Raw genomic sequence first — 72,089 nt, forward strand, 5'->3', positions numbered from 1 at the left:
TTAAAATACACTAATATGCCCATGGGGAGGAATGAGGAAAGATTGGGGTGGTCAGTAAAAAGAGCAAATCAGTCTACTTCCCTGCTGCATCGAAGAGTCATTTTCCTGCGCTGACAATCCACCAGCTACTCAAACCAATTCCATTCTAAGTTACATGGCACTTCAATCTTGGACCTCCTGGTTAATTGATGTGGAGGAGAGGAAATGCATATCTGAATGGCTGGAATGATACCACCACCCTTTCAGGGAAGAGTTTCACTTTACACCACCCAGCCAAGACCTCAAAGATATGTGAATAGTTACTTGGTTGGCATTATTAACCGTGTTAATAATTAATTACATTTATTAGACGTTGTAAAAACTTTTTATCGTGGAGAATTTAAAACATACAAAAAGAGACAGATACATAACATGGGCACCCACATACTTTTCACCTATCTTCAGCAAGTATCAACTCAGGGCCAATCCTGTTTCATTTTTGTCCCTACCCACTTCTCTACTTTCCATATGATTTTGAAGCAAATCCTGGCTATCATGTCATTTTATCCATAAATATTTCAGCAAGTTTTCCTGAAACAGAATCAGCAAACTCTGGCCTGTGTGCTAACCTCCTATTTTGCAAATAAAGTTTATTAGAACAAAGTCACACCCATTCATTTACCTACTGTCTATTGGCTGCTTTCCCAGCAGGGACAGGCACCCTATGGTCCACAAAGCCTAAAATATTTACTATTTGGCCCCTTAAGAAAAAGTGTGCTCACCCGTGCTTTAAAAGATAAGGACTTTTAAAAACACAGCTACAATACCATTATCACACCTAAAAAAATGTGACAATTTATTACAAAGTCACTTAAAATTGTTTAGGATTTACATCTTTTTAAATGCCTTCATATGTGTTATCTTATTTGAATCTTGCAACAATCTCTGTGAGCTAAGAAGGAGAACCCTAGTGTCATTTAAATCCCTTTTATATATATGAAAAAATGGAAGAGTAGAGTTTAAAAGTGACTTCATCAAAGGCAGGCAGCTAATAAGCAATTTGAATAGAATTCGGCCTCAGAAACCTTGTTGTGGGGCAATCAGATGCTTAAATTCTGCAGCATGTGAATGAGAAATTCCCTGTATATTTCTCAGCTGTTCCATTTCAAGAGTATTTGACTTGAAGAACCTGGTATGGGATATATATTTCAGACATGACTTGGAGTTAATTTAAGGTGAGCCTCCTTCAAGCAGTAAAAATAACAGGGTTTTTATATTGAGTGAGAGTTCCCATGGAACCACTCTGAGTTTGAAGTGCCATAGTGGCGCTTGGAGAAAAATCTACGAATAAGCCTGTTTTCTAGCATCTTCCTTAGAGAAGAACATGGTGTGTTATTTTACAGCCAAAGACAAAAGGTGAAATGTGAGGTTTGGATTCATTTTAGTTGCATGAGCACCCAGAGTCTGGGGGTGCATCCTGGCCATTTTTTCCCATAAAGCTGGCTGGAAACAAAAATAAAAGCCAGACTTCTCATGAGAAACCTGATGGCATTTTTATTGGTTTGCCCGTGAGATGATAACACCTTTGAGAAGAGAATCCAAGAGAGCATATAAAAGTGGAAAATAGTCACAAAAAGTCCAATCATACTTTGGAAACTCTAAGAACATTAGTTTCCATTTTTATATGACCAGAAACCTATTGTACAATCAAAGGTCCTTGCTGAAGCAAGTTCCAGATTTTATATATGAAAAAAATGGAAGCATAGAGTTTAAAAGTAACTTCATCAGAGGCAGGCAGCTAATAAGCAGTTTGAATATAATTCAGCCACTGATATCTTGTGGTGGGGAAAGCAGAAGCTTGAATTCTGTAGTATGTGAAATTCTGCTGGAGCAGGTTCCATTGTTTAAAAACAATGCTGGTTTCTGTTACAAAATAGCTTTCTTTCAATACATTGAAAACATTGTCCTAGTTAGGCAATTAGCTACTTGAGGGCAGGAACCATTGTTTGCTAATTTTTGTATTTCTCGGACCTAGAGCTGGGGCTGGCTGGGAAAGGAACTTAATATAAATGGCTGGGCGTGGTGGCTCACGCCTGTAATCCCTGCACTTTGGGAGGCCAAGGCGGATGGCTCATGAGGTCAGGCGATCGAGACCATCCTGGCCAACATGGTGAAACTCCATCTCTACTAAAACGCAAAAAAAAGAAAAAAATTAGCTGGGCGTGTTGGCACACACCTGTAGTCCCAGCTACTCGGGAGGCTGAGGCAGAGGAATCACTTGGGTTGCAGTGAGCTGAGATCCTGCCACTGCACTCCAGCCTGGCAACAGAGTGAGACTCTGTCTCAAAAAAAAAAAAAAAAAAAAAAAAAAAAAAAGGTGTCGAATGGCTACAAAATGTCAACATTATTACTTATTTAGGTGTGAGTAAAATCATACTTTTAGCAATGAAAAAAAAACTATCACCCCAAATATAACTTTACAGTGGAGATATCCTAGCAGATACCACCTTAATCAAGTGGTCAAGGTTAACCTCACCACTGATAAATCATATGGATAATCATGTACCCTGTAGTAGGCTAAATAATGGCTCCCAAAGATATCCACCCCCTAATCCCTGGAACCTGTGACTATGTTCCCTTATATGGCAAAAGGGACTTTGCAGACAAAATTAAATTAAGGATCTGGAGATGGGAAGATTGTCCTGGTTATCCAGATGGGCCCATTATACCACAAGGGCTCTTATAAGTGGGAGGCAGTGGGAGATTTGACTTCAGAAGAAGAGAAGGCAATTTGACAACAGAAGCAGAGATTGGAGTGATGTGGCCACAAGCCAAAGAATGCTGGAAACCACCAGCAGCTGGAAGAAGCAAGGAACAATTCTCCACAGGGCCTCCAGAAGAAGCCTGCCCTGCCAACACTCTGAATTTAGCCCTGTAAGGCTCATTTCTGACTTCTGGTCTCCAGAGTTGTAAGAGAATACATTTTTCTTCTTTTAAGCCACTAACTTTGGGGTAATTTGTTACAGTAGCAACTAATACATACTCCCTGATAGGAAGTGATGAGAAGGGTGCCTTACCTCTTATGGTTTTTCTCCCCCAAATTTATATCCCTAGTCAAGTCATGAAAATATACCAGGCAAACCCCAATGAAGGGACATTCTACAACCTGACCAATATGCTTCAAAAATATCAAGGTCAGGAAAAACAGGAAAGTCTGAGAAACTGTCACAGCTAGGAGGAGCTAAGGAATCATGTTGATTACATGCAATATAGTATCTTGGATTGGACCCTGGAACAGAAAATGACAGTAATGGAAAGACTGGTGAAGTTTGAATAAAATCTGTAGTTTAGATAATAGTGTTATATCAATGCTAATTTCTTCATTTTGTAACATTTTAATAATAGAGGAAGCTACGTGAGGGGCATACAGGAACTCTTTGTACCGTCTTTGTGACTTTTCCATAAACTGAAAGACATTTCAAAATCTGACATTTAAAAAGGAATCCATGCCAGCAACATGTTTTCTTGTCAGACATCTGTTATTGGAGGTGGAAATAATACAGGAATGTATTTCAGGGAGTCTAGGACTGTGCTGATCGAACTCTCTCAGGGGAGAGGAAGAAAAGGCTAGAAATAGATGGCTGAGGGTAGAGAAACAGTACCACCCTCATTTGCCTTCCATGCTCCTGGTGGTGCTAATGCATCAAGTTGTCCTGGGGCATAGGCAAGGGGAAAATGTTCCTGTACTTTATGAATGGAGAATCCATAGCACAGAACAGCTCGGTGACAAATAATGTTCATTGAATTTATTTTACTTGTCTGAGTTCACTGAGCAGATGCAGAAATGAAATATAAACGGTCTAATTTCCAGGTATATGGTGGCTGAGCAAGAAAGTTCAGCTCATTTACAATATTTTAAAAATACATATTTTGATCCAGATAAGAAACTTTGGTGTTGCAGAATGACAAATGAATTTCAGCATGTGCAACCTTTCTAGATTTGACCATACTTTCCTTCCCTCATGCCCTGTATGACCACTCCAGGTTTAACTCAGGTTTATAGCACTTGCCTTTTCTGGTCTTCGTCTTCTGTTTTCTTTTGTCTTTTGGGGTGGTTTTCTTTTCTTCCTCTTCTCCATCCATTCTACTTACCAGGTGTTACCTGTGGGTGCATAACAAATTACCATAAAACAATGGGTTAAAACAACAAACATTTATTAACTCATGGTCTCTGTGGATCGGGAATTTAAGAGTGGCTTGGCTGGGTGATTCTGGCTCAGGGTCTTTCAAGAAGCTGCAGTCAGAGAGTCAGCTGGGGCTGCAGTTATGTGAAGGCTTGACTGGGGATGGATGATCCATTTTCAAAATAACTGACTCACATAGCTATGGACAGGAGGTTTCAGTTCCTCCCCATGTGGATCTGTCCATAGGGTCACTTGAGTATCCTCATGACATGGCTGCTGATTTCCTTCAGAGCAAGTCATCCAAGGAGAGAGTGCAAAGAGGAAGCTGCAATGTCCCTTATCATCTAGTCTTGGAAGTTACACACTATTCCTGCTGTGTCATTCTATTTGTTAGAAGCAAGTCACTAAGTAAAGCTCACACTTAAGGGGTGGAGGTGGGGGTTAAATTAATCTACATCTCTTGAAGCAAACAGTACTGAGAACTGGCGAATATATTTTAACCACCACACCAGGTGTTCTCCTAGCCTCAGATGTGTCTGAGAATTTTGTCTTCCTCTTTAGGCTTTCTCTTGGCATCTACATTTACTTCTGCAGTTTCATGTGACTCAAAATGAAACCCAGTTCTTTTTTTCCTTCCAGAAGACTCCCCTCATCTTTCTTCTAAGTTTTTAAGTCCCATAAAAAGTCACAGAATGTTGAGAAAAGAAAAGGGAACTTGAAATGATCCCAGCATTACAGGATCTGGATAGAGTCATCTGCCTTTTTTGTTCCTGCTGCAGTACTAAAATTTGACATCTCTGATTCTTCTCAAGCAAGAGTTGCTGCAATCTTTTGAGCAGCTTCTCCGTGGTGCTGTCACAAATCTAATACTGAAATCACGCTTAGTCTTCACTGACTTTTACCACATAATCTTCTCAAAGCCTAACTTTACTTGATTCTCTGTGATTCTTTTACTGTACATTTAAACTACTTGGCATTCAGGGTTCTAGTTCTCAACCAGTCCTCTTAATTATTTACTTCTATGCTTTCAGACTTCACCTCTCATTTTGCATCGGCTTTCTTACATTCCCTTGTTCATCTAGCAAACTCAGTATGCCTGAAGCCAAATTCAGCCTTTCCCTCCAGAGGCTTCCCTTTTGACCTTGCTCGTAGCCAGTGGGAAGAGGCTTTGTCTCCACACTCTGTGGTCCCATTGAATATACCTGTTCTCCTAAATTGAATCAAGTCACTGTTGCCCACCTCGTATTAAAGCCCCACAGAAAATCCAGTCTTTTGGAAGGATGAAAAAGGTGACTCTATTGACTGAAATAGAAACAGAAGTGACAACCCTGCCCCAACACATAAGAAAAGATGCTGAGTCATACTCCAATTCTATTCAGAAACTGGACTCCCTGAGGACAGAGATTTTATATTACATTTGTTCCATGTCATGTTCACATGTCAAAGGCATCTCATGTTCACCAGTAAATAAAAAGCTAAGCAAATGTCTGAATACATTTGGTGCTCTGCCAGAAGGTGACCCATAATGGTAGGGATGGAAAGAGTCATTATAGTTAATTAGTTGAAATGACATAGAAATTATGGAATTAGCTTTTTTTTTGGAGACAGAGTCTCGCTCTGTCGCACAGGCTGGAGAGCAGTGGCACGATCTCGGCTCACTGCAAGCTCTGCCTCCCAGGTTCACGCCATTCTCCTGCCTCAGCTTCCCAAGTAGCTGGGACTACAGGTGCCCGCCACCACGCTTGGTTAATTTTTTGTATTTTTAGTACAGACGGGGTTTCACTGTGTTAGCCAGGATGGTCTCGATCTCCTGACCTCGTAATCCGCCCGTCTGGGCCTCCCAAAGTGCTGGGATTACATGCGTGAGCCACTGCACCTGGCCCAAATTAGCTTTTTAAAGCATCCTTGATCCCAGAAAATATTAGATGTCAAACCTCAATGCACCTTTACTCCTAAAATACCATTAGAAGAATCTATAGTGCTGTGGAACACATAATGCTAACACCAGCTATGAGAAATCAATATCTATCAGCATCCCTTTAACTTACATTGGAAGAAACACTAACCATCCAATTAGATTTAAGTAGTGAGGCTGACTCAGCACACAGGGGTGTCTAAAGAAATAAAGGGAAACAACATCCAGAAGTTCTCTTTGTGAACCAAAAATATGCCCTTTAGACCAAACTTCTTAGCAAGAATACAAGATCCATCACAATCTCACCCAAACCTGCTTCTAGCTGCATTTCACACTGTTCTTTTTCCACTCCTGTCTTCCAATCTGGGTGACCCTCTGGATTTATAGATGTCCCTCTGCTCAATGTCATGCTCTTTCCTTTATGCTTTGATCCTAGGCACATGTGATTTTCTTCATTCAAAAGACCCTGTCAACACTTAACCTTTAAAGATATCATCTTTTCTGGAGAAAAGGTAGTCGCTTCACTCCAGAGAGGGGTTGGGGTCTAAAGAGCTGTGAGAGTACACATCTTCATGCTATTTTTCTCAGCCTCTTGCTCAGTGCCTGGCAACTGGTAGATGTTTGATAAATTTTTTTCAAGTAAATAAAGGAGCTGCTAATTCACTCATATGAGTGCTTGCCTATTGATCTGAGGTCACTCACTCTTCTGAACTCATTGGGCTTTTCCAAAGTAAGCCTTTCCCCCTCCATCTAATAATGATAATAATAAGTGCTAATATTAATTGAGCACTTACTATGTGCCAAATATTATGCAATCTTAACATGAATCATTTCGTCTAACTTCACAAGTTCTCCTCACTCTGCAGATGAGGAACCTGAAGCTTAAGACACTAAGTAACTTGCCATGATTATAAATGAGAGAGCCAGGATTGGAGCAGAGCCTGTGTACTGTATCATTAAGCTATATTGCTAGCAACTAATCAACACCACTGGGCTCATGGCTATTGGCTCGTTACTGGTGATACTGATCTCTGCCGAGAAGCTCTTCCACCTCTAGCCATGCAGCGTCAGTCTCCCTCCTGCTGGCAGAGAGGGGCCCTGAGCCTTTCATATTTACATAGAAAGCATGGCAGCAGCCTCAGTGTTGGAACGTGCCACTGGAAATGTCCATAACAACACGGCTGGGGGGCTTTCTTTGTGGGCCCTGGCATGGTAAGTGCAAGTTTTGTTATTCCTTATGGGTTCTGAAAAATGAGACTTTACCTGTTAGTGACTGGCTTCACGTCATGTACCTGGAAGAGCTGGCTTCATGTAAGTCATAAAGATGCACTCTAATAATGTATTTAGAAGTTGTTGGCTAAAGATCTAAGCCTGATTCTAATAGCACTTCCTCAATTAAGCTTTTTCTAGCACTCCTTCAATGATAACTTACTTCTTTTACCACCCACTCAATTCCTCAGTATTGTATCACTCTTTTGTAGTTCTTTATTTTCCACACAGGGCTATAAAGAGGATATTTGCTATAAAACATGGCAAACATTCAATTAAAAAATGCAAATAGCTGCATCAAAATGCCGATTCATAAAATTTTTAGATCAGATGAGAAAAGACCCATTTTTCTGGAAAAGACTATTGATCATTGAGAGTTAAGAATACAGCTGGTTCCCAATTTAATTTCTCCCTGGTAAACAGAATGGGAATGGCTTGGCAAATCTACAGGAAAGAGCATGTGTGCATTGTGCTTCTGGCTTTTCCAGATGTCAGTTGCTGAAGGTTTAAGGTGTGAGTCTGTGCATGTGTTTCTGAGGGGCAGTCCCGGTTCAAAGAGGCAGTGGGAAGACTGAGTGGGTAACTCACACATGGACACCCTGTGCATCAGTGTGCATTTAATTCAAAGACAGACCTCATTTGATAGCAATATTGACATGCCATTCTAATGAATTAGAAAAAATGAGAAAATGGGATGTAAATCCCCATCTGGATTCATGGGGATAGTATCAGAAAGATTTCCAGTGCCTTTGCAGAATGCTAGCAACATTTATTAAATACCTACCCTAGGTGCTACGTGCTTACATGAGAAGCCAAAGGTATCTGTTAAGCTAGGTGGGAACTGCAGTCGGCTTGTTGCTTCTCATCTGGAGAAAGCAGGCAACTGGGCAGTGATTGAAGTGTCCAGCAGGGGGCTGGCATTCTCTGTCTATGAGTAACACTGGTTCCTCTTCAGAGCCTCAGCTCAGCGGAGCTGCCGTTTGCTGGTGAAGCCAGTGACGTGCAAAGCATCCTGCCTATAGGATTTGAGGATTTCTCAGTGCAGTTTTTTTCTACCCACTTTAAACCTCCAGATTCTAAATATCAGGAAAGACGCTGTGGGAAAATAGCAGGCCAAAAGTTCTTAGTAAACTGCAGCCAGGCAGACTCAGACTAGAATGGAGGTAGAAAGAACCGATACAGGCTGGGTTTAATTCTAAGCCTTTCTGTGGCTAAGTTTTTGTTGTTGTTAACTTATTGAATTTAGAGTTGTATTGCACTGGTCATGTGAAAGCCAGAGAAGCACCAGTGTCAAAATAGTGACAGAGAGTTTTGAATACCATAGTTAGTATATATGTACTCAGTATTTTTATTAAAGAAGACAAAGAGCCCGGCATAGATCTCATCTTCATCTTCACTCGGTTGCAAAATCAATAGTTAAGAAATAGCATCTAAGGGAACTTTTAGGTGGAGAAAAAAATCTAGAGATGGCTCTAAATGACTGTTTCCTTCTGAACTTGGAAGTGGACCATTTCATGCACTGCAATATCTCCAATCACAGTGCGGATCTCCCCGTGAACGATGACTGGTCCCACCCGGGGATCCTCTATGTCATCCCTGCAGTTTATGGGCTTATCATTCTGATAGGCCTCATTGGCAACATCACTTTGATCAAGATCTTCTGTACAGTCAAGTCCATGCGAAACGTTCCAAACCTGTTCATTTCCAGCCTGGCTTTGGGAGACCTGCTCCTCCTAATAACGTGTGCTCCAGTGGATGCCAGCAGGTACCTGGCTGACAGATGGCTATTTGGCAGGATTGGCTGCAAACTGATCCCCTTTATACAGCTTACCTCTGTTGGGGTGTCTGTCTTCACACTCACGGCGCTCTCGGCAGACAGGTAAGTACCGGCTGAAAGTTACATGCTCTCCAAGGGTGATAGATGCCTGGGTAAATGAACTACCATGTCGGGACAGGGAGCTGATTGCACAAGGGAAGTTTTACTCAAACACGGATTCCCTTCCAGGCAGATTTTTATTCTGGGTACGACTTCTTGAGTGTAACATATTGGTTTAAGAAAGAAAAGTGAATGATGGGGACGGAAGGAGACAGATGAGAAAAAAAAATCTCTAAGCAGAAAACTGAGGTGCCTTTTTCTGGAGACATATCTATTTAGCGTTGCCTTTTCCTAACTTCTCCCTCCTTGCAAAATTAATTGACCAGTGAGAAAGACAATCACACCCAATAGAGTTTAAACCTCAGGCAAATGTTTTTTAGAAGCAATTCAAACCCCTCAGAGAACAGGAAAGTTCCACTGGATTTCTTCAAAACGTTCTTTCAGAAATAACCGTAAGCCTCATTTCTCTGAAATTCATTTTCCTCAGACAGTTTAACTTTTCTCACAGCTGATTTTGTATTTGGCTCTCTGTGATAGAACAATTGTATGCCGGTTTTTCTAAGTCTCTCTTAAATGAAATCAAGCATTATTTGAGTTTTAAAAATTTTCTGGAGAAAGCTCCATTCAAGGTTGATTTCTAATTTTAATATCTTTATTGACAATACTTCATATACCATGTTTTTGGGGCTTATTGTGGGGTGGAAGAGGGAGTTCACTATAGTTTTTTATTCTGGGAAATATACGTATTTGCAAACTGCATTTCTTGTGTGAGCACATTGCATAAAAGTTTGAGTTTATTCAGTCTTAAAACTTTATATTCATTCTTTGAACATTTATCAAGTGTCTAGCATGTAAGAAACACTTACCTGAATTAACAAGTCAAGAAATAGCTGCAGGTTGTTCACATAAATTACTGAACATACTTTATGCACTTCTGTGTTCCGGAAATTGGACATAGTAATGAATAGACTTTCAGACACAGCATAGACCATATGGTCAAACCCAGAAAAACTGCTGCAATGAACCTGAGACTATAAATTTTTCGCTTATAATCAACTGTATGTTATGTGTTAAAGATACAGAAGGATTTGAGAGTGTTCTGGAAAAGACATAGACGCTGCTCTTGAAAGTTTATCCTCTGAAGAAAATATCCCACATTTTAATACATGTGGTGCCGGATTCTCATTCTGTAGAGGAACAAACAGTCCTCAGGTGATCTGGCTTTGTTGAGTAATGGACAAATAAAGATAGTGTTATCAGTATTTATAGACATGTGTTTATGCTTAGCTACCTGAAGCACACTGCCCAGCACACGACATTTTCAAAGTCTGAAAAGTAATAGCACAGAAGTAAGGTTTGCACATTGTACCGACTGGACAGAGTTTCTCCATTCCCTCCATTCCCCTTCGGCTCGCACATCCTACCCTGCACATCTGCCCACAGATACCAATGACCACAGACAGTTTCATGTATTGATTCAGAGCTGGCAAACTCTGGAGCTGGCAGAAGGGCTGTGGCTTGTTACCAATGGCCGAGGGCTCTTCAGGATGAGGGTAATTTTCTTAATGGGAAGGAAGGAGAGATTTTGGTTTCCGGGCTGGGGAGTGCAGTGGTACAGATGGTGTTTACTCTCTTCTTGGGGAGAAAAACAGAAAGGAAAGTGAGGGCATGGACTGTGAAGATGCAGCTGCAGGGAGCTCTTCTCTGGAGTTTCAAAGCAGACCAAGTTCACCATCAGCAGAAAGGGAAAGCTCTTTCAAAAGCCAGGTTGCACTCCTTCGCAGCTCCAATGTGTTCCCAGTAAGTTTATAGTTATTGCCTGTCCTTGCCAAGTTCAGAAATTACTAGAAGCTCCCATATAGCTAACTTTTTGTGTTTTGCTAAGTCTTTAAAAAGCTGATGGATCACCTGAATCACAGGTAGTGCATCTAACCAATTCCAATAGAAAGAATAGGTATTGAGCTAAATGAGTAAGACTGTACTTTTTTTCTATTCATCTCAATTTTGAAAGCAATGGGATTCTTCTATCTTATATCTCATGAGGTTGGCAGGGTGAATATATATTCTATATTATTTTTTCTTGTCAACAAGATGTAATCCATATACACAGTAAACTGAACAAGTAACAGCTCAATATATTTTTACATATGTCTATAGAACTGCATAACCAGATGGAGATATAGAACAGTTCCAGCATCCCCCAGAGTTTCTCTTATGCCCTTTCTTAGTTAATACCCCCATACAGAGGCAATCACTATTCTGATTCCAGTCACCATAGGTTATTTTTGCCAGTTCTTTAATCTCATATAAATGGAATCATATAGCAAGTACTCCTTTGTATCTATCTTCTTATGCTTATCATTATCTCTGTGATATTCACCCATAGTAATACGTGTAACAGTGCGGTTTGTTTTTCTTAATTGTGTGTGGTGTTCCATTGTATGAATACACTTTGGTTTATTTATTCGTTCTAATACCGATGGACACTGGGTTGTTTTTAGTTTGGGGATGATGATAACCTGCACCTGCTCTGGACATTCTTATTCATGTCTTTGGGGGAACATAAGTGTTTCTTTCTCTTGGATATATGTCTGTGTGTGAAATTGCTGGGTTATAGGGGTCTATATTTACTAAATATTGTCAGTTTTCAAGGTGGTAGTCTGTATTAGGTAGATTGGTGAAAAAGTGAATGAACCAGAAGACCTTCCAAACCAGATGATCACCAGAATCACAGGGGAGCTTTAAAAACATACAGATTCCTAGGCCCTGTCCTAAATCTACTGAATTCAGGGTTCTGAGGCATGAGTGGGGCACATAGTGATAACCATCCATCCCTGCCCCCTGTACATTGCCCAGCGTTGCCAGTCCTCATTCCAGCTTCCGTTCTGCAGTTCCCTCCCTTCACCGGGTGAATTCGAGTCTTTGTCAGTATGAAAAGAATATCAAGTTTCTAGAAAAGTTTATACTGGCATCACCAGGTAAAAGGGAGACTTCAAGGCAGTCCCAGAAGCCAGAATTCTGGGGATTTGCACAGCTGAGCAGTTGTAGGTTTGCATTCAAGCACCTTCAGTATTGATCCCCATCCTCCCTCTCCTCCCATGCTTTCTGTCCTTACACACACACTGATATCCTCATACACAGTGGTTGCACTGATGTGTTCCTGGCTTGTGCTGTGTCCCACCCACTCTCCAGAATGCTTTCTCCTTTCCTAAATACAGACTGTATTCCTCATCCCATGTGGCATTTGGGCTTGGAATGAGTATCAACAAACCTGCATTTTAGACATTTTCCTGCCATTACTACCCATATGAGAAAGTGGGACTAAGTCACTTAACTCTCTGACCTTAGTTTAATCATCTATAAAATGATGGAGTTGAGCTAGGCAATTTCTATGGTCCCTTCAAGTTCTAAAATCTTGCGATTGTTTTTTCTATCTTCTTATCTATCATTCAGAATCTGATTCAAATCTCCTCCTTAAAGCCCTAAGTTGAGCCATTCTAGCTCAAATTTCCTGACCCTCTTGAAATATCAGACTTATTATCTGAGACATGAATTATCTTGTGACACATTTTATATTGCTGTTTTGAAGTGTCTTGTTTGTCTGTTTATTTTAGCCTCTCGTATATCCATTGCTTTACATTTTTTAGGTAGATTATTAAGAATGTTGAAGGCAGAGATTTTTAATATATTCTTAAATCTTCCATAGTGCCCCTCAAGTTTTCTTGTGCCAAATGGGTGATCAATAAATATTGACTTATTAAAATTATGTTTAGTTAATGCATACAATTTTCCTCATTCTTATTCTTCATTCTATTTTGAGGATTAATCCGAAAGCATACTCTTAAAAATAATGTATTGGCCGGGCGCAGTGGCTCGCGCCTGTGATCTCAGCACTTTGGGTGGCCAAGGTGGATGGATCACTTGAGGTCAGGAGTTCGAGACCAGCCTGGACAACATGGTGAAACCCCGTCTCTACTAAAAATTCAAAAATTAGCCGGGTGTGGTGGCAGGAGCCTGTAATCCCAGTCACTTGGGAGGCTGAGGCAGGAGAATCGCTTGAACCCAGGAGGCAGAGGTTGCAGTGAGCTGACGTCGTGCCACTGCACTCCAGCCTGAATGACAGAGCAAGACTCCATCTCAAAATAATAATAATAATAACAACAATAATGTATCACATAGTCACCTGTTCATCTCTATTAAGCTCTCATTATCTGGGTAGATGAAAGAAAAACTATTTTTTTGTGAGTCAGTAAATAGATTCAGGGGATAAATAGATGGGTGGATGGATGGACAGATGGCTGGCTGGCTGGTTGGGTGGGTTACATGTATGAGTGGACAGATGGGTGGATAGATGGATGAATGGTTGGATAGATGGAGATATTTTTTACATACTAGTCCTTCCTATTAGATGTCCACCTTTGTGCTAGGTGCCTCATTATTATGTAAATGAAATTTGAGACCTGAATTGGACCCTCAACAGAAAAAGGGTGAGAGTGGTTTGTGTTTTCTTTTCCAGTAAGTGTAAGGTTTAAAGCTGAATTTAATGTTGACAACATATATAATGCCCAAGTTATATTAAGCCTGCTTCAGTGCTATTATTCAATGTTATTTTTACTAGAATGGGGCTGGCAGAATGGATTCTAAGGACAGATGGATATGGCAGTTCCACTGTAACATGATTCTTCTTTGATTCTGTGGAAAGACTGGTTATAAGTTTCTTTGTTACTTGGAATGTGGAAAGAAACAGGAAGGTGTTATATTTCTGCAAACTTCTTGAAGTACAGATTCTTTGAATTTTCTGCAAGGAATGTATGTGATGACATGGTTTGTAGCTTTCCCGACATCTAGAGTTGTATGGTCTAACTTGGTAGCCACTAACCACATGTGGCTATTTAAATTTGCATTTAATTTAAATGAAATGGAAAATTTCATTTCCTCATCACACCAGCCACACATCAAGTGCTCAGTAGCCACATGTGGCTAGTGGCTACTCTTTTGGGGAGTGGAGACACAGAACATTTCAGTCATTGCAGAGGGCTCTATTGGACAGTTTAGAAAAGAGTTTGCTATATGCTTTGGGGTCCAAATTTCTTCCCCAGGATACACATTTGCTCCTCTCTCTCACAGAGGGTATCAGGAATTCCTCAGATAGGCAAATATCAAATGCCTCCCAGCTGCACAGGCTCTTTCTGTCTGTGAAATACCTTCTGTTGGAAGACACACACAAGTGAAGAGGGAAGAAATGAAGCAGCCCCATATCATCTGTAGTCACAGGCTTGGGGAATTTAGGCATCCCATTGATGAGGTTTTGAGGCTTTCCAAAGACGTGAGGGGTCAGCTTCCCAGGTCTGCACTGTGAACTTGTGCCTGATCCTTCCATTCTTTCCTGTAGGTCCTCTTCCAGCTGCCAGTCTCTCTTTTATATCCTCCTGTCCCAAGACTTGCCAGAACAAACACTGCTCCAGCCAAACTCCTCTCACTGCCTCCCACATGTGCCACCAGATTCTCCCCTCTCGAACTTCATTTCCCCTTCTCTGATGGCTGGGCCCTATTCTTTCCATCTACCCAAATCCTATCAATCCTTCAAGGGATAGTTCAAGTCCTTTCTTTTCTATGAAGCATTCCCTGATCTTTTGCTTTCATTGACTTTTTTTCCCTTCCTAAGATGTTTCTGCCTGTATTGTTCATTAAATGCCAAATCTATCCTGTACTACTAGGTCTTTGTTAGAGATGTGTTTTATACTTCCTTAATCATATGGGGTGGTTCGTAGAGTTCTGTGTCTTCTACAGTAGCCAGGCCCACTCTGCATTCAGTAAGAGTACAATAACTACACCTTGGTTGATGTTTGAGCAGCGACAAAAGGATAAAGTCCAGCAGCTAGAAGTAAAAGTCATCTTGAAGTTCACACCCTTGGTTGACACAGAGACCAAAAGAGGTGATGGCATTTTGCTTTGTCACAACAAATTCAGAATGGACTCAGATTAGAAAGAACCCTTTCATCCTCATAACAAGTCTTAATTCCTTCAGGGGAACTGGAAACTTTTCTTCAGAAACCATCAAACACAGAGTCTGATTCCATTTCCCTTTTCTGGACAGTGGGAGCTACTGATGCCAAAACCTACCCTTCTGAAGGAAATCCCCTTCTAATGGGGTCACCCCAGTAATTCCAAAGGCTCCTCTACCATTCTAGAGGCCCAGCTTCATTGATTGCAAGGAGATTGGCCCCTTTCTCACAAGAGAAGACTTACATAATATCATTTCTTTTTCTAGAAATGCTTTACAAGAAAGTCCCTCTGTTGGAACCAGTTTACATAAGCTGCCAGTTCATAACTTCTGTATAGTTTGATTTTTCTGAAACACGTGCTGCCCCTCTCTGGAAGGAAACTCAACTCATGTCTCTCCATGGCAATGGAACTACCACAGCTGCCAGCAGCCTCTGGGAGTGATGAGAGGGCAGGTGCTGTTGAAGTGAGGTTTCCCAGCAAGGCTCTTTCAAGTGGATCGGGAGAGGAGAAGGGCAGCAAAGAACTTTGACCTTGTCTCTCACATGTTATCTTTTAAAGTGTTAGGCTTTTATGTGACTAATTAAGTATAATTTCTGGCAACAATATGCATAGAGGCAAAAAAGAAAGCACAAGCTTGGTCATGAAACATAGAGTATAGCCTGAAAGGGCTTCCTGCTGAGGTTTTTTGAACTGTGCCTGTCAATAACATCCTTTGAAAATAGGCTAAATTTACATTTTTGAACTTGTAAGTCCTCCTATGTGTGGGGTTTGCATAAATTCTCTCTTAATTAAAACACATGTTTTTCAGAATAAAAGAAAAAAATTCTCCATTTCTTCTTTTTATCTCCTAGTAATAACAGAACAAGGGATTTTGAAGAAGTTCCTTTCACATATTACACATCATTTCCTGTAGGAGGTCTTCCTTGGCCATTCGATCTGAAGAAATAACCAATACTACCCCATAATCCAATTGCTTTTTTTCAGGTCTACTGAGGCGTAGTTTATATACAATAAATTTTTTTACATTTGTATGAATTTTGACAAACATACAGTCACATCACTACCACCACCAGCACAGTCAAGATAGATGACATTTTCGTCACCCCCCAATTCTCTCATGCCCCTTTGTAATCTATCTCCTTCCTCCACCTACAGATCCTGGCAACCACTGATCATTTCCAGAATGTCATGTGAATGATATCACATAGTATGTAGCTATTTTAAGTCTGGCTTCTTTTAACTCACTTTTTTGCACGTATCAGTAATCCATTCCTTTTTATTGCTGAGAAGGATTCCATTGTATGGATATTCCACATTTTGTTTATCCATTCTCCAGTTAATGAGCATTAGGGTTGTTTTTGGTTTGGGTGATTATGAATAAATCTGCCATAAACATTCTTGTACAGTTTTTGTATGGATATATGTCTTCATTTCTTTTGAGTAAATATCATCCAGTATTATTTTCTTGAAAATTATTTTGTTCATTTGTTTGTTTACTGTCTGTCTGCCACCACTAGAATATAAGCTCCAAAAAAGTGGGAGGCCATCTCATTCTTTGGTGTATTCTCTGACACTAGAACAGTCCCTAACCTGTAGTAGATGCTTGATAAACATTTGTTGAATTGATGAATGGATGGATGCATGAAGAGAGGAATAAAGGAATGAATGAATTCTAGTAGGTCTTACTGGGTAAACCCAGAATACTGGATTATGGTCTGTAAATCATGTTGCTCATTACTTTTCATGATTAACAGAGTGACTGCAGGAGAACAATGGTTCCAACCCTAGATGACAAGAGTTTATCCAGATTTTATGGGGACTCTTGGGGTGGGGGCATTTTTAAAGAAAAACCAAATAAAATTATGACTACAAAATTAGGAAGAGAAGTGGATATTTTAAAACCTTTAGAAATCACACATTAGATTTAGAAACCATAATAAATCACATTTAAATAAGCTGCTAAATTTCACCAACATCATAAAATCCAGAAAAAGAATATAATATCTATTAAATAACTGTCTGACACACCTCTGTCATACTTGTTTTCTTAAATATTTTGGCTTCATCCTCATTTGTCTCCCTTTAAAATGACATTATTTGGTAATATCCATTTCTATAGAGAAAATAGAAGGAGGAGGTCAGTCTTCTAGCATGGTTGATTAAAATTGGCTTTTTATTAATGAGAGATTAGAAAAACTTTCTTTCAGCTTCATATCTCATTATTGGTAGTGTCATATATATGTTTAGGATTAACGTCAAACTTGGAAAAGCCATTATCAAGTTTCTTTCTTATCTGGACTGTAAAAACCCAAAGCATTTCAAGTTTTCTTCTGCGTTGAGTAATCTTAAATACTTATTCAACTGATGACTCCTAGTAACCTATTTATCATGGATATCTTCACATTATGAGTTTTGTGCTATCTCCATCAATGTCAGTATTTTGTGAGTTTGCACAACATCTGTGACTTTACACAAATATATTCGCTATTTGTAATTTGGCTACATGTTTCTGCCCTATAAACACAGACACTCATAAATTCAATTCTACTCATATATTTGGATTTAAATCTACCATCTTATTGTTTGATTTCCATTGGTCTCACCTGTTGCATAATATTTTTTCCTTCCCTTCTTGCTTTCTTTTAAATTAGATATTTTAATTATTCTATTTCCCCTGTCTCTGAGTTTGTTAATTATACAGACTCTTCTTAATTTCTTTTAGGGGCTTCCCTAGAGTTTACAACAACATGTATCCCTGACTTACTAGAATCTACTACAAATTGGAACTTTCCTACTTCCTGGACAATGCAAAAATAATAGGACACTTTTAACTTCATTTAAAATACCCTCTTGCCTTTTTGTTGGTTATTGTGATTCTATAGTTTAATTCTCTCTAGATTTAAAAACCTACATTATTTTTATTGTTTGTACATACTTTATATATACTCACATATTTACCTTTAGATTTAGATTCTGCTTATTTACCTTTCCTGTTGTTCTCCATTCTTTCCTGCATCTTTGTGGCTTCATCTGAGATCACTTTACTTCTCCCCAAAGATCTTCCTTCAGTATTTCATTTAGTGTACACATTTTCTCAGTCTTTGTTTGTCTGAAAGTGTCTTTGTTTCATGTACTTTTGGAGGATATTTTCAGTGGGCATAGAATTCTAGGTTGGCAGTTCTTATCTTTCAGCACATTGAAGTTGCCATTCATTGTCCTCTTACTGTATCTGACAGTCAGATGTCAGTTTTATTGTTGCTCCTTTAACAGTATTGATTTTTTCTCTTGGACTGATTTTAAGATTTTTCTCTTTCTTTCTGATTTTCAGCAGTATTACTATGATGCACTTAGGCATGATTTCCTTTGTATTTCTGCTACTTGGAGTTCATAGCATTTCTTAAATCCGTGGCCTGAAGATTTTAGTTAGTTTTGGAAAATTCTCAACCATTACAACTTCAACTATTGCTTCTATCTCATTATCTCTTTCCTCTCCTTCTTTGTCCTGGCTACACATAAACAGAATAACTACAGGTGAACTTTAAGCTTTTAAAGTGTTTTCCCCTTTGATTATCTTTGCTTTTACGAAGGCAGGCAATTTCATACTAGAGTCAGACCTCTGTTACTGAGAAGTATTTTAAGCACAATTTCATTTCACCATTTTGTCATGTCCCATAAATTTCCTACTCTCTTTTTTGTATTTGCCATCTTTTTTTTCTCACTGTACTTCAGTCTGGCCATTTTCAGTTCTCTAATCCTTTCTTCAGTTGTGTCTAGGCTGCTTCTGAAGCTTTCATTTAATTCTTCATTTCAGTTATTATAAATTGCAATTCTAGAATTTTCATTTTGTTCCATCTTGTAGTCTAATTTCTCAAATTAGTCCGAATATATTTTAAGATACCTTTCTGGTAACTCTAATATGTAGAACCTCTATAAATCTGTTTCTATTTATGTATAAAGAATGACAGATAATTTGAGGCTCTAGATGGTATTATCTTCCAGAAGAGATTAGCTTTTGCTTCTTGAAGGTAATTAGGAAGTGGCATTACATCTGATGCAGTCAGGGATTGAACAGATTGGAGGGTGGACTTTGGTTTTTGTGGGAGTTGGTCTATTTAATCTAGTTTTCCCCTGTCACTGAGGCTTACCATTTCAGGCCTCTCAACTAAAAGCCTGAGGTGTTAACCTGGGCTTCTTTCCTTGGTGGGCCCTGGACTCTACTTATTGTCCCCCTTCATCCTAAAACTCCTGGAAGCTCGGCTCAGCTCTCACTTTCTCTGCTGCTGCTTGACATTTGGTTAATGCCTTAAGGGGGAAATGATGCTGAATAACAACTTCACGTTTTTGCACATCATTTCTCTCCAGGATTTTGGACTCTCAAATCCCTATTACCTTGGTACTTCTCTGATGTTTTCAAATAGATTTTTAAAACTTTTCCTTCCAGGAGAGTTGGTCAGCAACAAACCAGTTTGCCATTATCAAAAAGAGTACATCCTATACAACTACCTCCCTTAAAGATCTGATCTGCTGCCCTCAAAACTACACACATCCCAGTTTCTTTAAAGAGGCATTCAGAGCTACCTATTCAGGCCTGTGGGATTAACATTCACAGCCTCAAATTATCTCAGCAATTTTGAGTGAGAGAAGTGAGTTCTGGCTAACCTCAAAGTGAGTAAGTCAGGAATATCAACTGATGCCTGCCGCAGTGGACACTGCCAAGCATGTAGGTACATCAAAGCCTCTGGGATCTTTAAACTAAGCCAGGACTTTTAGCCCCAGTAAGCAGGAGCTACAAATGACATTTCGCTATTCAGTGATTGATAACAGCTAAAATTTCATGGGAAGGAAAGAGCCAGAATGTTCCTAAGGTACATTTCTTTAAACTTCACATCTTTATTACTTTTTCTTTCTTTCTTTGTCTTCTTTCTCTTTTTTAATAGTGTTTTTGTATTGTACTCAGGCCAGCTGGCCAGTGGTGATAGCTAAAGATTACATGGGAAAGAAGTAGGGGGAAAATGCAAAATGTGTCACATAAAGAATTTATTTTCCAATGTGAGGAGAATTTACTGTGACAATAATGTGTGTATGTGACTCACTTCTTTCTTCATGCTGTCTACATATAAATAGAATAACTACAGATCAACTTTAAGCTTTTCAAGGTTTCTTTCTTCCGTTTGGTGGTGGTGATTTTTTAATTGAGTCAGGCTGTTTCATACTAGCCACAGGCCTCTGTTATGAGAAATACTTTAAATAGAAAATTATGTAAAAAACAAAATCACAGTAGTTACTCCATGAGTACATATGGGAAATGCTTATTTCTTTTTAAATAAATAGTGATCAGAACAGATTTCTAAGAATTTCATTATTATCTTTTCTTCTCCCTTTACACTTTAAATGATTGGAAACATCATAGAAAAACAGAAAAATCAGAATTTGGCATCGTTTCTTTCCTAGATTGTGAACAGAAGTGAAATTGAAGGTTAAAATGATGATTTAAGGAATACATGTACTGCGGGATGAAGACAAGTACAGTCAATATTTAGTTTTAAGTATTCTTTACTTGTGCTTTAAAAAGACCCAAGCATCTAAAGTGCTATAAGTAAACATAAAAATCTCTGCTGACTTGGGGATCAAGAGACCCAGGTCTAGTCTTGGTTCTCAGCTAACTGGCTGTGGGACCTCGCTGGGCCTGTCTCTGGTCTCAGTCTCCTCTTCTATGACCTCTAAGTTTTATATTCCATAGTTACATATGAAACAGATTTGTGATTAGACATCGACTCATTTGTCTGTACCAGGATAGCAGCACTTTATATGCTGACCTAGCAGCATCTATTCTAAGAGCTCTTCATAAAGGCCTATGTCAGTATTCTTATACGGCTTATTAAGGGCTTTTCCTAGACGTATCTTGCTTCCCCAATTAGATTTTAAACCCTCAATGGCCAGGAACTATTATATCCATGGTGGCAAGCAGAGCCTGAGATGCCAAATTAGTACTTAAATATGCTGTTAGCCTAAGCATCCTGAGCAATGAGTGCTTAGTACTGCAAGACCAATGATAGGGGTCAGTGGCCTATTGTCTTCATTATCACAAATTAATAAGTCTAACAGACGGTGCTGTGTGAGATGGAAAATGAGCTTACCTCTGTTTAAAGAAGGAACCAACAGCTTTGGTATGGACAGGCAGAGAATAACAGAAACGGTAAAACTTTTGGCAAACATTTTCTGCAGCATATTAGGCTTTGTGGACCATACAGTCTCTATTGCAACTGCTCAATTCTACCCTTGTAGGGTGGAATCTGCCACAATGTGTAAACAAATATACATGGTGATGATACAATAAAGCATTATTTATGTACCTTGAAATTTAAATTTTATGACATTTTTATATCTCAAAATGTTCTTTTGATTTTTTTCTCAACCATTTAAAATGTAAAAACCATTCTTAGCTCATGGGCCATATAAAAACAGGCAGTGGACCAGACTTGGTCAGTGGGTCTTAGTTTACTGTCCCTGATACAGAGTGTGCATGCTTTCTGGGGTGGTTATTTAGCAGTGAGAATTTCCTATTTGAATGGAGTGGGACCTAGGGGAATCCACGACCCCTTTCCAGTTAGCCAGGACAGACTTCCTAAGGAATATTATAAAGAAGAGGCATACATCTGTGTGATGCTTCAGGGTTTTGAGGCACTGTCATATCATGAACATTAACTTTTTAGATCATTTGGAATCCTTATCATTATCCCTGTTTTTAGATGGTGAAATGAGGGTTCTACATCACACGATTAGCAAACGGTGAAATTGAGAATCAAGCTGAAGTCTTTAAGCCAAGTGTCTTTCCAGCATGACCTGGGTCCTGTGTGATGCTAACTGTTGTTTAAATGAAACAAGCAAGAGGGTTTTAAATGGAGGTTTAGCTGGATTCCAATTTCCATGGGTGGCGGACATGAGGGCAGGGCCTGGTAATTGTTTACTAGGGAAGTAAAGGTGTAAACAGATGCTTCTCACCACCTCCTTTTAATGTTTCTCCATCATGCAAAGTGCTGCTTTCTCTAAGGTCTTTTCATTGTAGGCTCATGTGAGCAAGTTGCCTGAAAATTGTCAAAAAGAGGAATTGAGTTTGGGAGAATCACTTCTTTGGTTACCCCCAGTGATTTTTCTAGTCTTGAAATGATTAGAGAAATAGGAAGTGTTTTGGCTCTAGGAGATCTCTTGGGAAAAGGCTAATAAGCTGGTATCCAGAGTGATTTTGGGTAAAAGGGCTTGAGAGTAGTGTGTGTGACTAGGAGCATGGCAGGGGAGGAATGGGTTGTCTTGAGCGTCTTGAACCCATTTCCTTATCTGAAAGGAAGACATTACAGGCCAGACAAATTGGATGAATAGTTCTAGGTTTTTAGTTTTAGTCATTTATTTATTTCATAAAGTAGGCAGAAAATGAACAAGACCTAGACCTTACTCTTAAGAAACTGATACTCCTGTTACTCAGGGTACATCAACCTTCTTAATTTCCAAAATGGAATGAGCAAAACGTCACTGAGTGTCCAGGGCTTATGCTTTGTTTAAACTCTTGTGTACCTAGTACAGGACCATGCAAAAGTAGCTGCTTAAGGTATGCTTTGGATTTGGATTTGTATATGCTAGAGGTATTACTTTTTGGGAAGTAGGGGGTGCTTTGTGTCATTTTAGCATGATGTGTCGCACTGAAGCTAATTGTAGGAAGAACCTGTGAAAGCAGGGACATTGCCCTCTAGCGAGCACCAAGGCTCTTTGAAAAGTCATGGTGCCCAGAAGCATGGGCAGAGCACTGCCTGTTTGCTAGAAGGGTCTTGGGCATTTGTGTGAAACTGGGAGATGTTTATGCTATAGATCATTAAGAAAAGATACAGAATTGTATGCTCTCAATTCTGTACAAAAGACAAAAGGAAAAATTGGAAGGAAATATATCAAAACATGACATGCAAAACCTACAGATGATTTTTGTTTTTAGAATTCTCTACTAAGTTTTTACAATAAGCTGTTTGTAGTTTGATAACTTTTTTGAATGAAAAACGTCCTTCAAAATAGCTAAATGCCTCCTTAACCACCTTCCTTGTTGATACTTTCGCTGACTCAAAGCGACTATTTCAGTTAGTTCTTACGATACCCCTGAAGTTGCATGATAACAAGCTTAAAAACTATTTCATCTTTCTTCCCTTTCTTCTTTTCTTGCTGTTTTGTTTTTTTCTTTTTAAAATTGTATTGGGGTAAAATATACATAACAAAATTTGCCCTTTTAACCATTTTTAAGTGTATAGTTCAGTGGCAGTAAGGACATTCACAGTGCTGTGCAACTATCACTGTCATTCATCTCCAGAACTTTCTTCATCTTCCCAAAGTGAAGCTCTATGCCCATTAAGCAATAAGTCCCCTTATCTTTGTCATTTACTTTTGTTTGCTTTCTTTTGTTTTATTTATTAATTTTGGGGGATCACATTTAGTACATCACTATTATTCATAGTGGGGATAAATTCAAAAGCATTAAATTTGAAGAAATGTCTGAGGTTGAGCCCTGGTTCTTCCAGTTGTCAGCTATGTGACAAATTACTTTATAAGCTTCAGTTTCCTGATCTTTAAAATGGGGAGAGGATAATCTACTTTTAATACATCATAGGACTGTTGTAATTTTTGTAATGATGTAATTAAATAATATATGTTGACTTCTTTATGACATGTTACAATTCCTAGTCAAAAGAGTGAGTGCACCATTAGCATGACTGCTATTTATGTTCATAAGGGAGCCAAGAGGTTGTCGGAGAAGTCTTGACCAGTTGACATTCTAGTGGACTGTCTTTCCTGTTCAGGAAATACAATAATAACCTTTTATTTAAATCAAAGTTTTCCAACCCGCAGCCTGCGGACCACCTGCGGCCCAGGACGGCTTTGAATATGGCCCAACACAAATCCATAAACTTTCTTAAAACATGAGATTTTTCTGAGATTTCTTTTTAACTTTATAGCTAATAAGTTAGTGTATTTTATGTGTAGCCCAAGACAATTCTTCTTCCAGTGTAACCCAGGGAAGCTAAAAGATTGGGCACCCCTGATTTAAATAATGCTGTTTTTCAAAGTATGTTTGAAAAATTTAGCTCATTTAAATCCTCATCATAGTAAGTAAGGTTGGTATCTTTAATTCTGTTTCACAGATGAAGAAAATAGAGGCATCAAAATCTTGCAGTTTAAGGTATGGACTCAGACGCTAGATGGTCTCTGTTTAAACCCCAGCTCTTCCACTTGCTAGCTGTATGACCGTGGACAAGTTACTTAACCTCTCAGTGCCTTCGTTTCTTCATGTGTTAAAAAAAAGATGACAGTAGTAATACCTGTCTTCTAGTATTGTTATGTAGGGGCAGAGGGAAAGCTTCCTCTAATTCTTGAAAAGTGTTGAGAACTTTGTGCTAGGCACACAGTGAGTACTATATAAGTTTTTGTTAAATAACAAAAAATAAAAAGAAACGGAGACAACATGCTTTCACAAAAATAGTTAATCATAGGAGTGGGACTAGAGTGCAGGGTTCCCAGTCTTCACCCAGTCCCTCTCTCCCCTTCTTGGACCTCTGCACCATACGGTGATGCCTCCCCAGCACTGCCAGGATCAACCTCCTGGTCCAGTGGTCCCAGTAAGCTACAAAGTTGGGTCACCATTTCACCATTTATAAAACCTTTCCCAAACATTTATTTAAATCTAGTGCTGTTAAATTTTTATAATTAGACACAGTGACTCATATGCCATGATGGTATTTTTGAGCTGTAATGATTCTTATTTTGGAAAAAAATGATAATGCATTTTATTATGATAATTTAGAAATTCCATTTTTATCCTTAATGATTTGAAATAGATTTAAAAACTGAAAATTATCTGTAATATTTCATTTTCTATATATGTGTTTGATAAACTGACCGGATCAGGAGAAAAAATGTACATAGTGGTGGTGTCCATATCCCCTGGCACAACTCCGAGGTCACTTAGAGGGCTGGACTTCCTGTGTTTCTCTGACCAAGGGTGATCTCTGGCCAAGGAAAGGTTTGGGGTAGGCTGAAGTGCCCCAGAATTACCACCAACAGACAATTCTCAACCAGAGATGAGAGTTGGTGGGTAAACACCCCAACCACCTCATCCTTTGGTGGCAGTTCTGGAAAGTGTTAACTGTGGTTTCTCGGGATTCCCAGCAAGAATGTGCCCCAGTTGCCCACTGTGGTGCCCTTTACTGGCTTTTTCTACCTCCCTGGCAGAGGCTTCCTGGCATCTTCTTCCGAATAAATTACTTGCACCTAAATCCTTGCCTCGGGGTCTGTTTGGAGGTGAATGACAATTTACAAAGGCAATTTATGACCCTGAATCTATTATCCCTTCCACCCAGAGCACGGTTGATTTTTCTTTGTCTTTGTGATTTTTTTTCCCCGTTCTCTGTGTATCTTCTTTGCTACGCAGTAAAGTAATTGCAGGCTGTGTCTAACTACAATTTGCAAATGGGATTTCGAAATGTTTTTCAAACATTTTGGCTCATAAAATTTTAACAAGTTACAAATATATGTTCTTCCTCCATAACATTTTTGAGGAATGAACAATGTGTGCCAGGATGTTTGAACACCTACTGAAATTAAATGGATTACTACTTTCCTTTGTCATTTTAAACATATCCACTGGCAACTGTAATATTTCATCCTGCATATACCTTTCTGATGGGCTCCCTTACAGGATTAGCACTGAGCTTTGAAATTGGATCATTCTACTGAAACTCATTTTTGGCCCAAGGGTCAATAGTTGCCCAACTCCTTATGAGAAAGGTGCCGTAAGATGTCCAACAACTAATTGCATCTCTCTTTCCATTTTGTCCCTAAGCTTCTGCATCCCTCATATCCCAGGATCAGTACCTTCTCAATGTCAGTAGCTCTTTCTCTAGCCTTGTTCCAGCCTCTGGTTTCTAGTCCTTCACTGGTGCCATTTTTCACCTTGGCTCTAAGGTCAAGGTCTCACTCAGATGACCACTGCTGGCCCTGAGGCCTCTGAATATTTTAAAGAGCCCAGACACTGCTCTAGGCCTCAGGCCATAGGGAACTGCAAGGCGTGTATATGGGGGTGAAGACAACCCTTGAAACCTTAGCCAAATTTTCTGGAAAGTGTCTTCTGGGACAATGAACCCCAAAGTGAACTTCACATGCTCCCGGAGAGGTGTGGCCTGATCTGAGAGGTAAGGGAGGAAAGTACCAAAGCCTCTATTTATATTGATTTTTATTTTAATACAAGGATGAATTAAACATGAGTAATATGTAGTATCCAAATTGAGGCTCACCCACATCAGAGGATTCCTTATCACATGTGGCTCAGGCAGTAGGAGTGAGTGGCCCACTATCTAGAAGGCTCAAATAGGACACCCTTACTCTTCTTTGCACTTTTAGCTTAAGGGAGGACATTGCCGAGTGATGTGTGTTGTGCATAATCTAGTTTTAATTAAACTAACCTCCTCAAATGGGCAAGTGGCTTAAAAATATTCCTGCTGAAACAAAATAGAACAAAACAAAACCCCACAGATTGTAGATGATATTAAAATTGCAAGCCCAAGAGAGTAATATGAATATAACAGAGAAGACACTTCTCTCATTCCTGGTATAGGCTCTAATCAGATATGACACATTCGCTCACATCATAGTTATAAGCTTTTCTGATGGCAAAAGGTTCACTGTCAATAAACTAGGATAAAATATTTAACAAAAAATATTTAAAGTAGTCTTTAAAATTTTATTTTACTGTTAGCTCATCTTTTAAAAATTCTACATTTTAGCATATGTTTTCTCCCTGAATTGTTTATGAACTCTTGTATAATACCCACCCACATTCAGCAATTACCATTTCCTAGATTTTTTTTCTCTCTTTCTGTGTGTATGTTGTTGTGTTTTGTTTTGCTGAGCTTTGGAAAGTAAGGTGCAAACATCCTCACCTTTCACCCCTAAGTATTTCAGTGTATATTTCCTGAGAACAAGGGTAGTCTTCCACACAACCCAATGCCACCATCACATTGAATGAAATTAACAATAATTCCTGGTAACATAGAATGAAATTGTACCTAATATATTAGTACAGTAGTACATATATATAATTTATACATTAACATACATACAATGTAGGTGTATGTTCAATTTGTTATTACTTTCTTAGTTAAAGCTCTGTTCTTAAAGGATTTTTAAAGAATGGGGGTTGGTATACTTCTCTAAGTGCCCCCACTCCCCCTCCAACCTCCCACCACCCTTATTCCAGCTTCTTCTTGGGCATCCGAGTAGACTGACAAGGTCCAGATGAATGTGTCTGCAGGGAACTGGCTCAACTTGTGTTGCTAGATGGAATATAACTTTTGTTCCTTTCTTCTCTTCTCCATCTCTTCTGTCTTCTCCCCTTTCGTCTCCTCTCCTCCTCTCCCTTGCCTCCTTCTCTCCTATCTTTAAATTTCCTTTTTCTCTCGTTCCTTTTTTTTCTCTTCCCCTCCTTCCATCCCCTTATTTCCCCAGTGAGTCTGCTCTTTTCCTTTTAGTCCCTCAGGCATTCCTGCCCATGTCTGACAGCAGAGAAGTTGGGGAATTATTTATTTAATTGCCCTTTTGCTGGAGCTCTTCACTCCTCCATGCCCTGTTGATCAGAGACTCAGACCTGTGAGCTATAAAGCTGAAAGCTTTGTTCCCTCCATGCAGGGACAGAAATTCTCTCCTGCCCCATATTACTGCTCTTTTTTACCCATCCTGGTGGGAAAAACTAAAGTTTCACCCCCTCTCCAACACTTTACCTCTCCCTGTTGAGCCAAAAGCAAATCCCAAGACATTTCTTTTCCCCAGCTTAGCTTCTGCAGTCTCTCCGAATCATAGAGGTTTTCCAAGAAGTTGATGCTCACGCACAAATTAAAGCAATGAAGAAAAGGAGCCAAAAGATGGAGGACTGCTGGAGTAAACAACCTGAAGATTCCCAAACATTAATACTCCCCAAATGCAACAAGCCACCCAAAGTTCTAGAACCTCCCTGCTCTCCTTCCTTTGTTCATTCCTATTGGAGGAATACCTTTTGACTCTTCCTTAGCTTCTCTAACAGGATGTGGCTTTATTCCACTTCTCCCCAGTCTTCCCTCATCGATGTTGTCAATATTACTTGAAATTACCACAAAGACTCCTTACTCCTTTCTTTAGAGGTTCCTCAAAAGCTTGAGGCTAAGAATTGCAAGTCCCTTTTGGAGGGTAGAATAGCTAAGTGGGATGTGAGTTCTGTTTGTTCATTCAGTGTAGCACCTCAGTTCTTAAAGTAACGGGGAATGTAATACCTAATATCTAAGAGGGTTCTTTCTAGCTATTTTGTTAACATATCCCCACAAGCTCCTTGTCAGTAAAGAATTGTCTCCTGTTCAAGGATGAGAATACTGAAGTGCAGAGTCCACGATTCATCCAAGACCATACAACTAGTTGGTAGAATCACCATTAGGAACTACATCTCTTGATCCTAGGTCTGCATTGGAGCCCAGAGGAAACTAGAGTATATTAAGAAGAGGTGAAAAGGAGCATTGGAGATATTTATCCTGGAGAAAACAGAAAAGCGTAACTGCAATCTGTTACATACTTAAAGATAACAGTTGGATTGGCACCAAAGACCAGTAGGTTCTCCATTTGTGGAGTAATAGCTCAGAGAGATAAGATTCTATTGCTCTGGGTTATAATCATCATACAAGCCAGCTAATAATTGCCTTACTTGTTCAGAAAAATTCTCGGTGCTATTCTCAGGAGAAAATAAAGCTGATATTTAATAGTTTTGTCAAATCTCATCAGGTAGAATTCTAATTTTAAGGCAGGCAATGTGTCAGTTACCCTAGAGACCATTTAGTCCATTTAATTATCGTCTTCACCTCAGTATTCTCCACATAGTATACATTAGGATTGCAGTGGAGTTTTAAAAATATTGTAGTGCAACAATTCCTACAGACTTCCGTAGGTAATTATGGACAAATAAGGGCTGAAATGCTGGATCCTTAAAAATAAACAAACTGCCCATATTTGAATAAAAGACATACCTTTCTGTGGGCAAAGGTTTCCAACCCGGAGTGTGGCAGCCAGCTACTTCTACTTGCCAAGAATCTCTTTGACAAATTAATCTTGCCACAGAGAACGTTTTGTGACCTTTCCAATGTTTGCATAAGAAAAATGAAGCACAGATGTTTTCAGAAGTGGGAAACAATTGTTTGAGCCCCATATTGTCAGAGGAGCAAATTTGTCAGTCTATTGAAGAATGATTTTTACTGACTTAATGTGTAAAAAGGAAACTTCTCTCTCTCATTTGTGAGAAGTTGGAAATAGACACATCGGCAAGTCACATACTAATCATCAATTAATTAGCAATTATTTGCCGAGTCCCTACTTTGAAATAAGCGATTTGCAGAGCAAGGAACCTGGAACATTTTTAGTGAGACAGGAAAAAAAGAAGAGGAAAGGATGTAAGCTTCTGACCTCAGGGAAACTTAAGAAAAAGTCAGGTAGAAAAGACATACCCATAGAATGTAAATTAGTATAACCACCATGAAGAACAGTTTGGAGGTTCCTCAAAAAGCTAAAAATAGAGCTAACATATGATCCAGCAATCCTGCTGGGTATATACCCAAAAGAAAGGAAATCAGTATATCTAAGAGATATCTGCACTCCCGTGTTTGTTGCAGCACTGTTCACAATAGCCAAGATTAGGAAGCACACTAAACATCCATCAACAGATGTTTGGATAAAGAAAATGTGGTACATATACACAGTGGAGTACTATTCGGCCCTAAAAAAGAATGAGATCCTGTCATTTGCAACAACATGGATGGAACAGAAGATCATTATGTTAAGTGAAATAAGTCAGACACAGAAAGACAAACATTGCATGCTCTCACTTATTTGGGAGATTTAAAAATCAAAACAATTGAATTCATGGACATGGAGAATAGAAGGATGGTTACCAGAGGCTGAGAAGGATAGTGGGATAGGGGGGAAGCAGTGGTGGTTAATGGGTACAAAAACTAATTAGAAAGAATGAATAAAACCTACTATTTGTCAGCACAACAGGATGACTATAGTCAATAATAACTTAATTGTACATTTTAAAATAAAGAGTATAATTGGATTGCTTTTAACACTAAGAATAAATGCTTGAGGGGATGGATACCCCATTCTACATGATGTGATTATGATGCATTGCATGCTCGTACCAAAACATCTCATGTACCCCATAAATATATATACCTACCATGTACCTACAAAACTTAAAAATGAAAAAAGAAAGAAAAGACATACCCATAGAAAACTAGCAAACAATTCAAGATAGTGCATAATAAGCAGAAAATGAGAGGAGTTGATAATCTTGTCATAAAAGTCAGGTTGGGAGAAAGAATGGGAACTATTAAGGCCTAGATTGGTCAGCAAAAGCTTCATCAAGATGATACTTAGACTGAAATTTGGAAGGATTGGATTTAAATGAATCAAGAATCTGGAATTGGGCATGACAGAAGGAGGGAAACAGGAAAGTAATGGAAAATTTAGGAATGAGGCATAGACTATCTCTTGAGTACAATGGAAAGTGGACAGCTCATTCTTTCAGAGGGTAGCAAGTGGGGAATGATCTATGCAAAATGATCTTGGAACTAAATCTGGTGATAACTTTAAAGGGTTATCACATCTAATTGTTTTAGATAAGGCTCTTTTGTTGGCAAAGAACAGAAGCCACTCAAACTAACTCAAGTAAAAAGGGGATGGTAGTATTGTAAAATTATAACAGGACATCTCTTGTACATTCAAAACTAGTACATAAGCCAGAAACCATACCCTCTGTATGACTTAGGGCCACATTATCTCAGCTTCTCCTCTTATGTCTGCTTCATTTTTTTTCTCTCAGTCCATTTACTCAGCTTATTCATCTTCTACATGTTTAAATATGGCTGCCCTGATCTTTTCCTTGACATCAAAATCTTATATTTCCAGCATCTATTACTGACTAACTATATTCTCTCTATTTTTCCGTTTAAAAGCTTAAGAGAAAGAGAAACTCTTTAGTAGCTAGCCGGGCAGTTCATTGACTGGTTTAGATCGGGTATCTACTCCAATCCGACCAGCCATCGCTCCTAAACAGGAACTACCCTGTGGTGTCTCCCTGCATTGGGAGCTCTGGGCAGAGCAATCTAGGCTAGAAGAGGAAATAGACCGATATGCTCCACGCTATACAGAACCATTAGACTTGCAGGAAACATTTTGTATGTTCTATATACATTTGAGAAACATCTGGTCTATTTCTCTCCCTCTAGGAAGAATTTACCCAAAGCTCTCTTCTGAAAGAACTATGGTGTTCTAGAAAACATTGATTCTAAATTGAATGTTGACTCTACCACCTCTTAAACTGAGCTTCAATTTCCCATCTGCAGAGTGGAGATAATAATGTCTACCTATTGGAGTTGTCTGGAATATAAATGAGATAATATAGATTCTATTCTCTGCTTGGAAAAAGGCAAGAGCTTAGTAAATGGGATTTCTTTCATTTATTTGCTATGTTCTGAACATACCATAACAGAAAATAGTTTGCAAGGCATTTTAACTTATTTTTAATTGCACAAGTGATATATGAATGTCAATACTTTAAAGCAAATACTAGATGTTATATTATTTCACTGGTAAATATTTTAGCATGTGTCTTTTATAAACAAGGTCTTTTAAGAAACACATAGCCACAATACCCTTATCACACTCAATGCATTAAAAATAATTCCTTGATATCCCCAGTAGTACATTTATATTTGATTTTCTTCAATATTTATTTCACAAATATCTTTTTATTGTTGTTTGGTTTGACTCAAAATCCAAAAGGATTCTACACGTTGCATTTGGTTGATGTGTCTTTCAGTCAGTCTATAACCATTCTCCCTCATTTTCTATGCCATACATTTGTTGGAAAAAAATGGGGTAATTATTCCTGTAGGATTTTCCAATTCCGAATTTGGCTGATTGTATCCTTCTAGCATCATTTAGCGGCTTCTTCTATCACCATATTTCCCGAAGACTGGCACATGCATCTAGAGGCTTAATTACATTCAGATTCAAATTAATTTTCTAGTAAAACTATAAATGCTTTATACTATATTTTATATTTTAAAAGTGGTGAATTTAAAAGAGCATAGTTCCCATGGTATTTTGCACCTAGGAAGACAAGATTCCTAAAAGAGAAGGAAGTGTAGCCATTTAGCCATTTACTCTGGTTTCTGACTGAGTGAATCACCTTTACTCAGAGAGTTAGTGGTAATTATGACTGCTATCTGCCAGAAAATGCAGATAGAAGTCTTAGTTATCATTTTATCTCTAACAAATTTATTAGCGATATCTTTAGCCATATGCATCTTTGGCTGAAGATGTTCTCATACCTTTAATTAAAGATACCAATTTCTTGCCTACATTCTAAGCTAGGAAAATGTTTAAAGTGGCTAATGAATAAAGAAGATACTAGAAGAAAATAGAACTTTCTTTTAAATTTTTATTTTTATTTGTATTTGTTTAAAAATAAAGCAAACACAGGTACATTGAAGCAGGACCGTAGTATTCTGGAATTTTGGGGTTTGGGGATGTTTAATAAATAGCCCTCTCTTCCCTAACTAATTTGAGAACAAAAAGCCAGATAAAGAAATCAGAGAGACCATGACAAAAATAGTTGCATCTATGTTTGATAAAGCTGTTTGGGGAATGTAACTCGGGTCTATAGCAATAATGAACTTGCAGACACTCTCTTATCTTCTATATTACACTTGCCATTCCTCTAGACAGGGCCGGTTAAACAACCATAGTCCTCCCTGAGCCCAATGCACAAGCCAGGTTCTTTTTCCCAAACTCGCCATTGAATAATTCATTCCCCCTTCCCTGGTAGGAGGAGGAAAGTGAATGAGGAGTCAGGGTGCAGCCAAGAGTGGTAAACCAATGGAGGTCTAATCAACATGAAAACAAGTGGAAATAAGTATTCCCCTTCCCTGACGTCCAATAAGTAAGTAGAGCCCAGTTTAAACACAGCATTTTCAGCAATAAACACCCTCACATCAACTTCCACATTATAGTAGCTCATGTTCAATTGAACAAACTTTTGTGGAGTGTGTGCAAATCACAGTGCTGGCAGATTCCAAGATGGAAAAAGACATACTCTTTGCCCACCAAAGGCTCATCCTCTAGTGGGTTCTCAGACAGGTGTACACAAGATAATGGTGCCCTTGTCTTGTCGCTCACTGTGCTAGAGACCATATGGGGAGTGTGCAGACATGGAGATGTGCTGCTCAGACCTCCCTTGAAGAAGAGACTTGCCCAGCTGCAGGGGGTGTGGTTAGCTGAAGCCTCCAACTACCAGCTCTTTCAGGGTCCACTTCAGCTTTCAAGCTGTGGTCATGTTCTTTCGGGTGGTTCCTGCCCAGTGACTGAGCCAGGTGGTAACTGAGATCACATTCTTCCTGGGGTGACCCCATGCAATGACTAAGCAAGGTGATTATACATGGGCCTGGCAATTTCCACCCAAAGCAGGACTTCCCCATTGAGTAATCTTTGCTCCTAAGCTTCCTGTTGGGCTGGCGTAGAATGACCAGCTATCCCAGTTTGCTTGGACTGACAGATTTCCCAGGATGTAGGATTTACCGTGCTAAAACTGGAAAATTTCCAGGTAAACCAAGATGTTTAGTCATCCTCGCTGGTGTAGACCTGACAAGCTCCCTCTTCCTCTCCTACTTCTTTCCTCTTTTTCCTTTCACAGGTATTGCTCCTCAGTAAAACTTGTATATCTTACTTCATCTCAGTGTCTGCTTCCCAGAATACTCAACCCAAGACATGGGCACAAATAGCTCACAAACCAGGAAGAACCTAAATACTTCAAGAGAAGATAAGGCTGAGATCAGGAAGGCAAGGGAAAAATCAATGTGAAAATTACAGGGATTCTCCTGGGTATTACTTTTTCAAGGGACCATTTATTATGCATACTTTGAAAAAGAAAAGAGGCATATTTAAAATATTCAATGACTTAAGGTTCCTTGAAGTGGATCTGAATACTCAAAATGAAGGTTTTGCCCAAAAAAAAAAAAAAAAAAAAAGCCAACCTAACCAGCAACATGCCTTGTTATTAATTTCTATGATTTAAGAAGAAAAACAAAGGGAAATTCAGCTTTTCTGAGAGGTATTCTTAAAATCAAGAGTGTGAATTGTACAACATGGTGACTATATAGTTAATAACAATGTATTGCACACTTGAAAATTGCTGAGTCGATTTTAAGTGTTCTCATTTTAAACAGATAAGTATGTGAGGTAAAGTATATGTTAATTAGCTCAATCTAGTCATTCCACAATGTATACATATTTTAAAACAGCATGTTGTATACAGTAAATATATATAATTTTTATTTTTTTAATTGGCTTTAAATTAAGACAGAGAATATGAGCGGAATGGTACTTCTGGAGAGAAGAGAAGGCATCCTTCAGGGCTAGATTAGAATGAGGCAAGTGGTTATTTGGAGTACAAAATTTAAGGAGGCACTCACTCTCAGGGTCATAGAGCTCAGAGTCGGCACCCTCAGGACCTGAAAGTGAGCACCTCCTTAAATATTGGACGCCAGGTGTCTCGCTTGCCTCAACTCAGTCCTGGCCCTGGTATTCAGAATAATATTATGCAACTGATGGGGATCCTTCTTTCCGGCCCTAGATACAAAGCCATTGTCCGGCCAATGGATATCCAGGCCTCTCATGCCCTGATGAAGATCTGCCTCAAAGCCGCCTTTATCTGGATCATCTCCATGCTGCTGGCCATTCCAGAGGCCGTGTTTTCTGACCTCCATCCCTTCCATGAGGAAAGCACCAACCAGACCTTCATTAGCTGTGCCCCATACCCACACTCTAATGAGCTTCACCCCAAAATCCACTCTATGGCTTCCTTTCTGGTCTTCTACGTCATCCCACTGTCGATCATCTCTGTTTACTACTACTTCATTGCTAAAAATCTGATCCAGAGTGCTTACAATCTTCCCGTGGAAGGGAATATACATGTCAAGAAGCAGGTAGGTGCTTAGGATTGATTCATTTCCTCCTTGGGGATATAATCTCTTGCATTTCTTTTGGACCCCACTGACAAGCCATGACAGACACTTGAATCTGCAATTAGATGAGCTGGGTGATGTGTGGCCAGATGCTAAATGGAAACGCCTAGCCATGGAAACCCAAGGTGTTCTTTATAATCTTATTCTCCTGTTAAAGACCTAAGCTAGGGAGGTGTTGTGAACCTGAAATATTTCAAGTGTGGGTTTCTTTTGGAGAAATAATCTGAAAAAGAGTTATATTTTAAAAATAAATAAAGCTTTGAAGCTCATGGGGATGTGACTTCTTTAAACTCCAGTCACATTGTTTGCCTAGAAAGAGGATTACCACATGGAGACAAAGCAGAGGAGGCTAGAAAGTGAGGCCAGTTGAAGAAAAAGAGTAGTTTGATGACGATAGGCTCCCACTGATTTGGGCTCAAGTCCAAGCTTCATGATGTATTCAGCCTCTCTGAGCTTCAGTTTTCTTACCTATCAGATAGGCGTATAATCCCTACATTGTAAAACTATTGGAAGATTACAAGAGAGAGTATATGTAAGGCCTACAGTGCCCAGCATGCAAGATGCCCTCCATATGATTAGACTTTCTTACCCCCATAGCACCCCATAATTTCATCCTTGAGGTACAAACAAATGGTAGAAAGCAAGGGCTTCGGCTTCCTCCTCTTTGTCAGTGCTTGCCTTCTAGCCCAGGTGTAGATCATGTAGCATCTATGATGGAAAAGCAGAAACACCCCCCACTCCATTTCAGTGAATAGCTGACTCACTCGGAGACCTTACCCTTTAACGTTCATTATTTATGTATTTGTCTCAATTGTGGGGGAAGAGTGGCAGTTTCCAGTGAAACTACCTTCCTACTTGAAAAACCTCTCATTAGCCAACATCCATTGTACCCCAAACTCTTTATGGAGAAACATGTTTCCCCTTGAGGTAGTGGATGGAGTTGGGAGCAAAAGGAGATGCCCATCCCTCTTTGCCACAGTCTCTTTCTATAGACTATAGTCTAGAGATAACTCAAGATTTTTAAAATCATAATAATAGAGAGTTATCTTGGTTTAGCCAATGAAGAAGAACAAAGCTGGCTGCTCTTTTTGAGCATCAGAGGGAGTAAGAAATTATTAACTGTGGAGAAAAGAAAGACATGAAGTAGTATGGCTGATAAACTGCACCAATGCTCTCCTGAGGAAAAAGGGGGCACTTATTAGAAGTTCATGTTGCAATCCATTCAAACATGTAATCAACTTTGTTTAAAGATCGGTTCTCAGTGGTATGTTCTAACTCTATTCTTCCTCGTGGGTTTCTGCTTCCGGGCTCATCCATTTCTGTGTTTCCGACTCTTTTTTTTTCCTTTTCTGTCTGTTTCTGTTGCCTTTCTCTCATTTTACTGGATTCTCTCTTGCCCTCTCCTATTGAACATTTTTCTGTGGCTTTGTGAACTCATCTATTGCCCTAATTGTTTTTCCCTGTCTCTTTCTCTGCCTGAATCTTTGTCTCTCTGCATTCTTCTGACACTGTCCCTTGGTTCCTCTGTCTCTCTCCACGTGACTCTCTCCTTAGATTGAATCCCGGAAGCGACTTGCCAAGACAGTGCTGGTGTTTGTGGGCCTGTTCGCCTTCTGCTGGCTCCCCAATCACGTCATCTACCTGTACCGCTCCTACCACTACTCTGAGGTGGACACCTCCATGCTCCACTTTGTCACCAGCATCTGTGCCCGCCTCCTGGCCTTCACCAACTCCTGCGTGAACCCCTTTGCCCTCTACCTGCTGAGCAAGAGTTTCAGGAAACAGTTCAACACTCAGCTCCTCTGTTGCCAGCCTGGCCTGATCCTCCGGTCTCACAGCACTGGAAGGAGTACAACCTGCATGACCTCCCTCAAGAGTACCAACCCCTCCGTGGCCACCTTTAGCCTCATCAATGGAAACATCTGTCACGAGCGGTATGTCTAGATTGACCCTTGATTTCGCCCCCTGAGGGACAGTTTTGCTTTATGGCTAGACAGGAACCATTGCATCCATTGTTGTGTCTGTGCCCTCCAAAGACCCTTCAGAATGCTCCTGAGTGCTGTAGGTGGGGGTGGGGGCGGGGAGGCCCAAATGATGGATCACCATTATATTTCGAAAGAAGCCATCAAGTCTTAAGTTTTTCATTTCAACTTATGAACTATTCTTCTGATGTGAAGCAAACCTTCCCTTTTTAGAAAAGGGAACAAGTAGAAAATTATTTTTGAAGCATCAAGCCCTGTTAAATGGTCGTGGCCAATTATGTCATAGAAACTGTATGAACAACCAGATTTATATAGCAGAGAAATCATACATTGAATGCTCACTTTGTGAAAGACTTCACCTTGTCATTTCTTTAAGCAGACACTAGTACTTTAGAAATATAACTTGACTTTGTTTTCAGGAATATCTGTAATACACAAACCAAGGAACAACTTTTCTTTACACTCCTAATATGAAAAGTCAATCCTGTGAAAGAGCTCCATGTATGAGGGACACTCTCCAAGTTGATAACAATGGAAGCAAGTTTAATATAAAACAATTCCCTAAGCATTTTTTAAAAAAGTTGTTACTGAGGACCTAGAAGAAATGCTCAATACATACTTTCAAAGCACAAATACAACCAAACACATTGACACGTATATAAAGATCCACGTGTGGCTGTGCGTGATATCTCACACTCTGAATTCTTACCTGATGGAGGTTTTGTTTGCTGCTACAGTTTTGATCATCCAGGGTGCCATTCCACCACAGAAGAGAAATCCTTTTAGGAAAAAAAATCAATCATGCTATTAATTAATCAAATATCTATAAATGCATAAAGTACAGTATTTATTCTTGATACATAGGTTTTGAGTCAAGTGTATGTACTTAGATTTGTCTTTGACTGCTACACTGAATCAGTAGTTTCACTATAAGAAAGAAGGGATTGTATCTGAGTAGAAATAGGAACATGTTTATATTTAATGTATGCTTCTCCTAACGTTTGTGGGAGGAAGTGAATAAAATTTCAGTAACATGTATTTTTTGTCTGAATATGTATAAGAAAGTCACAGGGGTCTTAACTTTAAGAACTGATTGAAAAACAGCTACAGACTTGTTTCTACTTAAGAAGAGTATTTATGAAAGAGCCCATGTGCAGAAAAAGACTTGGCTGAAATATTTTTCTTTTTCTAAGTGAGTTTAGTTGGCTCTAAAAAGATTTGATTCCCTTACTTTAGAAACCCTGAATCGAGTTTTTCTTCACTCACAGAGCGGGCAATTTTGACAGGTTGCAAACATATTAACCCACTTTCAAATAAATTCAAATTTTACAAATGTGCCCTTACACATTAAAATTCTAAGACAATTTTAATTTAGGTTTTCTCTATCCAGATGAGATACAAACAGTTGGCTCTCATTTTCACATGGCACATATGAAAAGATTCTCGTCTCTTGATATGAAGAAGTGCCCACTGTCTATGGAGGTTTAGGAGTTAGGACCAAGACAGAATGAAACTTCCTCAGTTCTGCTTGCTACGTGCTCGTCTGTACTGTACACACCTGCTTTCCTGGTAGTCCATAATTACATTGAACAGTTTGAAAAGCAAGACAGATAGATAGTATAGCTTAAAGAACCAAGATTTCTAGCTTGACAGTCCAACTCTGCCTCTAGCTATACCACTCTGGCTATCAATTTCACTTGTCTAGACTCATGTTTTCATCTCTAGACTGAGAAGACAGTGCTAAGGTCTTGTCTATCGCTAGAATTCTGAGTCACTTCATCATCTCTAGTTCTGTCTCTGCAGCCTTTCTGTAGCCCATTTGGTCACAGTAGCCTCACTTCTGCTACCCTTGCAACAACAACTCTTTGGAAATCAACCACTATTCTATATTTGTGTTCACATTAGTGGTATGAAAGGAGACAAACCATTCTGTTGCTTCAAGGGGCTCCTTGGAATACTTTGCATGAATGATGTTCCGCGAGCTTGCTATGTTTTGCAGTTAGAGCTGTAAGAGACATAAGAAAACATATTGCTGAGTCTTCTCATTATACAAGGGATACTCTTCTTATTCACCCTTCTTCAACCTCCATGCGTCTGTTATTTTGAACTAGTGTTCCACGATTTTGCCCTAGGCTTTCTTCAAAACCCTTGAATATAAATGACTCTATGCTTAGTTAGTTGCTAACATGTATAGCCTTTTGAATACCTAGCATAACTTGTTCAGGCATCTCTGATCTACCTGCTTCCAGAGACATTTTGGGAGTAGAGCTCATCTTCATGTCTCCTTCAGTTAACATCATGGCATAGATTGTGTGTGGTCTCCTTCCTAGCTTCTGGACAGAGTGAGGAGATGGAGGTCTAGGTGTAGCTGTATGTCCTTAGGCGAATCTTTTTTTTTTTTTTTTTTTTTTTTTGAGAAGGAGTTTCGCTCTTGTTGCCCAGACTGGAGTGCAATGGCACTATCTGGGCTCAACGCAACCTCTGCCTTCTCGGTTCAAGGGATTCTCCTGCCTCAGCCTCCCGAGTAGCTGGGATTACAGGCATGCGCCACCATGCCCGGCTAATTTTGTATTTTTTTAGTAGAGATGGGGTTTCTCCACGTTGGTCATGCTGGTCTCGAACTCCCGACCTCAGGTGATCCGCCCGCCTTGGTCTCCCAAAGTGCTGGGATTACAGGCATGAGCCACCATGCCCGGCTGAATCTTACTACTTCTTTCAGACTCCTAAATGAAAGGATTGAAGGGGCCTTTGCCAGCCAGTGACCAAGGACTGGTAAAACTATTTTGTGAATCAGCTAATGGATTGACTTAGACCTTCTTACCAGGAAGGACACAGTTGGGCCCTTCTCTAAGCAAGTCAAAATTTTATTATTTTATTCCACCTCAAGAACCTAAAATTACGTGAGAGAGACCCAAGTCCCCACGTGTATCACTTCTCTGCCGAAGCAGAGTGTGGCAGGGGCTGGAGCTGAGACATTTCACGCCTGGCTTCCAAAGATAATCACGTTTAGCACTTATGTCTTTGGCAAGAAAAAAAAAATCAATTTTTGCTGTGGAAAACCATCTGTGTTTATTCAATTGACAGACACTACCTTTCAATCTATCTTAAATTGAGCCTCCCTGAGGCAGGCAGCTCAACAGTGATAGATTAAGCAATAAACAAAGCAGTCTTCCCACCAACAGCTGCTGCTGGCAGGGAAGGTGCAGCTGCTATTGGGAGTGATATTCTTTAGCAAGATGATCCTCCCTGCTTAGTGAAGACAGGGCCCCTCCCTGTTGTTGATTTGATGATTCTCCATAAATGTGGGTGGCTAAACCCTGTTTTTTTTTTTTGACTTCACTCTCCCACTGAACCTGCCTTCTGCCTCATTAACAAGCTCTGGATTTCCCTCTTTGTCCACAAACAATTTGGTCCCATCCGGGAGGATGGAGAACCCTGAGGTAAATAAACTGTTTAGGGGCTGCTGCAGATGAACCAAGCTCATCTTGTTATGAAAATGAACACTGAACAGAAATAAATGAACTTGACGATAGCACATGAGCATCCTTGCATTGTAAAGTTTTCATTTATGTCAAAAGCAGCAGTTGCTTATTTGTTTCAGAGTGTGTTCATGCATCAAGTAGCTTCTGGTAATAGAGATTAACTTTGTTTGGGGAGTACACATTGAATGGCATCATCTGTGGACTAAAAGGTGGCTAAGTCACTGTTCCTGGAAGCCAGCTAGAAACCATCGCCCTGGGAAGCTGACTGTATGGGAGCTGAATCAAGAGCCATCCGCTTGTATCATGGTGAGACGGGAAGGGTGCAAACTTTCTTGCCATTTGTGCTCTTCACATCCACAACAGGAGGTAGCTATTGTTAGAGAGTAGCTTAGAATTATCCCTGGGTTTCTGGGGGAATGGAGCACCTTTTGTACATTTTGTCTAATTTTTGGCTGTATTTTCATGAAATGGATTAACAGCTGAAAACAAAGGGATTAAAGAATCTTTCTTGGGCCTAGGCTTTGTGCACACTGTTTAATGAAACCAAGGCTTACCAAGCTCTACTTTATTCCATATCTGGATGGTATTTCTCCTAGCCCACACCCAGACACACACTTCCCAAACACACACACGACAGTTTCACTGTCTATCTCCCAATCTCTTACCACAACTCTGGCCTTCAGAGACACCCTTTGTTATATTGCGGGGGGGGGCAAGCATTAAGTCCAGCTGATTATATTCAGAGCAATCAACAAATAACACACCGAGAACAGACTTTTCTCTTATGAGACTTCACATTAGAAATTCATTCAGGAGAACGTATCTAACTTTTTTAAAAGCTTCAATGTTGCACATACGTTAAATTTCAGAATCCCTGGGTTAGAATATTACTGTGGAATCATGTCCATGACTAATTGTTAAAAAACTTTGCATTTACCTAGTGTTTATGGTCTATAAAGTACTTTTATACTCATTACCTCATTTCATCCAAGCCTTCCCTGCTGGCCAAAGAGCTGCTTTACATCCTTTACTATGGAAATGTGACCATCTACCATTACATTAAAAGGCCCATGGAACTATGAGGCTGAAACATGAAACTGTTAAGATTGGGCCATTTTCAAACTACAAAAAGGCAATTTCATCTGGTTCAGCTTAATCTGATTTCATATTGTTTCGAGGTGAACTAACTGTACTTCATTCTCATGGGCTAGTCAGTTATACTGAAGAGCAGTGCTGATCATCACTTCTCCACTTTACAGGATATTCTCTTGTCCCCAAAGTGAATCTGTTTAACTTGGCACAAGGGAGTGGACAGGGTCATTGTTGGCTGCCCCAGGAGAGACAGACATATTGGTGGGCACAACATTCAATGCCACAATGAAATGGAAGGCTAAGACAAAGAAGGGTGGGATCCTTGGGAGCAAAGACACTGGCCAAGAAATACACCAAATTTGACCAAAACCTGAATGGAGTGCTGTGGCTCTGGAAGTGCTGGAAAGGAAGAGGCTCAACTTCACCAAACACTGACAATGTGCCAAGTCCAGTGCTGGGCACATGAAGCCGTGGCAGGGAAATTACTTACTGATCCTCAAGTCACATGGGGAAGTTGAGTGGCAGAGTGTAAGTGTGGAGCTGATCTCTCTATGTCGGTGTCCATTCCACTGCTTAGCACTGCTTCCCAAATCCCACCTGTGTGAAAAATTAAGTTCACGGTACTTAGTAGAAAACTCCACTTCCTATTCTAGGTTTTGTCCAGAGACCTGAACTAATGATAGAGTCAAAGAATGTATGCAAAGAGCATTGAGGCACATAGTTTAAGGAATTTTTGAGGGCAGAGGCTGAAATGCAGCACAAAGTGGGTGAGTAAGAAAGTCCCTTAGGTCAGTTGTTCGCACCCTCCTTCTCCCCTACTCAGAAACACAATTCACTTGCAACTGGAAGCCCTGGTAAGAATTTCCTACCTAGTTCTGTGTCTGAGGAGAGAAAAAAGCTTGCTGAGGACCAAGTTAGTTAGAGAAAAGACCCAAATGAGAACAGCTAATCTAGCCATCTTTCTTTGAATCAGAATTAGTTGGAGAAAAAGTGTCAGGTAGAGGTAGAACCACCTACGCCCCCACTTTCCCCAAAATAGAGTAAGATATGACAATGGTTGGTTTCCTAGAGTCTGGGGACCCAGGCTACATAAATAGCCTCTAACAGAAAAGCATCTCCTGGACTAAGGGGACAGATAAGAAACTCAGATGTGGACTTAGGTATCTGAGTGCCTAGCCCCAGGTGCCCTGTTCTAAACACAGACACCACTGTCTCTCTGCCCTCTCTGAACTCACATTTCTAGAAGATTATTTGCCTTTTTTCCCCCAATTTAAAATTCACTCACAGAGTCATATAATGACATGAAAGGACTCACATAATTTTATGACATTTTAAAAGAATCATTTTAACGGACAGTAAAACCTCATACATTCAAGGCCTCATTAACTCCCAGACAAGCTTAAAAATGTTGGCATAACTCAGAACTTCAATGTTGAAGGTACATTATATAATTTGAGCCTGTTGTGAATCCAGATTTTCATAACTTTGCTTCCATTTTAGCTAATGACATTAATAATACATGTACAACATTAAGAAAGTAAAACTCATTATCTTCTAAAATGTTTTTTTCTGCAGTCTGGGCTTTACTGATTGAAACATGACCTTTCTTCAAGTCGGTAGGGTTTTGGGTAATAAAATTCGTAAAACAGTCAATTCGGTGAGTTGTAAAAATAAATGGCACAAACTTCTTTAATGTCATTTTATGTTTTAAATATTAGACTCATAATTCATAAATTATAATTGAACATGCTACTATTAACTGTAAATATTTATTGCATTGAAAAGTGTACTCTGTGTTAAATAACTCAGAACAAGTTCCAGGTGTGGTACTTAGTGTAAATAATGTCATGGCTTGGCTTTGCCTGGACTCCTTGAACAAATGAATTATTTAAGAAATTCACAATATTAATATGAATGATTCAGATCCCTTTAAATGTGCAAACTTTGTGACCATGTAAATCTATCTATAAAGTGTGCTTTGAGTGAAATTGTTATTTTTCAACAAATGCTTCCAATGCTTCTATCACATTGTAAGTGGTCTGTATGACATTAAGTCAAATCCCGTGTATAGCAAGCTGGATGTTCAAGCTGTAGAAGAAATGAGGTTTATTCTTTAATATAATAAAACAATTTGTGAAATGGACAGATACGCGTATCCAACGTTCAATAAAAAATAGTTGTTGCATGAACAGTTCCTTGGACCATTTACATCAGAATCAGCCAGGCTGCTTGTTGCAAAATGCAGATTCCCCAACCCTCTATTGACCTGGAACAATGCCAGTGTTTAGGCTGGGGGTGTGGTGTTTCATTAAATTTTTAAAATACGTACTTACCTTTTGAATATGTAAGCCATTCTCATGGTCCAAAACCAAAAGCCTAGAAAGGAATCCAGTGAAAACTTACTTACTCAGCTACCATTGTCCCCTCTGTACAGTTTTTGGCACCCATTACCAAACCCTTCCAAGGAGTGACCATTGTTATGTTATTAGTTTCTTACTTGTGTACACTACTGGACATTTTTTACACATATGCAAATAAATACAAATCTATGTTTTCCTGAAGCCCACCACCATTTTACAGAAATGGTAGCATATACATTTTTTGCCTCTTGTTTACTTCACTTAATACTATATCTTAGAGATCTTTCCATATCAGTAAAAACAGTAGTCTCCCCTTATCCACAGTTTCACTTTCTGCCATGTCAGCTACCCACAGATAACTGCAGTCCGAAAAAAGCTAAGTACAGTACAATAAGATATTTTAGGAGAAAGAGACCACATTCACTTAACTTTTATTACAGTATGTTATAATTGTTTGATTTTCTTGTTAGTTTTTGTTATTTTGCTACCTTGCCTAATTTATAAATTAAACATTATAATAAAGATGTACGTTTAGGAAACAAAGATAGTATCTATAGGGCTCAGTACTATTTGTGGTTTCAGGCATCCACTGGGGGTCTTGGAACATATCCTCCACAGATAAGGGGGGACTATTGTATAAAGCACTTCCTCATTTCTTACACCTGCATAGTAGCCCCTAATTTATTTACCTATCCCCCATTGATGAACTTTCAGATTGTTTCCAATATCTGGCTATTATCAACCATATTGCAACAAATAGCATACACAATTTCATGCATGAGCAAGTGTTGCTGTAGGAAAAATATGTAGAACTGCAGAAACAAAGAGCATATGCTTTTATAATATTGACAGTTATTCTAAATTGCTCTCTTTAGGACTTGAACACTAAAGTTTGGGAGTGTCTGTTTCCTGGGATAATTGTAGGTATCAGAGAGCAGGAAAGCTCGTACAAATTACAAATCAAGTGAAGAAGTCTAGCTGAAAGTTCCAGATGTTTAGCCTACTGCCTACCTGAAGCCTACTTTTCTGTCTCTCCATCTTGGCTCCTGCTTATTGTGAAGAAAGAATAATTGATTCTAAGGTTAGCATTCCAGAGACTGTGAGGAGAGTTGGCATTTAGTTCATTTATCCATTCCTGCAGGATCGGTTGTCAGGAAGCAAATTCTTTCTCTCTTTGTCACCAATTCCACTTACTTATTAGCCAGTCTGCCTAATGACTAAGCCAGTGATCAAGTCACTAGGAATATTTAAAATAACAGCAAACATAAGGCAGCATGAGAAATACCACAATCGCAAAGTTGTGAACAAAATAAGCTGATGACAAAGAAATGACACAGCTACAGTGGATGCAGATTAGGGCTTTCCAAGCTCCCTGTACTCCAGGTGAGAAGAGGTAATACCAGAGATGTCTATTAGATGCAGTCACAAAACTCCTTGAGAGGCACACTGACAGCCATGCCAAGGGAGCTCTTGAGTGTGCAATCACCACCATGAAATCATCTTGGGGAGAAGGCCCTCTGCTTCCCAGATATCTTACCACTTCTGCCATGTACCCCACCCTCTCGAAGTGTGGCATATACAGCCCATGATTAAATTGTAAATGCTTTCTGAAATTGTCAACTCTTTAAACAGATAAAGGAGATCATTCATAATTGTGTCTGAAGTAGACCCTGTATCTCTAGTTTTCCTGGATTAGATGGGAAGATAAGTAGACAAAAATCTTTTGAGATATTCAAGCCATAAAAGGCCAAATTGACATTTAAGGTTGGTCAAGGTTAATTGCTCAGAGCTCTACTCAAAGTCCAGATGACTTTTTACGATTAGAAAGCCTGGATTCTCTCTTTGTAAGCATGCTGCCTACCATGTCAGAAAAGAAAGCTTTATTAATACAAAGACTGTAATATAGAGAATTTAATATTCTCTTAAAAGCATGAATTATTGGAGTTGGAAGCCACTGCAGAGAATGCCCAGACACACCTCCTCATTTCACAAATGAGGAAGTTAGAGGATAGTGTCATGATTTGTATCTCCACACAGTCATAGGAGTTTGAAGAAATGAAAACTTAGTGACGTGGAGAAGATGTGGATAAAGTGAGCAGATTCATCAGTCCCTTCCACTAGAGGGAAGGAAATCCATGCAGGACTATACTGTAACACAACAGGCAGGGACCATTCCTGTTCATTGGGCTCAACATTGATAAGCAATGAGTCTAATATAAAAGAGATAAGCTAACATCTTGTTAAGAAAATGACATAAAAGCAGGACTCCTGTCCCTTGAATATGGACTGAATCATGTTCAACATGAAAACAAATGATTTTTTTTTTTGTCTTCAACTTTTAAGTTCCAGGGTACATGTGCAGGATGTGCAGGTTTGTTACATAGGTAAACGTGTGCCGTGGTGGTTTGCTGCACATATCATCCCATCACCTAGGTATTAAGCTGAGAATTCATTGGCTATTCTTCCTGATGCTCTCCCTCCCCACATCCCCCCTACAGGCCCCAGTGTGTGTTGTTCCCCATAATGTGCCCATGTGTTCTCATCATTCAGCTCCCACTTATAAGTGAGAACATGTGGTGTTTGGTTTTCTGTTCCTGCATTAGTTTGCTGAGGATAACAGCTTCCAACTCCATCCATGTCCCTGCAAAGGACATGATCTCATTCCTTTTTTATGATTGCATAAGCATTCCATGGTGTATATGTACCACATTTTCTTTATTCAATCTATCATTCATTGGCATTTGGGTTGATTCCATGTCTTTGCTATTGTGAATAGTGCTGCAATGAACATATGAGTGCACATATCTTTATAATAGAGTGATTTATATTCCTTTGGGCATATACCCAGTAATGGGAATGCTGGGTAAAATGGTATTTCTGCCTCTAGATCTTTGAGGAATCGCCACAGTCTTCCACAATGGTTGAACTAATTTACACTCCCACCAACAGCATAAAAGTGTTTCTATTTCTCCACAGCCTCACCAGCATCTGTTGTTTCCTGACTTTTTAATGATCACCATTCTAACTGGTGTGAGATGGTATCTCACTGTGGTTTGATTTGCATTTCTCTAATGATTAGTGATGTTGAACTTTTTTTTCATATAAAACAAATGAATTTCTAAAAGCACACCCCCTTTCTCAGAGCAGAAGTCATTTCCTGAAGGGGGAGTGCTGGCTCAGGGAGCTGGATTCCTTGCACTAATGGGTGAGGCCCCATTCATCAGAGGGAGATCAGTTCTTTCCCAAGATCTTTTTGTGTCCCTCTTGCCTTCCAGTGGCTGTAAAAATTCCCTCAATTGTCTAAATTCAAAACCTTACCATCATCTCTGGCTCCTTCTACTCAGCTCACTCACTTCCAACTAGACCCCCAAAGTCTGTAAAAGTCTTTCCAAAATGTCTTGGGTGTAAGAGACCATTTCCCAAGGGCTGTTTTCAGGAAATAGCTGCTAATGCAAGTGGCCAAGTGCCTCCTTGTAGCCTCAACTTCTCCTCCGGGACTCCATATTTCTCCATGATTCAGAAACAAAAGGGTAATGCCTCCAGAGCAGGGGCCTCCAGGACTGGATAGTGGGGGTCATTCTCATGGATTGGTGCCCATACCATGCCCTAATTGTTGTAATTTTAACCCTCACTCCTGAATCTGCCAAGTCACATGTTGTATTAGTCCATTCTCATGCCACTAATAAAGACATACCTGAGACTGGGTAATTTATAAAGGAAAGAGGTTTGACTCACAGTTCAGCACAGCTGTGGAGGCCTCAGGAAACTTACAATCATGGTGACAGGGGAAGCAAACACATCCTTCTTCACATGGTGGCAGCAAGGAGAAGTGCAGAGCGAAGTGGGGAAAAGCCACTTATAAAACCATCAGATCTCATGAGAACTCACTATCATGAGAACAGCATGGAGATAGCCAACCCCATGATTCAATTACCTCCCACCAGGTCCCTCCCACAACACTTCGGGATTATGGGAGCTACAATTCAAGATGAGATTTGGGTGGAGACACAGCCAAACCATATCATTCCACCCCTGGACCCTCCCAAATCTCACGTCCTCACATTTGAAAACACAATCATGCCTTCCCAACAGTCCTCCAAAGTCTTAACTCATTCTAGCATTAACCCAAAAGTCCAAGTTCAAAGTTTCATCTGAGACAAGGCAAGTCTCTGCTGCCTATGAGCCTATAAAATCAAAAGCAAGTTAATTACTTCTTAGATACATTGGGGGTAGAGGCATTGGGTAAAAATACACCTGTTCCAAATGGGAGAAATTGGCCAAAACAAAGGGGCTACAGGCTCCAGGCAAGTCTGAAATCCAATAGGGCAGTCATTACACCTTAAAGTTCCAAAATGATCTCCTTTGACTTCATGTCTTACATCCAGGTCACACTGATGCAAGAGGTGGGCTCCCACAGCCTTGGGCAGCTCTGTCCCTGTGGCTTTGCAGGGTACAGCCCCCTCCTGGCTGCTTTCACAGGCTGGTGTTGAGGGGCTCTGGCTTTTCCAGGTGCACAGTGCAAGCTGTCAGTGGATCTACCATTCTGGGGTCTGGAGGACTATGGCCCTCTTCTCACAGCTCCACTAGGCAGTGCCCCAGTGGGTACTCTGTGTGGGGGATCCAACCCCACATTTCCCTTCTGCACTGCCCTAGTAATATGGGAGGGGGGCAGAGAAGTGCTGGGTAGAGAAGGCCATGGTCCCTGGTAAGGGCTCCACCCTCAGGCATGTGCCCACAGACCTAAGTGAGGACAGGCACTCCTGTTTTTGCATCCAAACGCCGCATTTTCCCAAAGCCGCATTTGCATCCAAACGCCGCATTTTCCCAAAGCCGCATTTGCATCCAAACGCCGCATTTTCCCAATGCCGCATTTGCATCCAAACGCCGCATTTTCCCAATGCCGCATTTGCATCCAAACGCCGCATTTTCCCAATGCCGCATTTGCATCCAAACGCCGCATTTTCCCAATGCCGCATTTGCATCCAAACGCCGCATTTTCCCAATGCCGCATTTGCATCCAAACGCCGCATTTTCCCAATGCCGCATTTGCATCCAAACGCCGCATTTTCCCAATGCCGCATTTGCATCCAAACGCCGCATTTTCCCAATGCCGCATTTGCATCCAAACGCTGCATTTTCCATTTGCATCCAAATGTTTTGCATCCAAATGTTGCATTTTTCTGGCCCACCATGCCCCCATCCCGTGCTCATATAAACTTGAGAGACACAAAGTGGCTGGACATTGAGAGGAACACACCAGCAGGAGAACACACCAACAGACACCAGCAGATGCTGGCAGGCCATCAATGGTGGAACAATGTGGACACCAAGGGGAATTCGACCAGGGCAGTCAGAGGAGGATCTGGCCACTGGGTGGCCTGACTCCAGGGGAAGACCACCTTCCTACTCCATCCCCCTTCTGGCTCCCCATCCATCTACTGAGAGCTATTTCCACCACTCAATAAAACCTTGCACTCATTCTGCAAGGCCACATGTGATCTGATTTTTCTGGTGCAGCAGGGCAAGAACCCGGGATACAGAAAGCCCTCTGTCCTTTTCATAAGGCAGAGGGTCTAACTGAGCTGATTAACATATAACTGAAAGAGCACACTGTAATGCATGCCCACTGGGATTTCAGGTGCTGTAAACAACCCTAGACACTGCCATGGGGTTGGAGCCCCAAAACACTCCCCACGACCTGCCCGTCTGCATGCTCCTCCTAGGGGTTTGAGTAGCAGGGCACTGAAGAAGTGAGCCACATCCCTGTTGCATGCCCTGTGAGGGGGATGAGGGAATACTCCTTCTTTTTCAATAGCAGAGGTTCTCCATGAGGGCCCTGCCCCTGCAGCAAACTTCTGCCTGGACATCCAGGGGTTTCCATACATCCTCTGAAATCTAGGCAGAGGTTCTCAAACTTCAATTCTTGACTTCTGTGCACCCGCAGGCTCAACATCATGTAGAAGCTGCCAAGCCTTGGGGCTTGCACCCTCTGAAGCCAGGGCCTGAGCTGTACCTTGGCCCCTTTTAGCCATGGCTGGAGTGGCTGGGACACAGGGCACCAAGTCCCTAGGCTGCACACAGCAGGGGGGCCCTGTGATGGGAGGGGCTACGGCAAAGGTCTGTGACATGCCCTGGAGACATTTTCCCCATTGTCTTGGTGATTATCATTTGTTTCTTTGTTACTTATGCAAATTTCTGCAGGAGGCTTGAATTTCTCCCCGGAAAATGGGTTTTTCTTTTCTAGAAATAAATTTGCTGTTTAGAAATTTATTCTGCCAGATACCTTAAATCACCTCTTTCAAGTTCAAAGTTCCACAGATCTCTAGGGCAGGGGCCAAATGCCGTCAGTCTCTGCATAGCAAGAGTCACCTTTACTCAAGTTCCCCAAAAGTTCCTCATCTCCATCTGAGACCACCTCAGCCTGGACTTCATTGTCCATATCACTATCAGCATTTTGGTCAAAGCCATTCAACAAGTCTCTAGGAAGTTCCAAACTTTCCCACATCTTCCTGCCTTCTGAGCCCTCCAAACTGTTCCAACCTCTGCCTGTTACTCAGTTCCAAATTCGCTTCCACATTTTCAAGTATCCTTATAGTAGCACCCCAGTCTCTGTGGGTACCAATTTACTGTATTAGTCTGTTCTCATGCTGCTAATAAAGACATACCCAAGACTGGGTAATTTATAAAGAAAAGAGGTTTCATTGACTCACAATTCTGCAAGTCTGGGGAGGCCTCAGGAAACTCACAATTATGGTGGAAGGGGAAGCAAACACATCCTCCACATGATGGCAGGAAGGAGAAGTGCCGAGTAAAAGGGGGAAAAGCCCCTTATAAAACCATCAGATCTCATGAGAACTCACTCACTATCGTGAGGGCAGCAAGAGGGTAGCCGCCCCCTTGATTCAATTACCTTCGACTGGGTCCTTCCCACAACACCTGGGGATTATGGGAACTACAATTCAAGATGAGATTTGGGTGGGGACACAGCCAAACCATATCACATGTCACTGCCCTAAACAAGATATGCTCCTCGTTTTGCTTAAACTCTTGCAAATAACCCCAACAGGCTCTTATTTTTATTCTTTACTTTTTTTTCTAGATTATGCTTCCTTATACATGCCTCTGATCATGTTGCTCTCATGCCCACATTTTGTTATTGTCCCCATTTCCCAGGACAAAATCTAATTTCTCTGACCTTGATTTGACTCCCTACTTCCCAGGCTTATTCTCCCACTGCACTATCCCTTCTCTCTGCACCCAGAGACTCCCTCCATTCACACCTTGCTCCTAATTGTTCCCTGACACTTCTTTGGGCCAGTGTTTCTCAACCTGGGCTGCCCTAAGAATAACCTGTAGAGTTTTAAAAAATCCTGATGACCACCAGGCGCAGTGGTTCACACCTATAATCCCAGCACTTTGGGATGCCAAGGCAGGAAGATCACTTGAGCCTAGGAGTTTGAGGCCAGCCTGAGCAACATGGTGAAACCCTCATCCCTATAAAAAAAATACAAAAATTAGTCAGGCATGTTGGTGCACACCTGTAGTCCCAGTTACTCTGGGGACTGAGGTGGAGGATCACTTGAATCCGGGAGGTAGAGGCTGCAGTGAACCGAGATTGGGGCACTGCATTCCAGAGCAAGACTCTGTCTCAAAAAAAAAAAAAAAAAAAAAAAAATCCTGATGCCCAGGTCCTGCCCCTGAACAGCCGAGTCAGAATCTCAAGGAAGGAGGGGGAACCCAGACATCTCTATTTCAAAGCTCTCCAAGCAATTGCAATAAGCAGACAGGGTTGAGGACTACCTCACCTAAAATGTCCTCTTGTCTCTCAGCTGGCCTGAATCCAACCCATTCCCCAAAGCCCAGCTGCGGTGTTCTCTCTCCATGAAGCCCTCCCATGCTCCTGTACTCACACAGTACTTTCTACATGGGTCTTATTTTTTTTAATCATATCCTGCTTTGAATTATATTTACTTGTGTAAATGCTGATCTATCCCAGTAAATCAGGAATTGGCAAACATTTTCTGTAAAGGGCCAGAGAGTAAATATTTCAGGCATTGCACGACATGCAGTCTGTGTCATGATTACTAGATTTGCCTTTGTAGTATGAAAGCGGTCATAGATAACATGTAAATGAGTGAGTGTGGTTGTGTTCTAATAAATCTGCATTTGCAAAAACAGGTGGTGAGCTACATTTGGCCTGAAAGCTGTCACTTGCTGACTCCTGCATGAGACTAATAAAGCTTCTTAGGGCCAGGGACCTTTTCTTCTTTATAAAGCTTTCTTTCCTTCCTTCCTTCTTCCTTCCTTTCTCCCTCCCTCCATTCCTTCCTTCCTTCTTTCCTTCATTTCTTCCTTTTCTTTTCCTTCCCTCTTTTTCTCCCCCTTCCTTCCCTCCCTTCCCTCCCTCATTCCCTCCCTCTCCTCTTCTTTCCTTCTCTCCTTCCTTTCTTCCTCTTCCTCCACCCCTCTTCTCCTTTCTTTCTCTCTTCTTTCTTTTCTTTTCCTCTTCCCCCACCCCTCTCTCTTTCTCTTTTTTCCTTCTCTCTCCCTCCCTCCCTGTCTCCCTCTCCTTATTTCTCTCTCTCTCTGTCTTGCCATCCCTCACGTCTATTGCATTGTCTGAACCAATCAGAGAAAACCACAAAATTCTCTTTGCAGAGTTCTATGTGATCAGTTTCTCACAATCACAGACCCAGAGCATGAATAACCAAAGTGAGGGGGGAAGTGTCAGAGTTAATAAATTCTGCCTTTTGGGCAACTATTAGTATTTACCTTACTTGTCATGCCCAATAGGACCATCAAATAAACAACTGTCATTTGTGGTGCACAGATTAGCAGCACCAACTAACACTGACTTAATTCACCATTATTAAAAATGATGCCCACTCCAGACAAGAAGTAAAGGAACCATGACTCTGGCCTGTAGTCAAAGGCAGGGGAACGTTCTGAGAGCTCTTTAATGTACATCACTGTGAGTGGTCAAAATTAATATTAGGAGACATGTTGGCAAATGCCATGGTAAGGAAAAAAACTTTCTTGCTAACCATCTGCAAGTATTGCTTTTTTTTTTTTTCTTGAGATGGAGTCTCACTCTATCGCCCATGCTGGAGTGCAATGGCCTAATCTCGGCTCACTGCAACCTCCATCTCCCGGGTTCAAGCAATTCTCCTGCCTCAACCTCCTGAGAAGCTGGGATTACAGGCACCTGCCACCACACCCAGCTAATTTTTGTATTTTTTCAGTAGCAACAGGGTTTCTCCATGTTGGCCAGGCTGGTCTCAAACTCCTGACCTCAGGTGATCCGCCCGCCTCAGCCTCCCAAAGCGTTGGGATTACAGGCGTGAGACACCACACCCGGCGAGTATTGTTTATTTAAAATAAAACTATTCCCATACTGTCACACTCATCTCAGCCTGACACAGAACTTGTGTATCTTAATTCACTTTTCTTCTCCCTACTCCAAATTGTATACCAAGTAATAAGAAGAAAAATACCATGTACAAACTACTGGTTTGGAATACATAGCCAGAGGAATAAGAATACAAAAATAAATGAGAGCTATGAATAAGGAAGAGAAAGAGACAATACTCAGTGACCACATGATCATCTACATATGTGATGTCAGATCACCTGAAAAGATTGGGGACTCACAAAATCATGTGGCCCTACCCTTCCTTGGAGAAAGCCAATCTGTTAGAACCAAAGTTACAGCAGAGGCTATGTCTGGCAATGGAATAGACCAACTGGCTTTATTTTGACCACCCACCACTTGTCCTGGGCCCCCTGCCTTGAGCTACAGCTTCCTGATCTCTCATCACTTCAGGGCAAGGAGCCATTCTCTGCAAAGTTTGCGGAAGAAAAACTGTTAAAGAGATTGCAGGGATTTGGCATTTCCCAGGAAGCCTTGAATTAACGAGACAGGAACCAAGATGTGAAGCCCCGTGTAAGAGGACTGAGGATACCATCATCCCAGAATATTGGAGGTCCAACAGAGACCAGCCTGTGGCTGCTCTCAGACCTAGAGGGCCATAGGCAGGGCTGAGGCTGAGCATCTCCACAATTGTCCTTCAAGGTTCTCAGGAGCATGAGAGACTTCAGGAAGACAAACTCAGGTCAGTAAAGGAAGGACTGTGAGCTTCTGATAGATACCAAGGTGATGACCCTGAATGAAGAATAAAGGAAGGAACAAGCCAGAACAGTGGGGTCCCATAGAGTCCTGCCCTGGCTGACAGCCCTTGTCATTCTGGAATAGTCATTGGTAGATTTGGCTCATCCTGATTACAACTCTGTAGTCCCAGGAAGGTGAGGACCTCGATCAGAGGGGAGCAGCATCAAGTCCCATGAGGACTGAGTTCCAGGACTGCTCAGGTGGCAAGGTGAGGAATTTCAGGGAGGAATTAGAAAACCACACATCCACACTAGAACAGAGGAAGACAAAAACTCTTACCTCCACCAACCCACATCTCCCCTTCCCTGCACCGCCGCTGCCATACCATCCCATCCCCACTCCTGCCACCACATCCTTACCTCTCCTGTGACTTGGGAAGCCCAGGAAGAGCTGTCAGGTTGAGGTGACTGTCATTTCGGCCTGGAGGGTCTCAGGGAAGGGAGAATCTTGGTCTGGTGGGGGAAGCCCCAGCTGTGCATAGTGGAGCCCCAGAAACTGACTCGAATCAAGGTGAGCACCGAGAGTGACATAAGGGAATGGTTATCAGCAAAAAATAAAAACAAAAATAAAAAATGCTTAATCTTGTCAGCCATAGCAAAGACCTCAGCTGAGGCCCCCTTTTTTTCTGCTTAGATGCTCTAACGAGGGTAGTGACTCTGTCTAAAGGCAAAAGCACAGTTCAGCTGAGGGAGGAGAACTGGACACTCACTGGAGTCCCGGAGAGGACACTGAGTACACTGGAGAGGACTTCTATGCAAAAAGGGGCCCCGAGCAGAGCCCCGCCCCCTTTCAGCCCTGGGAGACCCAGCAGGGACTTGGTTGGATGTGGCTCACTCCGACATCCGCCCGCCCGGGAAGCTGCCGGAAGGTGAGGATCTTCGTCTGAGGGACGTCACCTCAGGCTACCAGAACCCCAGGACTGGTTGGGTATCAAGGTAAGGACCCTGATCGTGGACTGAAAGGCCCACCCACACGCAGCCAAGGCGACCATCTTTGTCCCCCAACCCCCGCCCCCGGGTACCCACCTCCGTCAGCCGCGGGAGGCTCCAGTCAGGCTGTGGCGCTGACTTCTGAGAGGGCAGCAGGGAGGGGAGGGTTTGGTGTGAGGGTGAGGCTTCGATTCTGCAGAGGGAGGGACTCCTAGGCCCTAATCGAAATGAGGTCCCTGAGGCTGATGAGGAGACCTCTTCCAAATATGGGAGGCCCACGAGGCGGGCATGGTAGCTCACACCCGTGATCCCAGTGCTTTGGGCGGCTGAGGCGGGAGGATTACCTGAGCCCAGCAGTTCCAGACCAGCCTGAGCAACAAAGCGAGACCCTCTCTCTCCAAGAAAGAAAAGAACAAAAACTAGCGGGACACGGTGGCCGGCGCCTGTGGTCCCAGCGACTCGGGAGGCTGAGGTGGGAGGATCGCTTGAGCCTAGCAGGTCGAAGCCGCAGTGAGCCATGGTCACGCTATGAGCGTGGCGACAGAGCGAGACCCCGTGTCTGTCACAAATTTAAAAAAAAAAGGAAAAAGCAAGAGAGCCAGGGAGAGCCAGAGAGCCAGGTTTCTGCTGCCCTGTTGTCAGCTCTGGGAGACCCCGTGCAGGCATAGCCAGACGGCGCATGCCGTGACTTTTCCCTCTAGCAACTTTGGGACGTGAGAGCTTGCGCCTGGGCCTGCCTGACTCAGGTCAGTGGAGCGACCTGAGTCGCGTCCCAAAGAGTTGGAGGTCCCACCCTGAGCCAGATTCAGAACCCGGAGGCAGAGCAGTGGGGTCCTCTAGAGTCCCACCCCTGCTGTCACGCCTTGAAGGCCCTAAACAGCCTTGAGAGGATGTGGCTTACCCTGAATGTCCAAATCTGAGGTCCCTTGCTGTGAAGGGTGTTGCCTGTGGTGAGCTGAGGATGGAGTCCCAGGACTGGTCAAGCAGCAAGGTGAAGACCCTGAGCCCTCAGTAGACAGGGCTGCACGGAGGGTTTCAGCAGAGGAGGGCTTATGCTTGCAAGACTGGCTGCCCCAGGTCAGTGGAGAAAGGAGTTCCAGGCTCTGTGGGGAGTGAAGGTAAAAAAAATCCTGCACGAGGAGGGAGGAAAATGGCCACTCCAAAACACAGGAGACCACACAAAGTCTCAGCTCTGCTATGCACCCTGGGAAACCATGGGCAGAGCCATTAGCATTTGGTGACTCCTCATGTCCTGAAGGGGTCGGGGTGGTGTCCCAGAGAAGTGGCTCCTTTGTACCAATGGGCAAGGCCCCATTCATGGTGGGGTGGGAAGGAGAACTTAGTCCCTGGTGGGAGTCAAGGGGAGAACACTGAATGAGAAGAGGGAGCCCTTCCCAGGGAGAAGTAGGCCACATAGAGCACCACCCCTACTGTCACCTCTGGGAGACCCAGGCATCTCAGGGAGGTGAAGAGCCTGGGTAAAAGGGACAGCCTCAAGACAGCTGCTGGAGGTTGTTAAGCTCTTGCCAGGAGTCAAGGTGAGGACCCTGAGGACCAAGGGGACCACCCATGTGTAACTGTGGGGCCAACGCAGAAAATCTCCACTGCTCCCAGTCTTGGGAATTGATAAGCATTTGTGGCCAGCTGAGGTGACCGTCACTACTTCCTAGGGGTATTTCAGAATGGAGGAGCTGGTATGAGGGAATAAGTCTCAGGTTAAGACAGGAGTGTTTTCCAGGTAACGATGGGAATCAGGGTTAAGACTCTGAGTGAGGGCTGAGGAGAGCACTCACCTGGATCCGGGGGCACCACAAGGTCTGGCTTCCCTCTCAGGCCTGGGAAACCTCAGGAGAGGGAGTTGGATAGAGGGCCCCTCACTTCTAGCCTATGGGGGCTCAGGGTGGACAGGGCCTGGGGATGAGGCTGGAGGAATCTGGTGGGCTGAGGGACATGTCCCACATTCTGCCTAAGTGAGGACTCACAGGGCAACCGAACCCAGAACATCAGAGGCTCTGAGAGTCCGGACCCTGCTACTAGTCCAGAAAGGCCATGAACAGGGGTGGCTGGAGGGGACTCATGCTTTCTTTCCCCTTGGGGTATGGGCAGGGTCTCAGGAAGGTGAGGGCCTTGACCTGAAGGGAAGGGCCTCAGATAGTGAGGACCCTGAGGAGTGTGGAGGCACCGACCCCAAATTAGTAAGAGGACCTCAGGATCCCTCCCTATGTCAGAGGTTTGAGGCCCCAGACAGGGATGTTAAGCCCAGATGGCCTCAGTTTCCCCTCAAAGGAAACAGAGAAGTAAGGATCTTGGTCCCAGGCAGGGCTGGCAGGCTGCAGGGCAAGGGGCACTGTAACTTCCTCCCCAGGGTGCCCAGGGGACAGGCTGCCCTGGAGAACAGAAGCCAGGTGGGGCTATGGAGCAGGGTCCTCAAGGACACCTGCATGGAGGCCTCCTTAAGGTGATATCTCCCCACTGAGGGGCTCACACCCTCTGTTCCTCCTGCTCCAGGTGCCCACCTCCGGCACCCTCTTGCCTGCTGCCCCTGAGCACAGTCATCATGCCTCGCGGTCAGGAGAGTAAGCGCCGTGCCCGTGAGAAACGCCGCCAGGCTCGAGGTGAAGACCGATGTCTCAGGGGTGCTCAAGCCACCGCAGCAGAGAAGGAAAAGCTGCCATCCTCCTCCTCTCCTGCATGCCAGAGTCCTCCCCAGAGCTTCCCTGCTGCAGGCATTCCTCAAGAGTCCCAGAGAGCCAGCTACCCTAGCTCTCCTGCTGCAGCTCTTTCACTCACAAGTTCTGATGAAGGTGCCAAGGGCCAAAAGGGGGAAAGTTCCAACTCCTTCCATGGCCCATCCTCCTCTGAGAGCACAGAAAGAGATCTTCTGAACAGGAAGACGGGCGAATTGGTGCAGTTCCTGCTCAACAAGTATATAAAGAAAGAGCCCATTACGAGGGAAGCCATGCTAAAGGTTATCAACAGAAAGTACAAGCAGCACTTCCCTGAGATCCTCCGGAGAAGCGCTGAGAACGTAGATGTGGTCTTTGGTCTCCACCTGAAGGAAATGGACCCCAGCCGTCACTCCTATGTGCTTGTTAGCAAGCTGGACTTTCCCAATCAAGGAAGCTTGAGCGATGGCGGGGGCTTTCCGCAGAGCGGGCTCGTGATGGTTCTCCTGAGCACCATCTTCATGCATGGCAACCGTGCCACTGAGGAAGAGATATGGGAATGCCTGAATGCGTTGGGGATGTATAAGGGTAGGAAGCACTTCATCTATGGGGAGCCCCAGGAGCTTGTCACCAAAGAGTTGGTGCGAGAGGGGTACCTGGAGTACCGGCAGGTGCCCAGCAGTGATCCTCCACGTCACGAGTTCCTGTGGGGTCCCAGGGCCCATGCTGAAACCAGCAAAATGAAAGTCCTGGAGTTCGTGGCCAAGCTCAATGATACCGTTGCCAGTACCTACAAGTCCCAGTATGAGGAGGCTCTGAGAGAGGAGGAAGAGCAAGCCAGAGCCAGAGCGGCAGCCAGGGCTAGCGCCAGGGCCAGGGCTAGCAGGTCCTTTCAGCCCTAGTGAAGTCTCAAGCAATCCTAAGAGATTGAAAAGGGCTGTCCACCATCTCAGTATTTGGGGGTGAGGTGGGGCTAGAGAGAGCCCAAGACATGTGTCTTTCTTTTGTTCTGGTTATTTGCAAGCCACTTGTAGATTCCTCCTCTTTCTCTTCTGTGTTTACTGCATGTTCCTTTGAAAGAGATTGACTTTGATTCAGAATCTAAGTTCATGAATTAGGTGCCTCACACAATTATTGCTGTTTATCACATTGAAGAGTGATGTTCTTGTATTTTGTAAAACAAATTGGAAATTTTTACTTACTAGATTGTGATCTAGCGCAAGAAGAAATAGCATTGGAATAGCGATTGGCTTTAAACTGTGAAACAACCGAACACTGCCATCAGTTGGGATCACAAGATAGTGGGAAAAAAGTGTCAATTGATTGGCAACCTTTGACATTTAAAAATCTTACTTCTTTAAGTCTTTTGTTGTGATAAAATGAAAAGCTATATACTCACAGTTGCTATGTGTATTCAAGAATGTTGGAGAAATTAAATCATCATAAAGGAGAACACTTGCTCACTGGCTCTTTGGTTCCTTGTGCTGGGCAGTTCTTGTGTTGCTCTAAAGGCATACCTGAGACTGGGTAATTTCTAAAGAAAAGAGGTTGACTTGCTCACAGTTCACCAGGCTGTATGAGCATGGCACCAGCAACTGCTTCTGGGGAGGTCTTGGGAGCTTTTCCTTATGCCAGGAGGGGCAGAAGGTGCAGGCATGTCACGTGGCAACAGTGGAAGGAAGACAGCCAAGCAGAGTGGGGGTGGGAGGTGCCACATGCTTTCAAATGATCAGATCTTGTGAAAAGTCACTCACTATGGCCAGGGCAGCACCATGCCATGAGGGACCCTCCTTGATGGTCCAAACACCTCCCACCAGGCCCCACCTCCAACACTGGGAATTACATCTCTTTATCATGTACTAAATTATCATGTGTACTTAGATCTACTTCTGAAATTTCTCATGTGTTCAACTGATCCCTAAAGAAGACTCCCTGTGTCATTTTACCTTTATTTATCATCCACTGGAATTATATTCCCCGACATCCACAATCCCGAAGCTGCTGCCAACCTCTCATACAATCATCCACTAATTTCATGGTGGGAAATGCTTACCTGTGAGTTTTTGCCCTTCCTTTGGAAAGCAGGATATTTGTGGTGGCTTTGCACTGTGCTTTCCATAATTCCCTTCCCTTTGTGGTTCCAGCTTAGGATTGGCCACAAAAGAAAGTTGCATGAGATTTAGAAGGGAGAAGTGAAGCAGCAGCTGTGTTCACGGTCTGCTATAGAGTGCCAGGCAGGTTGTCACCAATCTGCTGGCTCACCTTATCAACACTGGGCAGTACCTGAACAACCAGCTCATCCAGCTCCTGACAGCTTCACTTCTTAGAGTTCTTGGAGGCAAGTGTGTGTGCAGTGCCATGGCAAAGCCAGCTTCTTCTGAAGGTCATCCATGGCACTGAGGCTGGAGGGATTGAGAAATGCAAGTTCTAGTTCTAGTTTGTCTTTGCTTGCATCCATACCTAGCTCACCTCCAACTTCTTGTCTAGGTAACCTATAGTTACTTATGGCATAACTCTAGATGCAGAAACAACTGACCCGAACCTACACAATTGCGTAAGGGCAAATCCCAGCAATAAATCCCACACTCTACATCATGCATTGTATTTCTGCCTCTCTGAGAGAATCCTGACTGATTCAGATTCTCTCTGAAGAGAGATAGATTAAATAAAATTAAGTTAAAAGATTAAATAAAAATTAAGTAAAATAAAAGATTATTTTACTTCATCTCATTAATGACCCCAGGAAGTCTGCTGATACATATTGTCTGGTACAGAATCATCAACATTTTATATTTTTTGCCATAAATTAAACATCAATGTTAAAATGTGATTGAATCATCTTGAGATTGTCTTTGTTTCTCAATGCCAGGGCATTATTTCTTCCCAGGGAAAGTGGTCGCCTGAATGGAAACCACTGAAATTGTTGGTGATGCATATTGATCAGTAACTCTAATAATCAGATTTCAGTTAAATTACTAAATGGCTGGCCAGGGAGACCTCTGGTTAGATTCCCTCCTGTGGGAGTTGAAATTGTCCCAAATTTCCCTAATTCATCTTAACACTCACTATAAAATTAAGGATTTTTCCACTTCATTCTTTGTCCCAAAATGGATGGGTAGGTGACTCCCAATACTACCCTCTCCTTCTCTGGCAATTGCCGGCTGGTCCAGTCCTCTCCAACCTTCAACCATCCTTAGATTGTTTTTGCTCTGCAGGCACTAATTTGGATGCCTTCCTTCCAACTCCAGGAGACATATGTCAAGCTTCCCCTAGAACTCTCCCAGCCTCTATGGTGGCTCCAAGGCTCACAACTCAGCCTTTTGAACCCATCCAACCAATGATTTATGTTTCTAGTCTCCTCTCCAGAAGCACTGCTGCTCTTGATGCCTCCTTACTTGGAATGTGGTTAAGGAAGAACCCCTTTTTCTCACCCCTATGGGAATGAGAGAGGAAATACACAAAAATCTTCACTCTCATTAGTTTCCTGCTGGATCCCTCCAATACATTTCTAGCTCCTTTAGGCCATTGAGGTTGATGACTGCTGGACTAGGTTTGCCATCTCTTTGCAAGTCTTTCTGAAATGTGTGGGCCTTTGTTACACAGCATTTTCATCCTTGGGACTTAAGCCAAATCTCATGAACAGGAAAAGTCCCATGTACTGTCCTGCTAGAGAGGTATACATCTCTATGCTCTTTGAACAGCTGTTTGCAAATGGGAAGGTCCTACTCTCTGGGGAAAATTTCTTTTTATCCAAATTGTTTGTACAGGGGGCATTTTGTTTTTCCAAATTGAGGGATACTAATGTCCCCCATCTTGCACTGTAATTCTATTTTACATATAAACACAAAGTAATTTTTGCACTAATTTTTACAAGCGTGCAATTACTGTTTAAAATGAGCAAAAATTGTACTGAGTTTTATTGTATTTAGTTGTTGAGAGTCTCAGAAAATTCTACCACTGATGACATCACTGTTCTTGTTACTTGGGTGGCCAATATACACACCTCACTTTAAGGTGTCTCGTTCACGGTATATATAAATGGCATATATTGTAGGTATATATACAAATATTTAGCACTTATTACAAAATGGCAAATATAAAGAAAAAGTGCAAAAATATTCAGTTGAATATTCTTTTATCTTAAGTCTTTCAAAAGTAGGTGTAAGATTCTGATTACTTCATTGTGCCTTCTAGTGTATTCATGCTCATTATTTACATGTTTAAAAACATTTTATTATAAATTTCTTTTTTCTCTTTCATATCACAGGACAGTATGTTAAATTTATACTGTTATTTATCTGGATGAAAAAGTTATATTTTCTGCAAATTTCACTTCCAGATAGTTAACAGGAGATTAAAATTGTTTAAAGTATAAAGTAGCATTTGGGTCTGATAATATTGAGAAAAACTAACATAGAAGAGACTCTCTGTAAGAAAACATTTAGGCTAAGTTGCTCAACACACCTAGATTTGATTCCTTGCTCTGCGACTGACTCTCTGGTTCTGGGCAAGCTATCTTTCTGAGCCACAATTTCTTTATCAACAAAATGGATTTTGTAGAGTAAATAGATAATGTATGGAGTAAATCTGGTTTATTGTTGGTTCTCAGTAATCTTGTAGCCATTTCTTTTGTTCTTGTCTTGGTTGTTCAACGATTTAAGGCCTTCCCTTTGATTTAAGGCCAATTTTTAAAAAGTGACTAAAAACATTTCAGCACCACTCATACAAAGGTACCTTTCATAGCAATAACAGGAATTATCTTACAAATTCGTTCATTTAGAACAGAGGTTCTCAACCAGGGGCAATTTTGTCTCGAGAGGACGTGCGGCAATGCCTAGAAATATTTTTGACCATCACAACCAGGAGGCTGCTGCTAGTACCTAGTGGGAAGAGGCCAGGAATGCTGCTAAACATCCTACAATTTATATGAAAGACAGCCTTCACCAAAAAGAATTATTTGGCTCAAAATGTCCAGTAAGCCAAGGTTTCTTAACTTTGATTTAGAAGCTTATAACGGGGTAGGACCACTTTATACATACATTGTGTGTGTGTGTGTGTGTGTGTGTGTGTGTGTGTGTGTGTGTAGAGAGAGACGGAGACAGACAGATAGATATAGATACACACACACACACACAAAATGCAGTGGCACAGGTCAAATGCTGTGATTTCTTAAATGACGATAAAAAATATTAATTCAACTAATATGAAGAGTTTATAATAATGAAAAAGAAAGTAACAAAAATCAGGAAAGAAATCATGAAAGAAGAAAAGAAATCATGCATATAATCATGGCAAATAAGAAATTATTTCAACAATGTTGAATAAGTAAAATATCAGCTTGAAATGTGCAGTTAACTCCTAGTAATTAACACAAAGGCAAGATAGAAATGACATTTTCCTGCCTAACCTGTGCTTCCTCAGGAAATACAAGCCATTACCTTTACCATAAACTCTTTTGCCAATGCATTCCATTCCAAAGCCAACATGAGGGATGCAATATGAAACAGCAGAGTTAGGAAGAAAAGTGGAGTTTTGCTGGTAGTGAGTAGGTAGTGTCCAAAATCTAAGTTCCAAGTATCCTATATTTTTACTTTTATCCTGTTGTTTTATTTTGGGCTGCTATTTTCTGTAAGGATTACCCAGAAAACTGTTAGTAACACTGTGTGCTCTGATTTTTCTGGTTCATCACCAAAGACAATATTTAGGCTGGATTAATAATTGTCATAAGTTGCTTTCAGCTGCTAGTTCCCTTAGTGAATATTCATCCAACAAATGTTTATAGAGTATTTTGTAAGTACCAGATGGTTTCTAGATTAGGGTTTGGCAAACTGTGGCCTGCAAGTCAAATCCATCCCACTGCCTGATTTTGTAAATAAAGTTTTATTGGAACACAGCCATGACCAGTCATTTGTGTATTGTCTATGGCTGTTTTCCTGCTACAGCAGCAGGGTTGAATGGTGGCAACATGAACTGTATATGCTGCAAAGGTGAAAATGTTTACCCTATAGCCCTTTATAGAAAAATTGTGTTTACTCTTTTTCTAGTTGATGGAGGAAACATTAGAAAACAAAACACTCAAAGCAAAGCAAAACAAAAAAAATTATTGTCCTTATGGAATATAAATACCAATAGATTCTGCAAGATGGAAGGCACCTATTAGACAAAGAAAAAATATGATAGAAACCTAAATACCTTTACAAAGTCTGAAACCTAAAACGAAATTTGCTTAATAAAGGTATTCTAAGTATTTACCACTTTGCAGAGAAAATACATTGATTAATTTTCTAGTTCCTATCAGTCTGTAAGGAAACAGCACTTCTCCATGATTAATCTCTGGGTGATAAAATTAATTACTTCCTATCAAAAGACTGTTTCAACAGAGATACAGCATATCAAAATCTCTGGGATGCAGCAAAAGCAGTGTTAAGAGGAAAGTTTATAGCACTAAAAGAATACATCAAAAAATTTGAAAGATCTTAAATTAACAGTCTAACATCACATCTAGAGGAACTAGAACAAGAATAAACTAATTACAAAGCTAGCAGAAGAAAAGAACTAACTAAAATCAGAGCAGAACTGAATTAAATTGAAACCCAGAAATCCATACAAAGAATCAATGAACCCAAAAGTTGGTTCTTTTAAAGGATAAACAAGAGCAATAGACCCCAAGCGAGATTAACAAAGAAAAAAGAGAGAAGATCCAAATAAGCTCAATCAGAAATGATAAAGGTGACATTACAACCAATCCCATAGAAGCACAAAAGATCCTCAGAGACTATCATGAACACCTGTATACACACAAACTAGAAAATCTGGAGGAAACGGATAAATTCTTGGAAACACACAGCCTCCCAAGATTGAATCAGGAAGAAATTGAAACCCTGAACAGACCAATATTGAGTTTCAAAGTTGGATTAGTAATAAAATCCTACCAACCAAAAAATGCCCAGACCAGATGAATTCACAACCAGATTGTGCCAGATGTACAAAGAAAAGATTGTATAAATCCTACCGAGACTATTAAAAAAATAGAGAAGGAGGAGCGTATTAGTTCATTATTGCACTGCTATAAATAACTACCTGAGACTGAGTAATTTATAAAGAAAAGAGGATTAATCTGCTCCTGGTTCTGTGGGCTGTACAGGCTTCTGCTTCTGGAGAGGCCTCAGGAAACTTACAATCATGGCAGAAGGCAAAGGGGAAGCAGGCACATCTTCACATGATGGGGAGGTGGTGCTACACACTTCCAAACAACCAGATCTCACGAGAACTCTATCATGAGAACAGCAAGGGAGAAGTCCACCCCCATGAGTCAATCACCTCCTGCCAGGTCCCTTCTCCAACACTGGGGATTAAAACTTGACATGAGATCTGGATGGGGACACAGAGCCAAACCATATCAAGGAGGGACTCCTCCTTAACTCATTCCATGAAGCCAATATCACTCTAATACCAAAACTTGGCAAAGACACAATGAAAAAAGAAAACTACAGGCCAATATTGCTGATAAATATAGACACAAAAATCCTCAACAAAGTACTAGCAAACTGAATACAGTAGCACATCAAAAAGTTAATTCACCATGATCAAGTAGGCTTCATTCCTGGGATGCAAGATTGGTTCAACAGAAGCAAATCAATAAATGTGATTCACCATATAAATAGAATTAAAAACAAAAATCATATGATCACCTCAATAGACATGGAAAAAGCTTTCGATAAAATCTAACATCCCTTTATGATAAAACCCCCAACAAACTAGGCATTAAAGGAATATATCTCAAACTAATAAGAACTATCTGTGACAAACCCACAGCCACAACATCATACAGAACAGGCAAAAGCTAGAAACATTTCCCTTAAGAACAGGACAAGACAGGAATCCCCACTCTCACCACTTCTATTCAACGTAGCATTGAAAGTCCTAGCCAGAGTAATCAGGCAAGAGAAGGAAATACAATGCATCCAAACAGGAAGAGAAAAAGTCAGATTATCTCTCTTCATTGATGATATGATTCTATACATAGAAAACCCTAAAGATTCCACAAAAAGACTCCTAGAATTGATAAACAACTTCAGTAAAGTTTCAGGATACTAAATCAATGTATAAAAATCAGTAGCATCTCCATACACCAATAACATTCAAGCTGAGAGCTAAATCAAGAATACAATCCCATTTATAATAGCCACACACACACACACACACACACACACACACACACAAATAAAATACCTAGAAATACATCTAACCAAGGAAGTGAAAGCTCCCAACAAGGAGAATTGCAAAACACTGCTGAAAGAAAGCATAGGTGACACAAATAAATAGAAAAACATTCCATGCTCATGGATTGGAAGAATCAATATCATTAAAATGGCCACAATGTTCAAAGCATTCTACATATTCAACAGTATTCTTATCAAAATACCAATGTCATTTTTCACAGAATTAGAAAAAACTGTTCTAAAATTCATATAGAACCAAAAAAGAACCTGAATAGTCAAAGCAATCCTAAGTAAATGAAACAAAGCCAGAGGCATCACATTACCTGACTTCAAACTATACTATAAGGCCACAGTAACCAAAACAGCATGGTATTGGTACAAAAACAGAGAAGATGACCAATGATGAAGAATAGAAAACTCAGATATAAAGCTGCACAGCTACTAGCATCTGATCTTTGACAAAGCTAACAAAAACAAGCCATGGGGAAAGGACTACCTATTCAATAAATAGTGCTGGCATAACTGGCTAGCCATATGCAGAAGTATGAAACTAGACCCTTACCTTTCACCATATGCAAAAATTAACTTAAGATGAACGAAATATTTGAATGTAATACCTCAAACTATAAAAATCCTAGAAGAAAACCCAGGAAATACCTTCTTGATACAGGCTTTGGCAAATAATTTATGGCTAAGTCCCCAAAAGCAATTGCAATAAAAACAAAAATTGACAAGTGGGGCCTAATTAAACAAAAGAGCTTCTGTACAGCAAAAGAAATGATCAACAGAGTAAACAGACAACCTACAGAATGGGAGAAAATATTCACAAAGTATGTATCAGACAAAGATCTAATATCTAGAATCTATAAGGAACTTAAATCAACAAGCAATAAACAACCCCATTAAAAAATGGGCAAAGCATATAGCCAAGACAATCCTAAGCAAAAAGAACAAAGCTGGAGGCATCATGCTACCTGACTTCAAACTATACTACAAGGCTACAGTAACCAAAATAGCATGGAACTGGGATAAAAATAGACACATAGACCAATGGAACAGAGAATAGAGATCTCAGAAATAAGATTGCACATCTACAACCATCTGATCTTCGACAAATATGACAAAAACAAGCAATAAGGAAATGATTCCCTATTTAATAAATGGTGCTGGGAAAACTGGCTAGCCATATGCAGAAAATCGAAACTGGACCCCTTCTTTACACCTTATACAAAAATTAACTCAAGATGGATTAAAGACTTAAATGTAAAACCCAAAACTATAAAAACCCTAGAAGAAAATCTAGGCAATACCATTCAGGAGGAATGGGCAAAGATTTCATGACGAAAACGTCAAAAGCAATTGCAACAAAAGCAAAACTTGACAAATGGGATCTAATTAAAGAGATTCTGCACAGCAAAAGAAGCTATCATCAGAATGAACAGACAACCTACAGAATGTGAGAACATTTTTGCAATCTATCCATCTGACAAAGGTCTAATACCCAGAATCCACAAGGAGCTTAAACAAATTTACAAGAAAAAAGCAAATAACCCCATTAAAAATGGGCAAAGGACATGAACGGACACTTCTCAAAAGAAGACATTCATGCGGCCAACAAATATATGAAAAAAAGCTCAACATCACTGATCATTAGAGAAATGCAAATCAAAACCCCAATGAGATACCATCTCATGCCAGTCAGAATGGCAATTATTAAAAAGTCAAGAAACAATAGATGCTGGTGAGGCTGTGGAGAAATAGGAATGCTTTTACACTGTTGGTGGGAATGTAAATTAGTCCAACCATTGTGGAAGGTAGTGTGGCAATTCCTCAAAGACATAGTACCAGAAATACCATTTGACCCAGCAATCCCATTACTGGGTATATACCCAAAGGAATATAAATCACTCTATTATCAAGATACATGCACTCGTATGTTCATTGTAGCACTATTCACAATAGCAAAGACATGGAATCAACCCAAATGCCCATCAATGATAGATCGGATAAAGAAAACAGCATGGTGGCTCATGCCTGTAATCCCAGCACTTTGGGAGGCCGAGGTGGGCGGAACACTTGAGGTGAGGAGTTTGAGACCAGCCTGGCCAACATGGTGAAACCCCATCTCTACTAATAATACAAAAATTAGCCAGGCATAGTGGTGCATGTCTGTAATCCCAGCTTCTTGGGAGGCTGAGGTGGGAGAATCGTTTGAACCTGGGAGGCGGAGGTTGTAGTGAGTCGAGATCATGCCATTGCACTCCAGTGTGGGCAACAGAGTGAGACTCCATCTCAAAAAAAAAAAAAAAAAAAAAAAAAAAAAGAAAATGTGGTACATATACACCATGGAATACTATGCAGCCACAAAAAAGGAACAAGATCATGTCCTTCGTAGGGACATTGATGGAACTGGAAGCCATTATCCTCAGCAAGCTAACAAAGGAACAGAAAGCCAAACACCGCATATTCTCACTTACAAGTGGGAGCTGAACAATGAGAACACATGGACACAGGGAAGGGAACAACACGCATTGGGAACTGTCAGGAGGTGCGGGCAGGGAGAGCATCAGGATCAATAGCTAATGCATGTGGGGCTTAATACCTAGGTGATGGGTTGACAGGTGCAGCAAACCACCATGGCACACATTTACCTATGTAACAAACCTGCACATCCTGCACATGCACCCCGGAACTTAAAATAAAATAAAATAAAAATAATTATTATTAAAAAATGGGCAAAGGATGTGAACAGATGTTTCTCAAAAAAAGACATACAAGTGGCCAAGAAACATATGAAAAAATACTCTTCATCACTAATCATCAGAGAAATGCAAATCAAAACCACTGCGAGATACCTTCTCATACTAGTCAGAATGGTGATTATTAAAAAGTCAAAAAATAACAGATGCTGACAAGGCTGTGGAGAAAAGGGAACACTTTCACACTGTTAGTGGGAATGCAAATTAGTTCAGCCACTGTGGAAAGCAGTTTTGAGATTTCTCAAAGCACTTAAAACAGAACTACCATTCGAACCAGCAATCCCGTTACTGGATATATACCCAAAGGAAAATAAATCATTTTACAAAAAAGACACATGCACTTATATGTTCATCGCAGCACTATTCACAGTCGAAAAGATATGGAATCAGCCTAGGTGCCCATCAACAGTGGATTGGATAAAGAAAATGTGGTACATATACACTATGGAATACTAAGCAGCCACATAAAAGAACAAAATCATGTCTTTTGCAGCAATATGGATGCAGCTGAAGGCCATTATCCTAGCGAACTAATGCAGCAAAAGAAAAGCAAATACCACATGTTCTCACTTATAAGTGGGAGCTAAGCACTGAGTACATATGGATATAAAGATGGGATCAACAGACACCAGGAACTACTGTGCGGGGTGGGGGCAGGGAGCAAAGGCTGAAAAACTACCTATTGGGTACTATGCTCACTACCTGGGTGATGGGATTATTCATACCCCAAACTTCAGCATCATGCATCAACATACCCATGTAATAAACCTGCACATGTACCCCCTGAATGTGAAGTAAAAGTTGAAATTATATTTTTAAAAAAAGAAATAAAATTATGGTGACCACTAAAAAAAGAGAGACTATTTCTATTAATGCTGTTGTCCTCTGTTAATCTCTTTAGCTGATTTTGGTAATACATCCTGAATCTCAAGTTTGTCATCTACTACCTTCAAAAATGTATTTCTATCTTGTGCCCCTGAATTCCTTTCCTCAATGAAACAAAATCAAGACACGTAATATATGCTTGATGGTTTTGGTAATAAAATTTAAAAATTTCTTTCCTTTTGATCTCACAGATTAGATTTAATCTTTGACCAAGGTTTCTCAATCTTGCCACTATTGATATTTTGAACCAGATCATTCTTTGTTGTGGGGGACTGCCCTGTGCATCATAGGATGTTTAGCAGCATCCCTGGCCTCTACCGATTAGATGCCTGTACCACTCTCCAGTTCTGATAACCAAAAATATCTCCAGACATTGCCAAATGTATTCTGGGTGGCAAAATCACAAGTTCAGTCTTTGCTCTTTTATATTGATGGGTTTCTTAAAGATTTGATCATAGCTTTTGGCATTAGATACTGCCAGGAAAATAATTTGACTTCTTCACATAATAAATATAGTTTGAGAAGCTGTCAAAGAAAAACCACACCATAGCACAGAAGTGATCAACAACAAGGTTACATCTTGACCAGGCACTTACTGAACAACTGATAAGTGCAAGCTAAGTAAGTTATTTTATTATTGCCTACATTGTCAACCTAAGGAAAATCCTTGTTCTTTATTTAAGGACATCACACTAAAGCTATTTTCTGTTAACTGTAGTGAAAAATCACTGCCAGAATGGTGGTATAAGAACATCTGAAAATTCACTTCTACATAAAAAGTTCGAGCAACACTGTAAACAAACTAGACCTAACACACCTCATCCAACAAAGTCAGAATACAGGTTCATGTCAAGTGCACGTGGAACACCGTCAAAAACAGACCATAAGTTGGGCCACAAAAACACATCTCAATACATTTTTTAAAAGCAGAAATCATACAAAGTACATTCTCCAAACACAGTGGAAGGAAATTAGAAATCAATAAGAGAAGGAAATTTAGGAAATTCATAAACATGTAGGAACTAAATAACACACTCCTAAATAACCAGTAGGTCAAAGAAAAAAATCACAATGGAAATTAGAAAATATTTTGAGGTGAGTGATAATGGAAATACAACATACCAAAACTTATGAGATACAGCTAAAGCAGTACTCAGAGAGAAATTTACAGTTGTAAATGCTTATATTATAAAAGAAGGACAATCTTAAGTTAATAACCTAATATTCCACCTCAAAAGTTATCAAAAGAAGAGCAAGCTAATCCCAAAGCAAGCAGAAAGAAGGAAATAATAAAGATTAGAACAGAAGTAGTTGAAAGAGATAATAGAAAAACAATAATGAAAATCAATGAAACCAAAAGTAGGTTATTTAAGAAGATCAATGAAACTGACAAACCTTTAGCTATACAGACCAAGAGAAATACGGAGAATACTCTAAAACCAGGAATGAAAAAAGGGACATCATCACTAACCTTACAGAAATAAAAAAAAATTATAAGGATATTCTATGAACAATTATGTGCCAACATATTAGCATAGCCTAGATAAAATGGACAAATACTAAAAAGACAAAAACTATCATAACTAACTCCAGAAACAACTGAAAACTTAATAGACCTATAGCAAATAAAGAGATTGAAATAATAATCATAAAAACTGTCTACAAAGAAAAAGCTCAAGCTTGAATGTATTCACCGGTAAATACTACCAAACATTGGAAGAAAAAGTAATGCCAATTATTCACAAACTCTTCCAAAAAAAAAAAAAAAAACAAACAAGAAGGAACACTTCACAACTCATTCTATGAGGTCCTGATACTAAAACCAGAAGACGTCACAAGAAAAGAAAAATAAAACTGTAGACCCATACCCCAAATGAATACACACGAAAAATCCCAGCAACATACAAAACTAAATCCAGCAACATACAAAAAGGACTAGACACCATGACCAAATCTAATCTATTCCAGGAATGCAAACTTGGCTTAACATGTGTAAATTAAGACATTATATTCATAGACTGAAGGACAAAATCCACATAATCATCTTCATAGATGCATATAAAGCATTTGACTTTCTGTTCCTGTGTTAGTTTGCTGAGGATGATGGCTTCCAGTTTCATCCATGCCCCTGCAAAGGACATGATCTCATTCCTTTTTATGGCTGCATAATATTCCATGGTGTATATGTA

At 40.8% G+C, this 72,089-nt stretch overlaps 2 protein-coding genes across 2 annotated transcripts; both read left to right on the forward strand.

Annotated features, from left to right (window-relative positions):
• Positions 1-8,416: 8,416 nt before the first annotated feature.
• Positions 8,417-38,173, forward strand: GRPR (gastrin releasing peptide receptor). The gene is made up of 3 exons (XM_003261088.4): positions 8,417-9,226; positions 34,965-35,316; positions 36,910-38,173. Exons 1-3 carry the CDS (start codon positions 8,814-8,816, stop codon positions 37,297-37,299), a joined length of 1,155 nt encoding a protein of 384 aa, XP_003261136.1. The 5' UTR covers positions 8,417-8,813; the 3' UTR covers positions 37,300-38,173.
• Positions 38,174-55,065: 16,892 nt separating this feature from the next.
• On the forward strand, positions 55,066-59,004 carry MAGEB17 (MAGE family member B17). Its single transcript, XM_012500911.2, has 2 exons — positions 55,066-55,374; positions 57,877-59,004. Exon 2 carries the CDS (start codon positions 57,926-57,928, stop codon positions 58,934-58,936), a length of 1,011 nt encoding a protein of 336 aa, XP_012356365.1. The 5' UTR covers positions 55,066-55,374; positions 57,877-57,925; the 3' UTR covers positions 58,937-59,004.
• Positions 59,005-72,089: the final 13,085 nt, after the last annotated feature.

Source organism: Nomascus leucogenys, chromosome X (genome assembly GCF_006542625.1).
Source record: "Nomascus leucogenys isolate Asia chromosome X, Asia_NLE_v1, whole genome shotgun sequence".
NCBI classification, from domain to species: domain Eukaryota; kingdom Metazoa; phylum Chordata; class Mammalia; order Primates; family Hylobatidae; genus Nomascus; species Nomascus leucogenys.

Coding starts and splice junctions, on each gene's coding strand:
- GRPR (XM_003261088.4), top strand. CDS start 8,814: ATGGCTCTAAATGACTGTTTCCTTCTGAACTTGGAAGTGGACCATTTC. Junction 9,227..34,964: donor ACGGCGCTCTCGGCAGACAG/GTAAGTACCGGC, acceptor TTCCGGCCCTAG/ATACAAAGCCATTGTCCGGC. Junction 35,317..36,909: donor ATATACATGTCAAGAAGCAG/GTAGGTGCTTAG, acceptor CTCTCTCCTTAG/ATTGAATCCCGGAAGCGACT.
- MAGEB17 (XM_012500911.2), top strand. CDS start 57,926: ATGCCTCGCGGTCAGGAGAGTAAGCGCCGTGCCCGTGAGAAACGCCGC.